The sequence below is a fragment of the Pinus tabuliformis genome, chromosome 3_2 (genome assembly GCF_031772625.1).
Source record: "Pinus tabuliformis cultivar Carrire ecotype Pingquan chromosome 3_2, CPIR1, whole genome shotgun sequence".
In the NCBI taxonomy this organism is placed as follows: Eukaryota; Viridiplantae; Streptophyta; class Pinopsida; order Pinales; family Pinaceae; genus Pinus; species Pinus tabuliformis.
Window position 1 is genome coordinate 733,174,585 of NC_142302.1, and position 72,089 is coordinate 733,246,673.

Below are 72,089 nucleotides of genomic sequence, written 5' to 3' on the forward strand. Positions count from 1 at the left end.
AAATCAGATTTTATTCTTATGTCAGGTTTGTATAGATCACATTAACAAACATATTTACTACAGTCAATTATGAGTTTTTGATCAGTGGTGCTCTTTCCGATAGCTATTTTGATGAGGCTTCAGTCTTAAATGTTCAGCGATATAACTTTTTGATTCAAATGAATAAAAAAAATTTAGCTGCTTTCACCACAAGAAACTACATCAATAATAATAATATCGGCTTCCATACGCCACTCACCCTCCCACGTAAAAACCCGCAATCGAAGTGAGCCATAGGAGTTAAGACTTTGGAAAATCATAGTGTGGGGGCGAGGAAGAGTTAAAATTTTGAAAAATCACATTAGTGGAAGGGGATTGAATATATTTTTTAATTTATTGAAGCGTGAATTGGTTTGGTGTTTGCTTTGTGTAGGTGAATTAAGTTATAAATGGATTTAGAGTTTTGCCAAAATTAATATAACAAAAAATTATGTTTTAGTAATTTTTATTTACAATGTTAAATTAAAGTGTATTGATATTTAAAAAAATATAATGTTATAGTTGAATAAATTTAATACAAATGATTATTTTGAGTGGTATGTTTGTGTGATGTAGATGTTGGAATATATATAGGTAATGTTAATATAATATATTCACTTTAAAATAATAATAAAAATTAATATTTATAATTAAAAAATAATTTTCTTATTTTTATTATAAAATTTAAAATTATAAAATAATTTATTGAGAAAGTTTCATAAAGCTTAGAATTGACTAATGAGTTAAGAGTGAGATCTAAAATTTATAAATTAGTTAAATTGTTTGCTATTTTTTTTACATTTCTGAATTTTCTTGCTTTAAAAAGGAAGGGAATGACACAACCAATATCCCTATCAACAAAGAAGATATAGGTAACAAAGAAGATATAGGTAAGGTTCTACTTCTATGTAAATATTATGACTTCCATGACCACTATAATAACAAATAAATAAAAAACTAAAAGATTCCCTCTATTTCCTCAATATTTCTCCATTCGCCCACTATCTTAATACCCAACTCCTAAACATGGGAGGTTTGTTTCACCATTGAGTAAAATGTGTATGTTACAAATATATGGATATAGTGAGATTTCACATATGGATATGTTGTAAGCCATTAGGATCCACGACATGATAGACCTTTAAGAAGTCTAATTTTGTAAGATTGAAATGCTTATCTTCCCCTAAATTCTTTTAAATCTTAATGACCCAAGTTCTTTTAATAGAAAAATGTGTATGAAGGGATTGCATTCATAGTTTGCACACACAAGTAATTATAGAGAAATCCCATGAATGCGAATGATTGTAATTTCTTTTAATGGAGGCATAATCCATAGACTTATTCAACCATTTATACATATATCATGCATATTTTTTGGGGAGACATACAAGAAGATGTGTTTCTTGTAAAAATGGTACATTTTTTAATTAACTAATGTTTAGAACAAACAATTGAAGTCTTTCTATATGGTTGAATTGAATGTGAATAACATATGCAGTTAACCATGCAGACAAACATTCATCCAACGTTGCAATATAGTACTTATAATATATGTTGAGATATTTACTATATATCATTGTCAAACATAAACAATCAATATTAATTGTATATTTCATGATATATTAGTATCAATATTGCAAGTTATTGTTTGCTAACAAAAACCTCCATAAAACAAGTACTTTCATTGATCTCATAATGACATAATGGATAAGCATTAAAGTAGTCACATTGCTTTCAATAGTGATATAATAGAATGAGACTAATTGATACCTACCAATTATATAGGAAAGCTAGTAAGTGTGAGCAAAATAAATGTTGAAGAAGATATATTGAGATTGGTCATTATATAATATATCTATCATTTATTATATGCATCTAATTACTTTTCTATGATACATCTCCTTCATCATTGAATATTATTCTATTATTATTCACCTTAATCTTTGTGTAACTTTTGAAGTGAATCCTTGATAGTACCCTCTAGATTATAAATGATATTTAGTAAATTTTGTATCATAAAGAAATTGAAGACATATAAATAGTGTACATCTATCTTGACTTTAAATCTTTCAAACACCAAAAAAAGCAAATTCCTCACAATATAAATCTTTCATAAAAACATTTACACTCTAAAAACTTTGATCCTTCTTAAATCTTAATAAATTTAAATTAATAAAAAATAAAAATACATAAATTAATAAAATTTCAATAATATATATATATAAACATTTAAACCTAATTTACTAACAAAATCATTATTTTTTATAACTTTTATGAAAATGTTTCGATATTTTTTTCCTTAAAAAACTTTCACAAGATCTTAAATATAAATTAATTCCAACTTAAACAACACTCCCTCTCTATAATCCAATATACTCAATTTACTTCATCATATCTAATGTCCATGAAGAAACATCACATGTATTTATTCATATATAATACTCGTGGAAATTTTGTACTCAATCATGTGTACTTGTCATAGGAAAAAGGTGTGATTGAATGAAACGTCAGTGTTATTTTCGTATATGTCTATTAAGTATATCGAATACTTTATAAATATATGAATAAGAAGTATTACAAATTTTTTGAATTTCTAGATAGATTTTTAAGAAGAGATCAAAGTGATATAGATTCTAATAAGAGATCAAAGTGATATATATTCTAATAGTCAAATGCGAATGGCAAAGTAATTGAACAGAGTTTTCAAATTATATGGTATTAATAATAAGCATAAATATATTGCAATTAAAATAATGTTATTTGAAAATTTGGGATGACCACTACCGTGACTTCAATAATGGTGAGAGGTCTCTGCCTTTTGAATGGAGGGGGATTCATCCTAATGGATGAAGAGCATGAAACATTTTTCAAAGCATGGTTATATATATTTGCATATATAGTTATATAATTCGAAAATAATACAAGATATAATACGAATAAATAAATTTAAAAAGAGGAAAAAGTGTGTATAGTAAAAAATGAAGGATACAAGATATTTATATTTTTAGGAAGCTTTCACAAGTACCTATAACATCACAATATAAGATTTGGACAAATACTTGTTTTTTTTAATAGTAGTGTTGCATTAGTAGCACATAGCATGTTGTCATGTTTTAGATATGTAATGAAATAGGTTGTAAAAAAATATCATCATTAAGTATTTTAGAAAACAAGAGGAATCTGTAACACATGTATTTACATAGGGGTACATGATGATGGAAATTATATATGCGAGTGACAATAAATGGTAGTCAAAAAAAAATGTAAATATGATTTTTTTCCCCTTTTTTAGTGTCGCATATGCATTATATTTAGTTTTTTCTTAGAGTTGAAAGAATAATGGGAGTGATATTTACATTTTTTTTAATGATGTGATATGTGATATTGTTGTGAAAGTTAAGTTTTGTTGTTCAATATTTCCAATATTATTGGTGAGCCATGGTTTATTTGGAAGTACAATCTTTTTTTTAAGAAAAATGAGAATCCATAATTTTATTTGTAATAAGAAAAATTATATAGTCATATGCCTCATGGCATAAAAAATTGCTCAACAACCATATGTGGTAAAAATTTCTTCATACTATTCTTTTTTTATACATGTATCAATAAATTATTTTTCTGGAAATAAAGTTGTGTCTTTCTCAAACAATGTTATAAAATAATTACACCATTTAAAAAGTAAAATTATAAATATTTCTTAATCTTAATAAACAATTCTTTCATTATATCTAAGTTTCATGGGGAATCTTAGTGTTGTGATCATCTTAGAGAATGGATTCATCTAGATTGTACAAGGAATGAAATGAGAGGAACAAAAGAAAATGAAACAAACATACCACACATAGAGAGAATTATGGTAGAGAGGATACTAATATAATGAACACACAACTTATATTAATGAATAAGATAGAAAATATTATAGGAAACAAACTTGTTAGAATGATGATAGTGTATTTATGAAGAGAGAGAGAGAGAGAGAGAGAGAGAGAGAGATCACAACTCTGGTCATTCGCAAAACCTATTACAAGATTCTAAATTAATGTCCTTTTAACATAAATAAAGAACCCTAAAGGTTAAAAAACCTAACTCTAGGAGATGAAGTACCAAAATTTTTGTGATCCCCAAGGTAGTTAGTTGATACATGAACTTAGCATGGGCACAACATTTGCATACAATATCATTTTGCAGTGCATAGTAGCTTGTGGAAACAAACATCCCGGGATTTCAACTTATGGCTAGGGTGAAACAATTCTACATCAAACCTTGGCCCCTTGAATAACAAAAATTCACCATTTGGGGGATCGAAATGTTCCTAAAATTTTGAAACCTGGAAAAACCATAAGCATATGCCAAGAAGATAGAGAATTGTTGAGTCAGTGGAAGAGGTGGGTGGCCATCAATATCCAGCTCAAACAATCCTATTCTCATAGGGAGAAAAGGTATCCATTGCATCGATTTCCCTCATCATATGGGGAAACATTTGTTGAATGTATCTCTTAGTGAGTCACTTGCCTTGGTGAAGAATTTTCCTTACTTTAACAACTCAGTAGAGTTGTATATTTCGATGACAAGTAGTCTTCATCTTAGTGTCCATGATCTAGTCTACTAAAGCCTACTCAATCTGGTCAAGATTGAGTTTTGTGGGGAAAAAATACTCATGTTCCTTCAACATGTCTAATAGAGATGGAAAATACCAATAAATCCACATTAAATACTAGATGCAAGCTAAGGGAAGAGGGGGTACTCAATTCAAAAGAACTTTCACCCACGACCTTTGTGATTTTGTAAGGACCATATCAAAGTGGCCCGAGTGGGCCTATGGTGGCCTATGAAGTGCTCTTTCTATAAATGTGAGTTGCCAAAACAACTTAGCACGAACTTGAAATTTGTTTGTAACTTGATGTTGTTCATGCTTCTACTTGTACTTGGCCTTGGATTTTTGTAGGATATCATGAATCTATTTTTTGAGGTGGTGGATATTTAAAAAAAAAATGATACTATATATACCTCAACTTAAGCATGTGAGAGTTGCAACAGTGAAGATGAAATGGGTAGAGCTACATAAATGGGGGGAAATGGTTGGAAACCCAAAGATACCTTAAAAGGATTATAACAAAGACATGATAACAAATCTTACAATGATAACAAAGACATGCAAAACTAAATAATGTAGAAAATTTCAGAAATGCATACACATAAACCAAAAATTTCTACAAATCCCCAAACTGACCAAATTTTATTAATAATATCTGTTCTGGTACAAATGAGTTAGAGAAAGTGCACTTGAGCTTACACAATGCAAGATACAAGAATCAAGTGATTAGTACAAGAAATCCCAATGGCTACTATAATCGGCTCCTTCCGAAAACTGTGTTGCTGATCCAATGCAACATTGCTTCCCAACTTCGCCCCCTAATTTTCCCATGCTAGAGTGCCCTGAAAATTCTAGGAATTTGGGATTGTGATCCTAGCCCAAAACCCATAAAATCCTAGAAAGGATTTCCCTTGGTTCCAACCTTCAAAAATTGACCCTTCACAGCTTGGCCCTCCTCCAAATACGAATTTTGGTGTTGTGACTGGTCCTATCAATATTTGCACTCCAAACTACAACAATCCTCCTCAAATGGCCCTCCGAATGATATCCCATCTCCCAGCTCCAAAATCCCCATGATAATGCTTCCCCAACAAATCTTACTCCAACAACTATGCAGTCATGGAGGAGATGACACAGTCCTGCGTGTGATGAAACGAGATATTTCTATGGGATGACCCTCTTGTTTGTAGGTTCCCTCTACACTCCTAAAAAAAATGAAAGGATTCTCCTATAGCTTCTCTGGACAATTTCCCTACAACCCTGCTCTATAAATGACTAGTGAATTCTCCCTCTACATAGTGGTGGCTCTAGGACTGCGTGTTATGCTCCAAAAATGCATATGACCTGCAATTGATGCTTATTCCGGTCTTAGAGGTGAAGGGAATACTTCCTTGGTTCGCAGTCGAAGTCCATTGAAGAAAGGTTGAGCTTCTCTCCTTAGGAAGCTCTTATGCTAAACAACACAATGTTGATTCAACTGAACAACTAAGGAAATTTTGATTTTCAAATAGACAAAAGACCCCTATTTCTCCCTCATTCCTTCTTGTTATAATTGTTGGTCATGCATTCCTTGTGGGTCCCTCCACCAACATGATTTTCCTCAAGGGATTTGAATTCCTTCTTCCCCAAGTGCGTACTTCATGTTGGCCCCATATTCCACTAGAGCTACAATTTTTACCTTTTCCTCCTAAGTCCCAATACTAGAATTGTGCCCTCTCCCAAGACTTGTCTCTAACGCTAAAAATCAAAATTAGCGATATTACAGTCCTCCCCACCAAAATTTCTTGTCCTCAAGAAATTCCTTAAAAAGCACCCTCTCTAGCCATTGTCCCCACTATCACTGCCAACTTATGCTAGGGTCCCATATGCGCCATTGAATTGTTCCTCACCTATGCACTATCTTATCATGAAGGAATCCTCCAATACTAGGATCCCAAGCCATCCTGTCCAACATGAAGCTCCCTTTGCTCCATTCACTGTCCTACTAGGTATAAGTACCAAAATCCCTCCACATACCATCAATGAGTAGGGAATCATGATAATGTGGCTCTATGTACAACTCCTCATGCAGCTTCCATACCAAGTAGTCCCTCTCATACACTCCACGAGTAATCTCTTGAAGATGTCACCCAATCCCTACAGAGATAAAGCCTCAATCACATGAGCTTCTCCAAATATCATCTTCTTGACTGCCCTGCCATGCCAATGAAGCCACCCGCGCCATCAATGACTCAGTGAAGCCCAATGGAAAATCTGAATGTTCTCCCCATGTAATAACCATCTCATCCCTAAAGGTCGTTGAGTTGTGAAGTACTGTGATGCTCAGGTCCTCTAGCGAAAAATTTGTGAAGGCCAAGCTCACCATGCCCAGGAATCTCCAGGATTCCAATGCCTACCCATCCATTGCCAATCTTGGTAATAAGCAACAATAGGGTAAATGTGCATCGCCATAACAGATCATGAAGTCTGTGATCCTATATCTGGAAAGTGCACCTCGATACCACCTGGAGTCTAAATAACTTCCTATAGATGAGGCCTACCATCCATTGCACCTCATGCTCATATAATGGCTTGAAATTTATGGCTGAAAGTTCATCATGTAGCTCCCTTCCAATCACCTCCACATGTGTGAGCCCAGGGATGGAACATATGCTACCTCAACCACGCCATCACTAAGCATGTATATGCCGACTCATGCACCTGCGAAATGTCTCAACTAGAGAGTCTACCTCCTGCCCATGACACACTATGCCTTATCCAACTTCCTAGTGTGAGCCCCCCATGTCCCGTTGCTTGTACTGAGAGTATCAAAGGTAGAAACCAAACGCTCTATGACTGTAAGAAATACTGGAGAGTAATGGATGGGTAGCTCCCCAAGGATATGATCAAGAATTTGCAGGGATATTGGAGAGTAATCATATGGACATCCCTGTCTCTACCTTGGGTCCGTTGATGACCCAATTGAAGACTTTTCTTTGTTGAACATGTCGTCCCTAGATGCTCAACAACATTTTCATCCATCCAAGGTGAGCTACTCCTAATGGTACATCTAATGTTCCCACCCATAAGTCTCCTTGGAGGCAACACCCCAAGATCCCACGGTGTCACACTAGATGCCACAACATAACACCAAGTATCATTATACCCAATGTGATGTAAGCCACTCTTCCTATTCCACACCACAATGCACTTCCATGTCAACCTGCCATCCACTGCTCAACACTAGATGCTCCTACACATCCCTGGACGTCATGACCTAGATTTGGTTACTGGGGTCAGTGGTAGCCGAAACTACGCAATTCCCAGAGAGAACTAACAGTTGGATGCTTAGTCACTTAAGATAGAAAGTGCGAAATTGTGCATATATGGAACACGTGCATATCTTCCGTATATGCACATATCTTCCGTATATGCACAATTTCTGAATATGTGAAATTTTTGTATATGGAATTTGTACATATCTTTGTTCATGTATCTGCATCGTATATGCGCAAATTCCATATACAAAAATTTCACATATACGGAAATTGTGCATATACAGAAGATATGCGCATATACGAAAATTGCGTATATACAGAAGATATGTGCATATATTCTGTATATCCCTAACTTTCCTACATGCACATATCTTCTGTATATGCACGTCGTTTATGTATCTGCATGTGCATATATAATACAGATACATGAACGAAGATATTTACAAATTCCATATACAGAAATTTCACATATACGGAAGCTATGCGCATATATGGAAGATATGTGCATATCTGTCGTATCCCTAACTTTCCTATATGTGCATATCTTCCATATATTCACGTCGTTCATGCATCTGCATCGTATATGCATAAATTCTATATACAAAAATTGCGCATATACAGAAATTGTGCATATACGAAAGATATGTGCATTTCCGTATATGCACAATTTATGTATATAGAATTTATGCATATACGATGCAGATGCATGAACGACATGTATATACAGAATATATGCACATATAAGAAAGTTAGGGATATATGGAAGATATGCGCAATTTCCGTATATGCGCATATCTTCCGTATATGCAAAATTTCCATATATGCGCAATTTATGTATATAGAATTTGCACATAAATGATGGAGCTACATGAATGAAGATATGTACAAATTCCATATACAGAAATTGCGCATATACGGAAATTGTGCATATACGGAAGATATGTGCATATCTTCCGTATATGCAAAATTTCTGTATATGCGCAATTTCTGTATATGGAATTTGCACATATACGATCCAGATACATAAACGACATGCATATATAGAAGATATGAAGATATAGGAAAGTTAGGGATATACAAAAGATATGCGCATATCTTCCGTATATGCGCATAACTTCCATATATGCGCAATTTCTGTATATAGAATTTGTACATATCTTTGTTCATGTATCTACATCGTATATGCACAAATTCCATATACAGAAATTTCACATATATGGAAATTGTTCATATACGGAAGATATGCGCATATACGAAAATTGCGCATAACTTTCCTATATGTGCATATCTTCCATATATGCACGTCGTTTATGTATCTACATCGTATATGCGGAAATTCCATATATAGAAATTGCGCATATACAGAAAATGTGTATATACGGAAGATATGCGCATATACAGAAATTGCGCCCCTTAACTTTACTATGTGTGCATATCTTTCGTATATGCACGTCGTTTATGTATTTGCATCGTATATGCACAAATTTCATATATAGAAATTGCGAATATATAGAAATTGTGCATATATGGAAGATATGCGCTATCTTCAGTATATACACAATTTCCGTATATACACAATTTCCATATATAGAATTTGCGCATATACGATCCAGATACATAAACAACGTGTATATATGGAAGATATGCACATATAGGAAAGTTAGAGATATACGGAAGATATGCACATATTTTACGTATATGTGCATATCTTCCGTATATGCACAATTTCCGTATATGCGTAATTTCTGTATATAGAATTTGTACATATCTTCGTTCATGTATGTATATCGTATATGTGCAAATTCCATATATAAAAAATTTTCATATATGGAAATTGTGTATATACGGAAATTGCGCATATACAGAAGATATGCGCATATCTTACGTATATCCCCAAATTTCCTATATATGCATATCTTCTGTATATGCACGTCGTTTATGTATCTGCATCGTATATGCGAAAATTCCATATGCAAAAATTGCACATATACGAAAATTGTGCATATATAGAAGATATGCGCATATCTTCTGTATATGCACAATTTTCGTATATGGAATTTGTGCATATACGATGTAGATACATAAACGACGTGCATATATAGAAGATATGCACATATAGGAAAGTTAGGGATATATGGAAGATATACACATATTTTTCGTATATGCGCAATTTCTGTATATGGGCATATCTTCTGTGTATGTACAATTCCGGTATATGCGGAATTTATGTATATGAAATTTGCACCTATACGATAAAGGTACATAAACGATGTGCATATAAGAAAGATATGCACATATAGGAAAGTTAGGGATATACGGAAGATACGTGCATATATTCCATATATGCACAATTTCCGTATATGCGCATATCTTCCGTATATGCACAATTACCGTATATGCACAATTTCTGTATATAGAATTTTCGCATATACGATGAAGATACATAAATGACGTGTATGTACGTAAAATATGCACATATAGGAAAGTTATGCACAATTTTTGTATATGTGCATATTTTCCGTATATGCGCAATTTCCGTATATGCACATATCTTCCGTATATGCACAATTTTCGTATATACAAAATTTCTGTATATGAAATTTGCGCATATACGATGTAGATACATGAGCGAAGATATGTACAAATTCCATATATAGAAATTGCGTATATACGGAAATTGTGCATATACAAAAGATATGCGCATATCTTCCGTATATCCCTAACTTTTCTATATGTGCATATCTTTCGTATATGCACGTTGTTATGTATCTGGATCATATATGCGCAAATTCCATATACATAAATTGCGCATATACAAAAATTATGCATTACGGAAGATATGCGCATATCTTCTGTAGATGCACAATTTCTGTATATGTGCAATTTCTGTATATGGAATTTGCGCATATACGATGTAGATATATAAACGACATGCATATATGGAAGATATGCACGTATAAGAAAGTTAGGGAGCGCAATTTCCATATATGCGCATCTCTTCCCTATATGCGCAATTTCTGTATATGTGCAATTTCTGTATATAGAATTTGAGCATATACGATGAAGATACATAAACGACGTGCATATACAGAAGATATGCACATATAAGAAAGTTAGGGATATATGGAAAATATGTACATATCTTCCGTATATGCACAATTTTTGTGTATGCGAAATTTCTGTATATGAAATTTGTGCATATACGATACAAATACATAAACGACATGCATATATGGAAGATATGCACATATTGGAAAGTTAGGGATATACGGAAGGTATGCGTATAACTTCCGTATATGCGCAATTTCCGTATATGCGCATATTTTCCGTATATGCACAATTTCCGTATATGCGAAATTTCTGTATATGGAATTTGCGCATATATAATGTAGAGACATAAACGAAGATATGTACAAATTTCATATAAAGAAATTTCCCCAAATTTGTATTTCATCTTTTACGGTCTTTCAGTTGTTATCTTTACACTAATCTAAAGCATTTTTCATTCTGATTCTGCACCAATTTGTTAAAAATTGCAACAACGAATTAAATTCCTTCCATATGTCCCATGCATATTATGGCCCTCTATACTCCCATGTAATCTCATTGGAAACTGTTAGTTGATCCCCTATCACATCTTCTAGAAAAGGCTATAAGTAACATTTTTTATTGATCACATAAACTGTTTCTTTAGTAAGACTCAATTGTTTACGAACTACTCCTCTGCAACTCATTCGATGGCATGCAAACACTGAAAGGAAACCAAAATATTGGACGGAGGAATTGTGGGATGTTAATATCTTCGTTCATGTATCTACATCGTATATTCACAAATTCCATATACAAAAATTGAGCATATACAGAAATTGTGCATATATGGAAGATATGCGCATATACAGAAGATATGCGCATATCTTCCGTATATCTCTAACTTTATTATATGTGTATATCTTCCATATATGCACGTCGTTTATGTATCTGTATTGTGTATGTGCAATTTCTGTATATGAAATTTGCGCATATACGATGCAGATATATAAACGACGTGCATATACGAAAGATTGCATATATAGGAAACCTAGAGATATACGAAAGATATGCGCATATGTTCCTTATACGCACAATTTCCGTATATGCGCATATCTTTCGTATATGCACAATTTCCGTATATACACAATTTCTGTATATGGATTTTGTACATATCTTCGTTCATGTATCTACATTATATATGCGCAAATTCCATATACAGAAATTTTGCATATACGGAAATTGTGCATATACGTAAGGTATTCGCATATACAGAAATTGTGCATATACGAAGATATGCGCATATCTTCGTATATCTCTAACTTTCCTATATGTGCATATCTTCCGTATATGCACATTGTTCATGTATCTGCATCGTATATGCGCAATTACATATACAGAAATTATGCATATATGTAAGATATGCGCATATCTTCCGTATAACCCTAACTTCCCTATATGTGCATACCTTTCGTATATGCACATTGTTTATGTATCTGCATCGTATATGCGAAAAGAAATTGCGCATATACGGAAATTGTTCATATACAGAAGATATATGCATATATCTTCCGTATATGCACAATTTCTATATATGCAAAATTTATGTATATGGAATTTGCGCATATACGATGCAAATACATAAACGATGTGCATATACGGAAGATATGCACATATCTTCCGTATATGCACAATTTCTGTATATGAAATTTGTGCATATACGATGCAGATACATAAACGACGTGCATATACAGAAGATATGCACATATAACAAAGTTAGGGATATACGGAAGATATGCAGATATCTTCCATATATGCGTAATTTCCGTATATGTGCATATTTTCCGTATATGCATAATTTATGTATATGCGAAATTTCTGTATATGGAATTTGCACGTATACGATGTAGATACATGAACGAAGATATGTACAAATTCCATATACAGAAATTGCGCATATACGGAAGATATGCGCATATACAGAAATTGTGCATATACGGAAGATATACGCATATCTTCTGTATATCCCTAATTTTCCTATATGCACATATCTTCCGTATATGTATGATGTTCATGTATCTAGATCGTATATATGGAAATTCCATCTATAAAAATTGCGCATATACAGAAATTGTGCATATACGAAAGATATGCGGATATCTTTCGTATACGCACAATTTCCGTATATGCACAATTTCTGTATATAGAATTTGCGCACATACGATGTGGATATATGAACGAAGATATGTATAAATTTCATATACAGAAATTGCACATATACGGAAATTGTGCATATACGGAAGATATGCGCATATACGAAAATTGCGCATATACCGAAGATATATGCATATCTTCTGTATATCCCTAAATTTCCTATATATGAATATCTTCGGTATATGCACGTCATTCATATATCTGCATCGTATATGCGCAAATTCCATATACACAAAACACGCATATACGGAAGATATGCTATGCGCATATCTTCCGTATATGCACAATTTCCGTATATGCGCAATTTCTGTATATGGAATTTGCGCATATATAATGCAGATACATGAACGACATGCATATACGGAAGATATGCACATATAGGAAAGTTAGAGATATACAGAAGAATGCGTATATATTCTGTATATGCGAAATTTCCGTATATGTGCATATCCTCCGTATATGCATAATTTCTCTATATGTGCAATTTCTGTATATGAAATTTATACATATCTTCGTTCATGTATCCGCATCGTATATCCGCAAATTCCATATACAGAAATTGCGTGTATACGGAAATTGTGCATATACGGAAGATATGCGCATATCTTCCGTATATGCACAATTTCCGTATATGCACAATCTTTATATATGGAATTTGCGGATATACGATGTAGATACATGAACGAAGTGCATATATGGAAGATATGCACATATAGGAAAATTAGGGATATACAGAAGATATGCGCATATCTTTCGTATACCCTTAACTTTGCTATATGTGCATATCTTCCATATATGCATGTCGTTTATATATCTGCATCGTATATGCAAAAATTTCATATACAGAAATTACGCATAGACGAAAATTGTGCATATACGAAAGATATGCACATATCTTCCGTACATCGTATATGCACAATTTCCATATATTTACATATTTTCCGTATATGTACAATTTCTGTATATGCGAAATTCCTGTATATGGAATTCGTGCATATATAATGAAAATACATGAATGAAGATATGTACAAATTCCATATACAGAAATTGCGCATATACGGAAGATATGAGCATATCTTCCGTATATCCCTAACTTTCCTATATGTGCATATCTTCCGTATATGCACGTCGTTCATGTATCTGCATCGTATATGCGCAAATTCCATATACAGAAATTGCGAATATATAGAAATTGTGCATATACAAAAGATATGCAGATATCTTCCGTATATGCACAATTTCTGTATATGGACAATTTCTGTATATGGAATTTGCGCGTATACGATGCAGATACATGAACGACGTGCATATACGGAAGATATGCACATATAAGAAAGTTAGAGATATATGGAAGATATGCGCATATCTTTTGTATATGCGCAATTTCCGTATATGCGCATATCTTCCGTATACGTGCAATTTCTATATATGGAATTTGTACATATCTTCATTCATGTATCTGCATCGTATATACGCAAATTCCATATATAGAAATTGCACATATACGGAAGATATATGCATATACGGAAGTTGCGCATATATAGAAGATATGTGCATATCTTCCGTATATCCCTCATTTTCTTATATGTGCATATCTTTCGTATATGCACGTCGTTCATGTATCTGTATCGTATATGCGCAAATTCGTTATACAGAAATTGCGCATATACGGAAATTGTGCATATATTGAACATATGTGCATATCTTCCCTATATGCACAATTTCCGCATATGCGCAATTTCTGTATATGGAATTTGCGCATATACGATGCAGATATATGAACGACGTCCATATACAGAATATATGCACATATAGAAAAGTTATGGATATACGGAAGATATGCGCATATCTTCCGTATATGCACAATTTCCGTATATGCGCATATCTTCCCTATATGCACAATTTTCGTATATGCACAATTTCTGTATATAGAATTTGTACATATCTTCGTTTATGTATCTACATCGTATATGCACAAATTCCATATATAAAAATTTCTTATATACGGAAATTGTGCATATGCGTAAGATATGCACATATACACAAATTGCGCATATACGGAAAATATCTGCATATCAAATATGCAAAGATATGCCAAGTGCTAAGGCATTACAAGATGTGCAAGTGTGTGAAAATACATGCTAGAGTTTGTAAAGGAAACAAAAATGAAAAATAAGCTAAACTTCAAGGATATGAGCACATAAGAGGGTTAATAAGTCATCAATTTACCCTTTCCAAGAGGGGCATGCTAGGCACACCAACACTAGATGCCAATAGGTGCCAAGTGCCAAGTGTTAATGCATTCTAAGTGCCAAATATTTCTCTGTTACTTCTCATCTAGTTTCCAATAATTGATCTCAAATAACTTTAATATTAAACCATGCCAAAGAATACCAAGGTGTCTCAACGAATGCTAGACATGCTAAGACTTTCGAAGCGGCAACACGTTCCAAGTGCTAATGTCTGTAAGCAAGTGATATACATGTTATGAAGTGGCAGGGCATGTCAAATAGTGTTAAGGTGTGCCAGAGAGTGCTAATGCATGTTGATGAGTGTTAGCGAGTACTAGGGCAACAGACGAGAGTATTAGGTCAAAATGCATGGAAGTGAATGAATAGGAGGGTGTGCTAAGGAGTGTGAATGAGTGTCAGTTGGCATGCCTAGGAGAGAGTGACAAGGTATGCTAAGCACTAGTAAGGCATGCTAGGGAATATCAGGGCATGTGAAGAAGTGCCAGAGTGTGCTAGGGAGTTCCAGTGTGTGTTAACATGTGCTAAATAGTGCCAAGACATGCCAATACATGCCATATGGTAAGGTATGCTAGGATTTGGAGGGTGCCAGGGTATGCCAACATGTGGCAAGGAGTGTTAAGGCAAAAAAAGGAAGAACCAAGCTAAAATGAAAGGAAATGAACACATAATAGGTTTAATAAGTTGGGACTTTATGTTTTTCGAAAGGGGCATGCTAGGCACACTAATAATAGGTTCCAACACATGCCAATTGTCAATGTGTTCCAAGTGTTAATTTATGTTAATGCATTCCAAAGTGTTCCAAGGCATGCTACGGACTAGAAGGCATGCCAACACATTCTAGGAGACTGTTATTCTATGCTAGGGCTTTCCAACATGTGTTTGGATGTCCTAGTCATGCCATGATGTTCAAGGTACAAAGATGTTCCAAGACATGTGAGGTGTCAAGGAATGTTAGTGTGTGCAAAAGCATGTTAAGATGTGAAAAGAGTGTTTAGGAGTGATAGGTCTCTCTCGTTAATAGAATTGATAGAGCTTTATTATGTTTTAAATAATATAGTTCCTACACACACTAGTGGAACTTTATGTAAAAGGAATTTGTTATATAATAAACTTAATAGAGATGAATCATGTGTTGACTCATAGGAAAATTATATTCTCATTACTTGAGGGAAATGATACACACTAATTAATTCTTAACTAATTAACTTAATCTAAACACTATGGCCTTGGACACGTACTCCACAAAAATGGTATTAAATCGTTATCTTTTGACAAAAAATATAGTAACATGCACATAGCATCATCAAAAACTCATTGGAATGATCAATGATGATGAACATTTTTTTACCGTCACCGAAAGTAACCAAAAAGAGCATTGGTGAGGGTTAATAAAATATCGTCACTAGAAGTGTCACCAAAGAGGGAGCTAGTGATGAGCCTTTAACAACCCTCACCAAATGTGTAACTGAAAATGGCTTTGGTGACAAACCTTAAAGGACTGTCACTATTTTTTTGTTGTATTTTCGACTTATCTCCTTATAAATTCACTCAATTGTCACGTGTAGACACTTGTTGGATGCTAAATTAAAATCCACACCTAACGAGTACCCTCTATGTATACTTCTGAGTAGACCCACATCAAAAAAATTGAAAATACATGAAAAAGACATGTATTTTCATTTTTTTCAATGTGGGTCTACTCAAAAGTATGCAAAGTGGGTATTCAATGGGTGCGGAATTCAATTTTTCATCCAACAAGTGTTTACACTTGATATTTGAGTAAACTTATAAGGAGATAAGTAAAAAATACAATTTAAAAAAATTAGTTTTATTTTCCCTGCAAAATATTTACCCCTAGCGATGACATCATCATCTTGAATCCTATTGGTTCTCTTAAAATTAATTTTGTTCATACATTTTTTAGGCCCATTTTTTATCTCAAAATTTCCCCAATGGAGGTTGTAAGAGTTATAATGGCCTACATCTCAAATGATATTGACTTAATATAAGCAAGGTCTATTGTTCAAATCAAGTTTGGAATAAGCATAGAGTAAGTTGAAGCTATTATTTGAAAAAACAAAGGAAAGCCCGAGTTATGCAAATTGAGAAATAATTGGTCTCTCTCAATTCTCTCTCCTTTGAAAGGCTAAATATTATTTGATTTAGGTGAAAGATCCTTAGTCGAAATTGGTTGAATGTAGAAATTATTTTATGAAGTAAGGTGGTCATATAGCACCAATCTTGACGAATCTAAAGACACCCTAAGTTGTTTTCCATTTGACATTTTGCACTAGTCGATCTTATAGAAAAAGAGGAATGTACAGACTATCATACCCTTCATTCTTTTAGCACACCAAATAGATTTCATAATGAAGGTAAACCTGAGATTAAACAGGAGGCTCATTTCCTTAAGGTCAAAGGTTGAGAGAAATATAGAGAAATAGGTCAATAGTACAATCAAAGGAAAGACCATGGAATGTACCATGATAAGGATTGTGTCAAGTAGTATGATTAGCATAAGTATTATGATCAACCAAAGGTAAGAAGTGTAAGATTTATTGATATTGTTGAAATACAAGACATGTCAAGAAGATTTCTTGTAAGGTAAGTTCAAGAAGCTTGAGGGTGAAGTGTCAACTAGTTGATTGATTGGCCTACGACATCTACTTCCAAATGGTGAGGTAAATAACTATAATTTATTTGTTAGTGTTTTTAGGTATCACATGCTTACACCTCTAATAGTAAATGCATAGTCGACTCTAATTGTACCCATCATATGGCTAAGGATTCTTCTCATTTTACTTAATTGAATAGGCTATAAAAGAAGAAATGTTATGATGCAAATGATTATGTATCCATTATCATTGGTTGTGGTAGAAATGAATGTTAGAATAGCGTGATCATTTATGTGTATAATCTATTGTGTGTTAATTCGTTCTTTGTACGCTAATTAACTCAAACTAAAAAGAACATTGAATTCTAGCTTTATAGATTTGTTGTGAAAGATATTAACAATGACTTTGTTTTTGTTGTGATTGTAGTTGTTCTTGATCCTAAAAATAAATAGTATGAGTTCCATGATTTCCATAAGCAAGATGAAGGACCAATTGCACTCATACCCTAGACCAATACTCAGAGAAAAAATTGGCACAAGTAACTCGGATATTGAATTTTTGCAGTATGAAATTAATGGCCAAGATTAATATGGTTAATGGAATACCCAAGGTAGGACCTCTTGATGTTTTATGTAAAGGGTGTATGCTTAGAAAGCATGACTAGGTTGCTTTTGAGACAACAAAGGCTTAGAAATCAAGACATAGTTGGAATCTTTTCATGGTGCAATTTATAGAATATATCAAATATTCTTGGAAAGTGTAAGGTATGTTTTAACCTTTATAGATGATTATCCAAATACACTTGTGAATAAATGTCTTTGAAAAGTTCAAATAATTTAGGGAATTAGCTAAAAATCAATATGATCAGTGTGTTAAATGTCTAAAATCAGACAATGGAGTGGAATATTCAACAAGGACTTTGAGAACTACTTGTCACAATGTGATGTATCTTGGTAGATATTTGTACCTCACACACCTCATAATGGAAGAAATATGCTAGACGCAAGGACTCATGCTTTTATTATGGTGCACCACTCTAATGAGCCAAATGCCTACAAATTTTTCATTCGAATAAAATGGAAGGTTATTTGTAGGTGGGATGTTGTCTTTTAACGAGTAGACTTCCAAGGGTTGTGAAACTAAAGTCCTCATATGGATTATTAAGCAATGATGCATTCGAGATTAGGATAAATTCTATATCAGCGTATTATTATACAACCTTAACTAATGCATTGACTAGCTTTTCCACTAGGCAATCAACTAGTGTAACGGATTTCACTTTGAGTGGATATTTTCTAATATAATTGACTACAAGCAATGAATTATCTAATAATTTGACTATGAATTCTCATGTTGAATCTGATACAAAAATTCCATCTATAAGGGACATTTGTCTTTTCCAATGGTTGACTAAGACAATTGAAGTTAGTTATCATTTTGGGATTCAACTGCGTTAAGTAAGTCATTCACGTATGACCATTTCCATGAGAGGTAGTTGTAACTAACTAATTTCTCATGACTTTTAAATAGTTCATTTAGCACTCATTGTATCAGGTGATGCTCACAAGGGTGCAGAAGTGGGATTGAAACTAGTGAAATGAATCACATAGCGTCAATCATCATTTCGAGGGCTTACACCCGGTAACCAGGACTTCCCAAGAGGTAACCCATCCCAAATCGCCTCTGGCTCAAGCGCACTTAACTATGGAGTTTTCCCCACAATCAAGCCCACTTAGCTTGCTACCCCATTTGCAAAACCTTAGCAAGTATTGTGCCTAATGAACCATTCAAGTAGAGATCCCTTCACTCTTTTTCATTTTAAGTATTAGGGATTACATAGTGCATTATATTAGTTATCGTTTTGGGATTCAACTGTGTTAAATAAGGCATTCAAGTACGACCATTTCCATGAAAGGTATTCGTAACTGACTAATTTCTCATGATTTTTGAATAGTTCACTTAGGTCTCATTGCATCGGGTGATGCTCACAAGGGTGAAGAAGTGGGATTGAAACTAGTGAAATGAATCACATAGCATCAGTCATCACTTCCGAGGCTCGCCCCCGGTAACCAGGACTTCCCGGGAGGTCACCCATCCCCAATCGATGTTAATGTAGGTACAATAAATGACTCGAGAAATACTTGATAGAAGTAATGTGTTAGTGTTTCTTTCATGGCATGTATCCTAAAGGAATTGATCTCAATAGACATTCAAATGCACAAGTTTCATCTAAATGGGAGAATGATATGAATAAAGAGTGAAAATCCTTTGATGAAAAATAAAAGTTGGGACTTAGTTCCCCGAGCATAAAGAAAGAATGTGATGAAATGTCTAATGGTCTACAAGACTAAATTTACCATCTGCAAGTGTTATTGAGAAACATAAATTTACTTATGAAAAAAATCTTCTGTCAATGAGATCATATTGACTACATTGAAATCTTTGCACCTATTTCAAATATGAACTCTTATCTACTTATTCTTTCACACATTATTCATTCTGTATAAGAGTTATAACAATCAATTGGATGTCAATAGTGTTTTTTTACCTAGTGTTCTCAATGAGGAGATTTATATGGAGCATTCTTTTTACATGGTGTTCTCAATGAGGAGATTTATATCGAGCAACCCAAGGCTTTGAGAAGGGCCACAATCTTGTTTGTCCACTAAAAAAATCCTTTTACAGTTTGAAGCAAAGCCTCCATAGTGTGGTATAAGAAGATTAATTGATTATTAGTTTTGGTTTCAAGCATCATGAATTTGATTGTAGTGTTTATATTTTGCAAATGATGATACTTACATGTTGGTGACTTAACCATAAATTTGCAAGTGATGATACTCACATGTTTGTGACTTAATCATAAATTGAAGTAGTGTCAACCTAATTTTGGGTTTGAAAAAACAATAAATAGAGATATTTAAAATTACAAACCTAAGTGTGTTGTATTTCCTTATGGAAGCCAATTTTTGCAAATGGATAACAATATATTTATTTACGTAAACATATATCTTCATTCATTATACATGTTTAGGATGGAACACAATAAACCATTTTTGGCACCATATCAATCCAGAGAGAAATTGACTTAGTGTGCCTTTTAAAATTAATGGTAATCTCTACAAGAAGACTAATGGAGCCTCATTTACTTGATTCATAGCAGATTTGATATATTATTTGATGTTAGTTTGGTCTACAAATTCATGTAGGATACGAAAGAGAGATGCGTAGAGGCCACAAAAAGGATTGTTTATGAAAGATACATATTAGCACAGTATGAAGCACCGCATTAAGAATATGAAACTAGCCGGTTACTTTGGTCTTGTAAGAAGCAACACTGTTGACCACTAAAATTGAATATAAGGGTGCATTTAATGTTGACAAAATCAATGTGAATCCACATAATGGATGAGGTTGGCTTCTCGTTTGAGGAATAGATTCCAATGTATTATGCAATACAAAATCTTCTTGTCATGTGGAGGCTTCATGCCCATTGTTTGACAAGATAAAGATATTGTGAGTCTTATTTATTGCAAGATAAGTGATCACATCATTAATATTTTTGCAAAGTCATTAAAAAAAGACAAGTTTACGAAACTTTGAACTATATTTTGGATTTAAAAAATTGCAATCATGGTAGAGTGTACATAAGACAATTTCACCTCTAAAAGTTTTAGATAGTTGTGTTGACAAATGAGCTTTGAAACATCAATTTCATCATACAATTTGACCTTATATGGATTTAAAAAATTGCAATCATGGTAGAGTGTACATAAGACAATTTCACCTCTAAAAAGTTTCAGATAGTTGTGTTGACAAATAAGCTTTGAAACATCAATTTCATCATACAATTTGACCTTTTATTGATATTGTTGATTCAAAATGGAAGGTCAAATTACTAATTGGTTAGATTTCCCCAAGGTCCCCAAGTTTTGCAAGTCGAAGTATCTAAGATAGGTCCCCAAGCTTTGCAAGTCAAAGCATCTAAGATAAGTCCCCAAGCTTTGCAAATCAAAGTATCTGAGATGAAGATCCAAATGCAATTAAGATGATTAAAGTTTATTGTTTTTCCTATTTTACATGAGTTACTTTTAATTTTAAGCAATATATAAATTCATCATACCGATTGTCTTATCATTAAAATTATTTAGTTATCCATTTTATGTCAGGGAATTCTTACTTGTACTTCAACATTGTAAAGATATCTTTGAACACAACATTTTCTTGAAATTCATTATTCTTCGTTCTTGAAATCCATTATTCTTCTTTCCTGTAAGTCCACGGCTCTCTAACAACCATTACCATTGACTTGATGACATTTAAAGAACATTGTGATATACTTAAAACCCTAGTCTTAAAAATAAGACATAAATTCCTTGAGAATTCACTTTCTTTAGATCGTTTGAAAGCTCATTTTACAGAGGAGTTCACGATTTGTTGTTAACTATTCTCGGCTGCACTTGGAGATGATACAGAGCATAGCAACCTCCCATGAAATAACAACAGAAACCCCATAAATCAGACACAACAAATCAACATTGCCACGAAATACTTGAAGTATCATCATCGCAGTTACTTTATGAAAAGTGCCAAACATAATACAAAGAACAATAGTACAAACAAGCACCACACACATTTGTAATAAACTTTTATTATTATGGGCTGATAAAGAAATAGAGGATACAGAGCTAACAGAGGCCAACCCCCAGTCAAGTCGATCACAAACAATGAACTATGATCATCTAGAGGCCAACTCCATTGAGTTTTCTATACAATTATTTACATATTTTACATCATCAATACAACGGTATAAGAAGTGCAAATGATCAGAAGTGCCAGTGGATTCAAATGATTTAAGAAAGAAGGGAGAAGCACTGTATTAGCAGATCCAGTGAAAACATACCACTTACCAGGAATCTTTAAACAGAAAGGTGGGGTGCAGTTCCTATTCGATGAAGGAAAGAAAAAAATACCAGTAATTGCCCCAAATTGTCACCTTGTGCGGTACCAATCTACTACCAAATCAGAGTCCTTTCAAATTCAAATGTTCAGCAAGAAGTACAGTAGTATGCAATGCCTTCTCGATCAATCTGCCCAATTCTTGCAGCTAGACTTGGGGTCGTGCCTTCTACTTTTCAAAGGAAACCTCCAGTGGCTAATAGGAGTATTTTACCTCCTACAAGGCCAAGAAGTGCTAAGAATCTATGTCAAGCACTAGAATCTATGTTAACACTATGATTCATCAATGGTCTTTACCTGTGTAGTTTGAAGAGTTGTCATTCTGTGGAACAAAGACTATTTATCAGCTTGTAATTTGTACAACTTGTATAAGAAATTCTAGATTAGGTGGGTTTAGTTCCTTTCTCCTACCACCACTGTAATTAGCGTGGTCTTCTTCCAGTTCTACTAATTTTGCACACTTCTCTATGATGAGGTCAATTCGCAATTCCTGGGTCATCAAATGATAGGGCCATGTTCGGCCAGTGTGGTGAATAGTTCTCGATTGTTGGTCTTCTGTTCGATGATCAACAAATCCTATTTGGCAAATCCCAGTGGTATTGTGCTTTCTAGATCCTGTCTTTGCTGTACCAATATCGAGAATTTCAATTTGAAGTATGTTGGAATCACACCAATTTCTTTCTTTAGCAAGGTAATTGTAATAGTGGAAAATAGATGAACGACGATGGTTTTGTTGACACCTAATCCTCTGCGATTCGGTGAATGTGGAATGTGAACATTCATCAAGAAGATGAACTGATCAGTCACATTCATCTATATAACAATAGCTACCTAATGAAATATATGAATCAGTTTTTTGCCTAGTCTGGAGTTACTCCTGGTCTGACATGGTATCAGAGCCAGTCCTAAGAATAGTCGTAACTCCTCTCATTGATTCTCTGCGCATGAATACCTGAGCGCTGCCTCTGTCCTGCGTTTCATTGATTCTCTGCGCATGAATACCTGAGCGCTGCCTCTGTCCTGCGTCTCATTGATTGTCCTGCGTCTCATTGATTCTATGCGCATCGGTTATGAGCCCTTTTCGCTGCCTCTCCACCGCTGACAAAGGCTCAAGATTCCATCGCAACCAATTCGCTGCCTCTCCACACAAGATGCACCGGCTCTGCAACGGATCATCGAGGACTTTGTGAAAAATATTGAAAACAAATCCAAATCCTTCCGTTGTGGAGATTTCAATAGCTGGTGTAGTGTTTGTTGACTCTGGGTATTCCTCAGATCGAGTGTGGGAGGTATTCAAGCCGCTGTTAGAACCACTAGTGAGTCAAGATACACTTGAACTGCATCCTGTGACTGAGCTTCAAGAGCTATGCCAAAAGCAAGGGAAAGACATCGAGTACAAAAACTCTTGGGTTGGCAATACTGAGCCAAGCAACTTGATCCATGGAGATGCGATCCCCAGCCAGAGTGCAACGAAAGCCGCTTTCCATGTTTTGCAGCCGCTACAACAATTTCACAAATTGACCGACGGTGGAGCAGAGTACACTGTCTCTGTGCTTGGAAGAGACTCAATCTGCTGAAACAGTGAAGACTGAGAGTTTAAAACGTTTGAGTATTGTGCAGTATCATTCAAAACGTTTGAGTATTGTGCAGTATCATTCAAAATTTTTAAAGCGTTTATATATTGTGATGCTTTCAAAATAGTATTGGGATGATATATTAATACATTGAAATGATATAGTCATATACTGCGCTGCTTTCAAAATAGTATTGCATGATATATTGAAGTGATATATTGATACATTGAAGTGATACAGTGATATATTGCGCTGCTTTCAAAGTGGTATTGCATGAGATATTGATATATATTGAAGTGATATATTGAAGTGATCCCTTGTGTGTTTTTTCAAAACATAGTAGTATTGCATGATATATTGAAGTGATATGTACAAAGAAATGCTGATGCTTCTATCAAACGTTAGAGGAAAATAAAGTGCATAAGGCTGTGACATAAGGATTTTTTTTTCAGCAAAAGAATTTTTACAGAATGCATTCAGTCATCTCTATGGTAGGGATAGTTCTCACTGGCAAGGAGAACTATCCTGAATGGTCCCGGATGATAAAACACACCCTCATCTTCAATGAGTTGTGGAAGGGAGTGTGTGTCGGAGAAGGAGACAATGACCTAGTACAGCCTACATCAGACAAAGAGCTCGTCATTTGGGATAACAAGAACAGCAAAGAATATGCATTAATCGCAGCATCTATAAATGAAGAAGTAAGTCGCCATATTTCATCATATTCAACTGCCTCTGAAGCTTTACAAAAGCTCAAAGAACTCTATGACTCACATTCTGCACTTGAAGTTGTTCAGCTCATGATTAAACTCTTCACTCTTGAACTGAAAAATAATGATCCTCTTGCTCTTGCATCTGAAGTTAAATCCATAATGCATGATATCAAATCCACTAAGGTTGAGCTGGATATCCCTCTTATTGCTTTTCTCAAGGCACTCTATCCTACTTACTCCAATTATCTTGAGTCTTTACAAGCAAATGGAAATCTTAAAGATATAACCTTTGACTCTCTTGTGAAAAAGTTTGCTGAAAGACAGAAAGACTTTGGAAAGAAGACAGTCCCTGAATCTTCTGAAGAGACTGTTTGCCTTGCTCATAAAGAAAAGCATCCTGCTCAAGATTCTACAAGAGGAAGAGGTGGACGAAGAGGAAGAGGAAGATACTTCAGAGGCAGGGGGGGGAGACATTCTCAAGGAGAAAAAGCAGATCTGCATTGCATTCGCTGCAAACGAAATGGATCACATGATGCTTCTACATGCAAGCTACCATGGGACAAAATTGAGCAGAAAAGAAACCAGCAAAAAGGTAAAACTGATGATACAGACAAAGGTAAAGCACCTGAATCCGCTCACTATATTGAGGCACAATGTAACATTGGAGTAAATGAAGATTTGTTTAATGCTTCACTTGCTTCTTCGAAAAATGATTGGTTGCTTGATTCAGGAGCAACCTGTCATATGACTCATAGGAAATATTTTTTTGAAGATTTCACTGAAAATGTTGATGGAGCAGTATACTTTGCAGATCAGTCAAAAATCAAGCCATCAGGGCTTGGCACAATCAGGCTTAAACTGCCTGGTCTTCCAAACTTTCTTCTGGATCATGTTCTATATCTCCCACAGCCCAAGAGAAACTTGCTATCCTTGGTCCACATCCGCCAGCAAGGTCACTCCATTCATATGTTTGATGGTAAGCTTGAGGTAAGAAAAGAATCTGACCACTCACTTGTCATGAGGGGAATAGAAGAAGAAAGGCTTCTTAAACTGCAAGGAACCTCTGCTCATGCACAACATTTCTCATATATTTCTCATCATGAAGAAGGTACACTTCCATCAAGTTTATTATGGCATGCTAGATTTGGACATTTAAACTATGACAGTCTCCGCTTATTGAAGGAAAATAGTGTTGCTGGTTTGCCTACAATTCCTAGGAAACATAAGCAATGTGATGCTTGCATTCTAGGAAAGCATAGCAAACAGTCTTTTCATGATTCACATTCAAGAGCACATAGGAAGCTTGAACTCATTCATTCAGATTTATGTGGTCCAATGCCTGTTCCTTCTGCAAATGGAAATAAATATATCATGACATTTATTGATGATTACACCAGAATGTGTTGGGTTTATTTATTGAAGAACAAATCTGATGCTTTTCAAACATTCAATAATTTTCATAAATGGATTGAAAATGATGCACAATCTCATATTGGGTCTATTCGCACTGATAATGGAAAAGAATATACATCAAATGAATTTGAACACTATCTTCACCAACATGGGACTAAACATCAAACAACTGTACCTTATAATCCCCAACAGAATGGTGTAGCAGAAAGAATGAATAGAACAATTTTGAATATGGTACGATCCATGCTCTTCTTCAAAAATGTAAAGATAATGTTTTGGGCTGATGCTGTTCTATGTGCTGCATATATAAAGAATAGATTTCCATCTAATGCTATAAGAAATAAGACTCCTTATGAATTGTGGTATGGACATGTTCCTTCGGTAAAACATCTCAGGATCTTTGGTTCCACCTGTTATGCTTTGATACCAAAGGTACATAGAAACAAACTTGGTGCTAGAAGTCGTAAGTGTATCTTCCTGGGGTATTCAAACACATCTAAAGCATACCGCCTCTATGATGAAGTAAATAAAAAGTTTGTTGTATCTAGAGATGTCATTTTTCTTGAATCATCCAAATCTGACAATGTTGTTGAGTGGCAACTTGATCGCTTGGATAGATTCGCAAAAACGAATTCATTTCAAGAATTTGATAATCAGATTCCACATCTTGAAGGGGGGATTCCTATACTAGAACAACATGTGGAATCTTCTTCTGAAGAACAATCTCCCCTGCATGAAACTCCAACAACGAATGATGCTTTAAGTGATGTAATTGATAGAATTGGGAGACTCAATCTTGATTCAGTCCCAACTCAATCAACAGAGCAGCCTGGACCATCTCAGAAAGGTCCCCCAAAGTGGCTGACAAAGACACTTGAAAGTGTTCATCCTGATGAAATTGGAAAAACAGGAACCAGAAATTCAAAGCGATAAAATGGAGGTGATGTAGATGACTCTAATTCACCTGTTGATATGGATGTTACTTATGATTGTGAATTGAACTTGTCTACAGATTTTGAACCAATTTCCTTCAAAGAAGCTGCTTCTCATGATGAATGGAAAGAAGCGATGAAAAAGGAGTATGATGCCCTCATAAAGAATGGCACTTGGAAGCTGGTTGACCCTCCATTTGGAACCAAACCAATTGGCTGTAAGTGGGTCTACAAGAACAAGTACAAAGCTGATGGCTCACTTGACAAGCACAAAGCTAGGCTTGTGGCAAAAGGTTTTGCACAGAAGGAAGGGGTCGATTATGAGGAAACTTTTTCCCCCACAACAAAATGGGCCACCATTCGGACACTCTTTGCACTAGCAGCTCAGAACGGTTGGAAAGTCCATCAAATGGATGTAAAGACTGCATTCTTGAATGGAGATCTAAAAGAGAATGTTTTTATGTCCCAGCCTGAAGGATTTGCTGTGAAAGGACATGAACAAAAAGTATGCAAACTTGTGAAGTCCTTGTATGGCCTCAAACAAGCACCGCGAGCCTGGTATGAAAAATTAACTGAGCATCTTCTGAAACTCAACATCAATCATTTTGATCTTGATGATGCAACTTTATTTGTCAAGAAAGTTGGCAAAACAGTTGTATATCTTGTGGTATATGTAGATGATCTTTTAATGACAGGTAACAATGAAAGCTATATTGCATCCATAAAGAAAGAATTAGGAAAAAGTTTTGAAATGACTGATTTGGGCTATGTTCATTACTATCTTGGCATTGAAGTAACCCAACATCCAAAATCCATATTTCTTTCTCAAAAGAAATACATTGGAGATTTGTTAAACAGATTTGGCATGACAGAGTACAATCCTCTTTCTACTCCAATGGAACAAAACTTAAAGCTCACATCTATTGAAGGAAAGGAATTTGAGGATGCAACAAAGTATAGACAGCTTATAGGAAGTCTCATCTACCTCACTAATACCAGACCAGACATTTCATTTGCTGTTGGAATCCTCTCCAGGTTTATGCAAAAGCCTTGTGAGGGACATTGGTCTACTATAAAAAGAGTTCTAAGGTACTTGAAGGGAACTCAAGACCTTGGAATCAAATATACACAGGTGGACGACTTCAGCTTGATTGGATACTCTGATTCAGACTTCGATGGAGACAAAGAAACCAGAGTATCTACTTCAGGATATGCTATGAGTCTTGGATCAGGAGCTGTCTCTTGGAGATCACGCAAACAATCAGTTCGAGCAGATTCCACAACAGAAGCAGAATACGTGGCAGCAGCTGAAGAAACGAAAGAAATTGTGTGGCTCAGGAAAATTCTTGAAGATTTGCAGGTAAAACAAGTACAATCAACTCCACTCATGATTGACAACACCTCTGCAATAAATTTGGCCAGGAACCCAAAGTTCTATGATCGTACAAAGCACATCAATACTAAATATCATCTGATCCGACATCATGTTGAGGCCAAAACAATCCATCTTTGTCATTGTTCCACAAATGAGAAAATTGCAGACATCTTCACCAAAGCACTTGGAAGAGAAAAGCTTGAAAGATTCAGAACGATGCTTGGACTCACCAACATCCCTTCAGATTAAGGGGGGGAATGTTGACACCTAATCCTTTGCGATTGGGTGAATGTGGAATGTGAACAGTCATCAAGAAGATGAACTGATCAGTCATATTCATGTATATAAAAATAGCTACCTAATGAAATGTATGAATCAATTTTTTGCCTAGTCTGGAGTTACTCCTGGTCTGACAGGTTTTTAGAGAACCATCGTCCATACATACAACCTTCAAAGGTGATTAATTAATTCCATTGCAATAGGCCCAAAATACAACATCTAAGAATAGGATTTTATCAATCCAAAACTGTAGAGAAAACGCTCTGACTTTGATTTGAAGAGATCACCAATGGAGAATCGAATGGCAGGTTCCCTTGGAGGAGATTTTATATGCATACAATGGTCTTTTACATGCAATATTGTTAGTCCAATTTCTTGGCGAACAACTTCTACTGTCTTGGCATCAACGGGGTTTCTAGCTATATCAGTCACATAAAACACATCAACTACCTTATCACCCCACGTTGACACCTTTGCTTTTGTAACTGACATCCCATTTTCTCTAAATATGCGAGTCATCTCCAACAGAAGCCCAACACGGTCATTGGTGCAGAGTTCCAGTCGCATACCCTGAATTCATAAAATATCATCAACAAAACTCACACTAAGATGACTAAAATGTAAAAAGGATCAAATTGAATGCACCGGGAATCCCAAGTCTTAGGTTTTTGAATAAATTTGCACCATTGCTTCGATCCTTGGACTCATACCTCTGATTCTCTTTGTCTAATGGCAGCCTCCAAACACTGAATCACACGCTACTTCTCTGCTTCTGAATACACGGGGAAACCATCAGTATGCTTGATGTAGTACTCCTATATCAAAAAAGAGAAGAACGGAAATAAATACCCCAACTCTTCTTTAACCTAATTTAGATTCAATATTAACCCCATTAGGGATGTGATCTGAAACCACCTATACCTGGTTTAACAAAATCAAATTAGGAAATAAACATTTAAAAAAAAACATAGATCCTATGAAAAATCAACTCCCTTGTAGTTGCTGGAGCTATACCTGAAAAGTTTGTGGGCCTTGAGAGTCTATAGTGGCATGAAAGACAACATACTCCAGATCTGTCAAGCTGCAAACAATATCAAAGAGAAGCTTAGGTCTGTCTTTACACTGAATAGTCACCACAGAATACCCCCTCTCCAAACAATTGTCAACAATCACAATAGGCTTGGTGTTGTCATTGTCCTTGAGAGAAAGAGATGCCCTGTCTCCAGTTCCATCGAGTTTATCATAGTCATGGTCAGCAAACATCAATTGATGAAGCCGCCTTTCTGTGTGAGTGAATCCCATTGACACCACCGTTTTAGCTTCTCTGATGGTGTTGTTTCCTCTCATTACATTTAACAAGAGCTCTTCAGTTTTACAAATATTTTGTTGGTCTTCAATGGCTCGATATGGCCCCTTAACCCATAGAAGAGCGTGCCAACGCGATCGTACCACCAGGTGGAATACTAACATCTCTGAAACTAAGGCATGTTTGGCTACGAGTATAAGACTAATAACATATCCGAAGATCCAGTTGGAACGGGCATCAACCAATGAAACAAAAGCCCAAATGCATATCATCCAATTTCATTGCCAGGCGTTAAACCACCAATTTCATTGCCTCCAGCAGCAGTAGCACCACTAACAACATCATCCCTAGGTGGTTAGCCATATTTTGAGATCGAGATCCATAGCTAGCAGCACGGCCGCACCTGTGTCCTCATCAGTAACGTATACAAGATAGGCAACCCTCCTTTTGTGAGTCCAGACCTCTGCCTCCACAATGTTACATTATAGGTCACCCAATACGGCAAATATTTCAAATAGCAATCCCGGTCGATTAGTGCCTGTTAATTCAATTGTCGTATGTTTAGCGAATGCATCTAGACCTGCTGGTTTTCCAAACAAAGGCACTACATGAGGGTTTGTTGCCAACCTCTGCAATACAACGAATGGATGATTAAGGAAACATAAGAAATACTTTTGTATTTCCAACCCTGGTTTGAAAGATATTTATACATACCTTCTCAATGTACCCAATTATGCCTTCATCTGTAAGTTTTTTTCCATTTTTGTATGTGACATGGAACACTGCCACAACAGAAGAATTTGTTAGGAGTAGGACTAAAATAATGGTAAGAGTATTAACCTACAAAAACATAAGATATAATGTCATTAATTAGAACATACCGTCCATGAACCATCTCCCATCTGAGGAAACATAAGCCTTGTTGATATTAAGGTTCAATTCAGTCAGGATTTGAACAACGTCCAATAGAATGCCAAGCTTGTTTGCACTGTCCACCTGTAAAAATGAAAACCCCTAAATCAGTTGCCAATTTAACTCCACATCCCTGTAACTGGAAGGTCACTTTTCATTAAAGCCCTAATGCTATTTGGACAGAACAAATGCATAGTGAAAAACTACCCCACATAGGATGTATTCAAGAAATTCAGACTGAGAAAGCCAAGGGCTTCACCCTCACCAATGTTGCGTTTTCACAGACGGCGTTATCAATCACAACCCTGAAATCAAATCAAAACAGAAAGATTGCTCAATAGTGAGCTAACGAAAATTCCCTAAAAAACCGAAAGTCCCCGCAGCAACTTATTAGAAAACCATTTTCTGTAAGGAAGAAGGAAGGTCACAGAAGAAACTACTAACTGCAAAGTCTTCTATGTCCCTGAAGATTTCTCTCCGCTGTGCTATTATTTTCCTCTGCAGATACACCAAAGACAATATAAGCAAGCTCCTCAGATGTTGTGAATCGGCGAGATCATTCTGTATTCAGAAGATGCATTTATATAAGAGCGCACAAATAATCCCTGCTTTATGTGGTCAATGGATGATCCAATCTGGGAAACCAGAGAGAGTGGCACCTCCAACTCTCGACCTCTCATATGGCGGAACTAGTACCGGAAGAGCATTGGAGGACCATGATGCAAGGAGAGACCCCTGTAGATATTCGAAAACTCTGTGTTGTGTTCGTTTCACTTCATTTCAGAAATTTCATGGGCACCTTGGGCACATAAATAACATTTGAGTTTTGAAATTTTGGGCACCAAGATTGGGCGATTGCATTGAATGACTATAGAGGTTGCATTGAATGATTATGGTGTACTATCATATCCACCGTGTGACAGGTTGGAAGGGAGCGGCCAGGAAAGGTATGGAGCATAGTTGCTGGAAAATCATGGGATTCCATGTAGCTGTCACATCAGTATCCCATACATACATGGATCTTGCTGTAAGGACGGAGTATTTATATTACTATAGAGGTGGAAATAGCACTCGCCACAATTTGGCTCTTCTCCTGCATTTCGCTACCCTAAAACACAGGGGTTTCACTACGTGGAAACCATAGTACGAACATAAAGTAGAGAAGAGGATTGTTAAATTAAAAAAAATTCCGCATATCTATTAGAGGGGTTTTAAATGAAAGAGAGCATCATGATAAATAAATAGGCTTTTTATTCTTATTGTTAGGGCCATAATTTAACAATATGGCTTTTAAATGTAATGGTAAGGGTTTTTATTATTTTATTATTAATTTATTTTTATAAATAAATAATTAATTTTGTTATACATGTAAATCGAATGGTTGGTGCATATTTTTATTTTATAAATATTATAAAATTTAATTTTTAATTATTCTCTTCTAAATATTATTAAATTTTATAAATATTATAAAAATTAATTTTTAACTATTTTTTCCTATTGGCATATACTCTAGAATTCATATGTAACAAGTGCAACATAGTAACCATTACTTTCCACTTAGTTAAAATATCGCTAATTTGAATATAAATTACTAATCATTAAAGTTTTTATAGAAAAATAGAAATGAAAGTGAAAGTGTTATGCTAAAATGGTCATTTTTGTGAGCACCCTATTTCATTGACTATAATGAAGCTTTATAATTTTATTTATTTGGAAATGTTTCATTCAAATTGATATGGAGAAACTTAGTTTCGATTGAATGAGATGTCAATTCAAACTTTTATTGTTCTCTCTCAAATGACATCTCTTTTTAAAGAACACTGTTTTTTTGCAGAACAAAAATGGACTTGGGATGATTTATAATTTATGATTGAGTATTAAATTAAATTGTAAAGACAAGTTAATTAATATTTGTGAATTTTACTATTAATTTAACAATTATATTATAGCTAGGAGAGTTATATGACTCAAATCACTAGTAACAATAGATAGATATCAAAACACAGTTTCTAATAAAAATACTTAGCTCCTAAAAAAATTCATATCGTAAAAAAAAAATTAAAATATTAAAATATTAAAATAAATAAAGTATATCTTTATCACTTTGCAAATATTTTCCAAATATTATAGGTTTGTCTATTATATGTCATATAGTATTAAATTTGTGCAATTTGACACTCACTTTGAATAAAACTGAGAATAAAGTTGCAATGGATTAAACAACTTTAGCAAAATTCCTGCATTAAATTTTTGCATGGTAATTGAGAACAATATTTTGTCTTTGGTTTCGGGAGAAAAGGTATAATATGTTTACCAAACCAATTGAAACATATGAGAAATTTAAGACTAGCCTCCTAATAAATGTTGAGCAATCTCTCTTCCTGGAACACTAAACCAAATTTGGAATTTCAAAGTGGGATCCACATAATACTCTCCCACTTGTGCACACTTGTAGAATTAGGTTGGGTCCCATACCCCAACCTCTACAGATTAGAATTTGAATCCCAAAAAATGAAATTGGCTCCATTGCATGGCGTTGTAATTGCCCGGAGCTAAGTGTCCACTTATAGTGAAATTTCATATTCTTTAACTTGCAAGAACATATATAATTAGGCATTAATCACATACACACAAAGTTGATTTTTTCTTTTTTCTTGAATTCAATTTCTTGAATCTTTGATATACCTTGAGGCCGGAATTATAAAAACTATGTCTAAATAAAACAAATTCAACAAAGTTAGGAAAACAATTCTCACACGGTCCTAAAAATAATCAATAAAACTTTATTAATACAATTAGGAAAGAAATGCTCCTAAAAACTAAAGAAAATTATAGAAATTCCAAGGGAAAAAAATAAAGTCAAATTAAAAAAAATATTATTAATGGAAATGGAATTGAAAATAGGGATAAAAAAGGCATAGAAAAAAAAAATGTCAAATTAAAAAATAATAAAACAAAAAATTTAAAATATATATATAAATTATTTTTTTTTTAATTATTTTTTCTTTTTAAAATTTGTCATCTTAAATTGAAAATATGGATACAAAAAAAGATAATTCATGAAAATGGAAATAATATAAAAAAATAAAAATAAAAAAGTTAAATAAGAAGAAAATAAAACTAGAAACAAAAAGTGAGAAAGAACACTCATAATAAGACCTCAACCAATAACCATTCAAATAAATAAATTTAAATAATAATAAAAAATAATAGAAATTGACTTTCCAATGTTCAAATATGCATAAGCTATAATTTTTTGGTGAAAGATAAATTAATATACAGTCAAAACCAAAATTACACGTATAATAAGTATCAAAATATTTATTTTATTACATATTTATTATTTTATCTTATAATCCATAAACATATTTGCAAGTTGAGATCGTTGATTCAATTCCTTCTCTATTTCAAAGACAATTCATTTGTATTTTCACAGAGCTTCGAAGAAAGTCAAGTCTATGGAACTTTGGGATCAAGGGTTTGACGGAGTTTAAATAGGTGTTGAAATATTTTCGTGTAAGATAACAAGATTTATTGATTATCAGAAAGTGGGAACTTGCGGGATTGTTCTCTAGTGGTTTGGCTAAGAGGGCGACCATGAAGAATCTGTCAGCAGAGTTTCAAGTGAAATTAAGCAATCACAGTACTGGAATGTATAATTCGTATGGAGAAAAAAAGGATGAAAGACATTATGTAATACATCAATACTAATAATTGATTTCGAATTCTATGGTATTAGAGATAGCTAATTACTCTCGCATGGAGAGTTAACTAAAATTATAAAGTGAGTTAACTGAGTCAAGTTGAGTCAAGTTCAATCAAGTAGAGGCAATTCTTATTTTGAGAAAAGTCGAATTTAGTGTGTGGCTGCATGTCAAGTTATTTTAGGTGAGTCACTAGTTAGAAAAAGTTTAAATACCCCTTATTGATTTCATTATAATCATAAATTTTTTGTGTGATAAATAGAAGAGCCACAACTCATGTGCATTTTGTGTTTTACCTTGTCTGCCTTTCTAACAAATTGGTATAAGGGCTGAGGAAGGATCACAAGATATCTGGAGCTAGATGTAACATACCTCCTGAGCATATTCTAGAATTTGGCTACTAGGCTCTCATTGCTTAGGTTTACTTTGATTACATTTAAGATTCAACCATTACCACAATTAATGTTTTCTTATCATTACAGAAATAAGTATTAATCATGAAACTATAATCATGATTTTAACAATAGAACCTCATTAATTAACGAACCATAGTAAGGCATAATCCCTCTAAGTTGTATTGGATCTTTTATGGGAACCTTTAAATTCACACACACACACACACACACATATATCAGCTCAACCATTAAGAATAATTTACAAATTGTAGACAAGAACTAATCATGGCATGCAACCCATAAAATTCTTTGGTTGATCCACAGAAGAATTAGGGAAGATTATCTTATGTCTACTATAGCTAGCATGACCAAGAATCATAACCATACTCCTACAGTAAACCCATCATGAACCAATAACTGAATGAGCCTTAATGAATGAAAATCATCTGATCATGCATAATGCAAAGATCAAATACCATGAACCCCCAGACTCTATTGTTTCAAACCAAAATCATTCCTCATACCCAATCAATAAGTCTACTACCATAGTTGCATGCAATTTTCACATGGGTATCTTAGGGATTGTGAAAAATTAGTCAAAATAGTAGCATTGGATGCATAAAATAAATAACCTACACCATATTTTATCCAATTGAGTCTTAACCACCATTAACAAGTTTACATAGTAGTTGAAGCTTGGTTATCCACTACCTTAACAAGACAGGATAACAACAATACCGTAGAAGATCCACATAGTAGGTTTGTTCAATAACCTTAACTAGAATTGCATTTACGTGACATAATTTTCATATGCACACATAAAATGATATCATAAATGCCATTAACACATGTACATATAATTATGTATAATATTCACATGCAATTCCTTTAATCATTCACATCTCAAGGAAAACTCATGAAAATTCTCACATAGGCTAAATTAGTTTGAAACATAGAGGGTAAGAAACCAACATACAGTACACCCCATGTAGGTGAATCCAACTAGATCAGAAGAGAGAACACCACTTGGAAAATGGAGCACCACCACCCAACCATGAATCACCTCTAATTCCCCCCGAGCCGAGGCTCTTGCCATGGATCAACTGCCCCGAGTTCATCTATGAAATGGGTATTTAATACCCTCTCTCATGATATGTTTTCCATTAGTGGCATCCCACTTTTATGGATATTTTTATCCATTTTCCTAGGCTTTTCTAAAAAAATCTTGCCTTTCTCTCCCACAAGGCTTTTCCTCATAAAAGCTTGTCGTTCTCTCCCGCACAACTTTTATGTTTTTATCGATGGATATTTGTCTCGAATCCATCTAGCTTATCTATAATTACATCTAGAAGCTTTATCATGAAAAAATTATCCAATCCCATTCCTCAATGGGATTTGGCAAGAATCTCATCTCTTGGTATCTCACTTTTCTGAGTGACTAGTTTATTAATTTATTTCATAATTAATTTTCATATTACATATCATATCTATATTTCCTCAGCTTAGGTTTGCAATAGTTTGAAACACAAGGGAGGGGTGTTACATACACCCCCCCTTAAATTTACACCGTCCTCGGTGTATTACCGCATCCTCATTGACAAGTAGCTGTCTCTGAGTTCACAAGCTCCCCTGTCCTGGTTATCTGATGCAGATCTTCCGATAGAATATCTTATCACCAAAATAAGAGTTTACATTTTTCCTAGTCATGGTCTTAGATAAGTGTCAAGTCACCATATGTTAATGGGTAGGTGATAGGTTAGGAGCCTCAAATTTTTGATTTTTTATATCCAAATAAAGTCGAACAACCTTATTCCATGTTTCATGAGTCTTACATTCTTTTTAAAAACTCATAGCTTAAACCATTTTGAATGTTTTTTGGAACTAGCCCCGAAACCACATTTTCGTAGCATAGACAGTGTAAAATGTATGTTTTGCGCTATGAAAACGCTGCTCTTTTTGTAGCACTTTCCCTGCGCGCTATGAAATCACGAATTCGTGGAATAGTTTTGTCAAACATCAATCTGTTAAGATTTCATTAAAATTCTCATTATTAGGTGTCAGTTAGGAGTCAGTCCTTAAGCATGCCGCCATCCAAACACATCATTTTGAATTTAGGGCTCATTATGAAAGATATTTTCAAATTCGAAAGGGCTAGCTAGTCTCATCGTTTTAGTTTACATGCAAACCCTCAAACAAAATTGTTTTTCGAATGGTAAGCTTTGGTAATTATTCACCAAGGTTTCTTTCATCCACAATTCAAGTGAGGCTCACCACCATAGGCAAGTGAGGCTAATCAACAGAGTTTCAACCGAGGCCGGTTTTGTTACAGGAATTCAAAAGGAAGGATGACAGAGGAGAAGAAAATTCACAGGTCTAGTCATTGTTTAAGAACAGAGCCTGAAAGCACTGAGGCCGTAGTAAAAGATAAATCAATTGTAGAAGCCTTAAAAAAAGCAGGATGCTGGAAGTTTTGTAAAAAATTGTAGGGAGGACACACTCTAGTGTTAAAGGAATTTGCACTAAACTTCATTGGCTTAAGAATAAAGGTCGGAATCCTAAACTTGCAAATTTCTCCAGAGGTCACAACTTTGGTGACATAGATTCCTAGGGGGCAAGAGATATGGTTCAAAAACTTCAGATTCGACATGGAACCATGTAAGGTTTTTCTAAAGATAGAGTTTGTAGAAATAGACTTAACCAAGGTAGTTCCCAAGAACTACATCAAGGATAGCTATGCCAACTTGCTCTTCAATATTCAACGTTATTTCACCTGTGAAGGCATATATCAGAAGGTCTATTCATATCATTTTGAACTCCTATTACTTTTACTGGTCTGATTTCTTTAGATTTGCATTACTTCTTATATCGAAGCGTAGCTAAGATGGCAGATAAAGTATAGTTGAAATCTCAAGGATGTGAAACTTCCCTATTTCATCATGGTCTAATTAAACTAATAGTTATGCTTGAACTCAAAAGGACCAACAAATAGTTGTCTTCCTTTTTGTTTTTATGTGAGTTTGGAGAAGAAAATTAAGGTGTACACATTATCCCTAAGGTTAAAGGAACTCCATTAGCAGAAACCAACAAGTCTATAATGTCTAGGGCAAAAAGATTTGTTAAATTGAAACCTAGGAAGCAGGTGAAAGAGCAAGTAGGCAAAACACCAGTACTTGTTCTTGAAACTGCGAATTATACAAAGGAAAAGATATCTGAGGTTAAAGAAATGACACAAGAACAGTCAACTAACAAACCAGTTCAGAGGAGATTGACTAGAAGTCAAATTTCAAAGGAGAAAGGTAAATCAGTGATCTCAGGAGAAGGTTCAAGCCTGAAGGGTGATTTAAATGATATTTTAAAGCCATTGATATTACAGAATCACCTTTGGTGTAGGTAGATGTCCTAGAATTGGGTCAAGAAAAGTCAAATAAAACGAAACCCTCCAAGAAACTGAAATTTGAGGATGATGTTACAACATTTGTTTTCAAACCCAGAGAACCCTTAACCAGGTAGTCCAAAAAGATGCAAGAGTGCAATGTTGAGTTAGTGAGAATAGAAGAAGAATCTGTTGCTCAAGAAGAGTTGATAGACTTTCCCTCTCCAAGAGTTGAAGGTGACAAAAACACAGTTCCTACCACTCAAATAGAAAAAGTCAGTTACGAGGTTATGGAAGAAATGTTAACAGCTGCTAACAATGAAATTGCTAGACTAAGAGTGAGAGCAAGAGGGAATGTTGTTGAAAGGACAAATTTCAAAAGGATGAAGGCTCTCTGGGAAGCTAAAAAGGTGTCCAAACTATAAATAGTAAATAGTGAAACTCAGCACTTTACCTGGATTGTTCTTGCAATCAAAGAAGCCAGATTTGGAAGGAGGATTAATGCTCAGCTGAGAGCTACAAACAGAGGTTTGAAGAGACAAATTAAATACCTAGAAATACAACTAACCAAATCTGGAAAAGGGTCTATAGCAATAATGAAAAAGGGTGATGAAAAAGGGCAGTGAAGGATACATATTAAAACAATTTTGGCACATAAAAAGAGTTTTGGCATATAAAAGGAAGAACAACTATGAAGAAGAACATCTTATAAGGGTAGGTGGTTTGATTTTTGGTTAATCATATCAGTCTTCATCAAATTTTGAAAAAATCTCAGACTACAAATTTTTGAAGGCCGTGTTGAAAAAGAGTACACACAACAGTTTCGTAGCGCACTACGAAACTGCTGAAGATGATCATTTAGCGCTTATGGATGCTTTCCGGAGGTAAGGTTTGATTAGTTCCAAATTTTGAAGTTTCTAGTAGAGATGGGATCATATGTGAAGTGTCAGATGGCAGTGGTGTAGAAATCAAACTTCCAAGAATTATTTCGTAAGTGATGTAAAGGCTATGCTACAAACACAGAGTATTTTTGCAGCACAATTATGTTTCATCCTTTCCTCCATATTTTCGAGTTTCCTTTTTTGCACAGGTGGAAATTGAAGTTTTTATGGATTATCAATGAATGCCACATGTACACTAGTAAATCTTTTTGAAGATAAGAATTTATTATTAAGGGCCTTAAAAGGAGGAACTCTGTCTCCTAGTTTTTAGGACAGTTAGGTCATGACTGAGTAGGTTTTGCAACAACACTGTGGAAATCATCAAGCTCGAAGACATGGATTGGCAGTTGATTAAAGAATGTATTGAAGTCATAGGTTAGATTGTTGAAAGCATGTTTTAGGAGGTTCACTCCTATTTGTATTAGGATTCTTAAAGGCAGCTAGCTGTAAAGTTGTAATTAAGTAGTTTGTTTGATGAATAAATAGGTGTCAAAGTTAGGAATTCGAATTCCTCCAAAGATAGATCATAGTATCCAAAGTTGTAAAACTCTATATAAAGCTTGAGAATCAAATTTCTAAGGGTTGGTAATTTCATTAGCAAAATAAAGTTGTGTTATTGTAAGAAACTGTGGTTTTTCAAACTTAATATAGAGATCAATTTGACTACTCAAGATTCACAAGGAGTTTTTGTGTTTGATGTTCTTATGGCCTTTTACAATTACTTATTTGTAGTAGTATGAGCTTGTGATACATAGAATTCATTGGAAAATGCCCTAAATTCCTTCACATGATTGTAGAATGTGTGGATTCACTATGTTGCCGTTTTATTTACAAACCTAAACTCTAAGTGCCTTGACTTCCATGTTTTACTGATCACGTTGTTTTGTTGAAGACTATCTTGACTCCATAGCCCAATAGATGTTTGCTAATCTTTTATTCAACCAGTCAACCAGTTATACATTTGTCCATTTTGTTTTAGAGTTAGCCATCTAGTCATTAATCAAAAATCTTAAACCCATTGAGATAGCCCTCTCAGGTTGAGGAGGCTAAGCCTCCACCAAAATATTGGTTTGAAAGAGTTACTCAGAGTCTACTTGATCAAAAACCTATCAGGGTTAGATTTTGTGATAATAGAATATATCAGTTACCAAGGAGTTCTCCCAACACATCTCCTTCCACTACTACCTGTAAAATTGTTTTCAATCAATTTTGTGAGAGTTTTTTAGATGCAGAAACTCAACTATGTTTACCACAATTTATTTTATACACAATGCTACTAAAGTAGCTATGGATTATGTCACCCATTATTCATTTTATTTGAAGAATGCATGTTCTTCCCCCGCATTCTTCCAAGCCTTTGTGTTCTTGTCGAACACTTACTTCCTCTAGTTTCTCTACATACAACAAGCCAACAAGTACATTTTCCAAATGAATATGTATAAAATATCATAATAGGTTAGCTTACACATAACCATCATAATCATATGTTTTCATCGGAATCATAATCACATATATACAAAATTGCAATTAAAACATTGTTACTTATTCCTAAATCACTTCTTAGCTTCCTTCTTTTGTGCACACTCCAAGTTGGTTTCCATGCCATACAACCACCCAGTGTCTTTGTTCATACCACACATATTGTGTATTACACACATAAATACAAATTCCTTATACTACCCGGCAACACATGCATTCATATTGGTACCATATGTATCACTTATACATAGTACCATCTGTACCATTGGAACACCATGCCAATGTCCATAGAATCACTTGCATGACATATAATTTATCCATATGTTTCCAACCATGTTAGTATTATGTCAAAAATTCCTTCTTTACGTTTAAGTAAGTTGAACAAATGGTGCTCACTTTATAAGGAATTTCATGGACCTGTCCCATTTCTGCAACCAATGAAAGTTTTATATCATATTATTCAAGTGATTTTATTTAGCAATCATTTTCCTATGTCATGTGGTTGCAAAAATATGAACATAATGGTATCGTAACAGTCATGATGCATAATACAACTCAATCATACCCATAAATTTTAGTTTTGGGATTAAATCTGTCACCTATACTAGGTTTTAAAGATAATGGAATATACCTTCCGCTTAATTATAAAGCAGACTATTAACTATGATACTTAATCTATCACATATATTTGAAGTCTAATAACCATCTTAGCTTGTCTTTAACCAAGAATATTTTTTTTGGTTCTTAACAATTATTCCACACTTAAACAAATCATGTCATATGATTTACTATGGCTTTTTGTACCTTTTCCAACACCTTATTGGTTATGACACATTTCTTTTAGGTATAAATGTCATTTAATAAACAACATGCACCTACATACATCCACCACATAGGAGCTATAAGTGAAAGCTATAATATTCACAACTTCACATCCTTTTATGCGAGGGTGTGACCCCAGAGTATTTACATGTTAATACATTAAATCACCCTTGACCTAAGAGATCAATTAACCTCTCTTATATTACTTGATGTATGGGTTATCTTAGTGCTAACACTAAATCTTTAGATCATCATCAACATTAATTATGCAAAACCTTTTTGCTTTACCCAATATCTGCTTACTAATTCAAAGTCATGTTGCTAATATAGTGTATAAACACATCCTGCTATAAATTGGTCTAAAGCGCCAAGCCCCATTCTTTGTACTTATCTTATATAGAGTAGAATCACACAGTAAATTTTACTTTTATTACTTCTCATAAGAAGTACATTTGTGAAATCGCAATTCATTTTGCTGATTGGAAAGGTTCATGTTTGTGATATGTTACCCCAAGAACCACATTTATATATGCACAAACATGCACAGTAAGGCACACCTTTAATGATCCAAGATATTTTACTTATGTATGCATCAGAATTACATGAAACAAAGCTTATTAACCATGGAACTTAAAAGCACATAAAACAATGTGGAAATAGCAAGGTAAGAATGAAACCATGACACAAAGATTTGATTACGGAGTTCGTCCAATTTGGACTAAGTCTTTGGGCCTTGCTGAATAGTGGGGAGGCCTTCATTAATTAAGTGGAATAAAAAGAGATATTAATACAAGCAACATTCTGTTACCATCCTTACATATACAAGATGGAAGATGGATGAAGAATGAAGAGCCCGGCTTCAAAAACAGATAGTACCATTGAAATCTTGGCACAAAATCATATAGAATCGGCTATCCAAAAACCCAATTCAGATAATTGGGCTTTCTGCACCCTCTCGGAACCTCCCTACTACTCCAGGTAAGGTCTCAGCCTGGTGGCAGGTTAGGTTACTACTATACGCACTACGTTCTGAACAATTTTGCTAGTCTCCCTTTTTTCTGACATAGACAATCCATTATATAATCAAGTGGCTAACTCCTCAATCCTCGGGCAGTTCTTAACAAATGACAAGTTTAGCAGGTGGTGGTTCCTACACCAAGTATCTCAGGCCTAGAATAGTATGTGGGTAATGACCTATTTAAACATAGAAAACCTACATAACCTCTTAACCATGCATTACCTTAACCCAACAACCTTAAAACATAGATTCGGTGTTTTAATCTGCCTTTACATCAAGCGATGAGAAAAGGGCGATAAAGGTGGACGAATCGACGTTTTCTTGAACCGAAGACTTTATCATCTGTGACCATAGTCTATCGACGTCGATAACCTATTACAAATCGCAATAGATCAGAGTCAGGGGTGACTCCTCAAACAAGTCGTTGCACTGTGCGATATGTGATGTGTGAACCAGTTGACCTAGTCAGTATTCAAAAGCACACCCTATACCATATCGCCTGTGGGAACATCGACGTATCACAATTGGTGGAATTGGCTGGTCTTTCTGTTTATGAATGCACATTGTGCAACATGCGATTGCGATATCACAATCACAAACTTGAACTTTCCAGGGGTTGATTCTGTAAAACATCATCCCTTTGCGATGTGCGCTCATCATAACCTAACATCTGTTGGGGTCGATCATAACATTGCACCTGTTGGGGCTGACTATCGCATCACAACCTAACTTTGTCGGGTCTGATTCTTTACCGCCGGCCTCTTTTGATCTCTGATTGTGAAATGTGGGACCAATGGTGGCCTGCCACTTGGTACTTCCCCATTCGCATAATAAATCTGGTATGTCACATTCTCTTGCCACCTATCCAAGTCAAACCGAACTTTGACTTGCTCTAACTTGTTCATATGAGCTCAGATTCGAGTGTCATTCACATTCTTGGAATCAAGATCACGAGAACTTCGATCTGATGGCAATTTTATCCAGATTCTGCCACTTTGATTATTTGAGCCTTTTTCCCATGCCACTGGCACTTTTTACAGATCCTCGTGGATCAATTATCCCCACTAAGAGCTTTTGGACCGCCAAAATCCTTTTTAGTCAATTGGCAAGTGAGGAAATTTCTCCCTCACTTTTTCCTTCTCCATTTAGCAAGCTTTACTCAGATGAATTCCTTTGAAGCCCACATGAATATACTCCAACAAAAGAATTAACACATCTAGCACGCTCCTTGTGTGCTAGCCAAACCACACATTCAACCATCTACATGCAAAGCTGGTACATTCTTTGCAATCATATAGAAACCATACATGACTCAGACAACCCCTCACTTTCCAAGAGTGTATAGCACACACTCTTTGGTCAAGGATTACATAATAAAAACAAATACCTCAGCTACTCATAAGAAAAGGCCAAAAGCATCATCATTGAATTTTGAAGTAATGGAAAACACATCATCACTTTTACATTTACTTGCAATGCATGATTTACAAACCATGGCCATAACAAGAAACTATATCTTTAAAAAACCCATATTTTACTTAATAAAGAATACGGCCATGAAAGTGGTGGATTCGTTTCTTGAGATGTTTCACCCATTGGCTTCTTTATTGATTCTTTCTCGGCATGGAGCATATGGCACGTGGCTCCCTGTTGTCCCACCTTATTGCAGTGACTACAATGATTCTTTCTACTCCAAACTTTCTAGGTCATCTTGGAGCACTTTAGTCTGATGTGCTTCTAATAAGTGTTCATGGATCCCTCACTATCACTAGAATGTGATGAGTTTCCCTCATCATCTATCATTGGAGGGTTTCTGGCTATTTTGGAGCATTCGCCAACTTCCTTCCTCACATACTCGAGTCTTGGATGACGAGGCAATTCCTCGACTTTGATGGGGTTTACGATGACCCAGCCATTAATGTCGAGGCCCTTCCCCTAATACACCATTTTCTTCATAGTTTGGATCTGATACCTATAGTATATTTTTCAAAAAAAACAAAAGCCTCATTAGGAAAGGTACATGAAATCAAAGAATCACTTTTTACCTCAAGGTGGTTATATTGTAGCTTTTCCAAGGCTTCTTCCTTGGATTACAACTAGTGTAGCAACCTTTGTTTCTATTGATTTGAGGTAGCATCGGATGTGCTCTGGCCATGAAATTCGGTGGAAAGGTTGGGGTACATGAGATCTCCAAACCCTAGAAAGGGTTTGGGTAGATTCTAAACAGATCAGAAGATAATTAATATTTTTAATGGAGTTCCTAAGTCTAAACTTAGGGAAAATAAAATATTAATGTGTATTAGTATGAATATGTGTTAGAATGGTCCAAAAGACATGGATCACACCAGATCTAATCTTAGTTATTGATTAGGGACCTAATCTCGACTGTTGAGATGTCAACAGGAAAACTATAAGAGTTGGCTTGAGAGTCACTTGGAGAAGGCAGCAGATGATCAGTCATTTTATTTTGTAGAGCAGGGTTTACTAAGAGAGATAGAATCAGTGATCGGGAGAGAAGCTAAGGTGCATTGAGTACAAAGAAATAGATAAGGAAGATTTTGTGCTGGGAGAGAAGTGCGACAGCCAAGGAGGGTGATGCAGAGCTAGCAAGGGCTCATGCAGGGCCATGTAGAGGCAGCCAAGTGCTATGTAGAGCACCAGAGGGGCCAGCGTAGCTAACAAAGAGGCTCATAGAGCTGATGCAGGGCCTCCTGGGGCTGAAACAAGCCTAGAAAGGTTGACGTAGGGCCGATTTGAGATAGAGAGGAACCTGACACAGTCCAGTTTGGGTAGACGCTAGGGTTGCTGAGCAGTTTTGTGCTAAGGGGCTTTGGGAAGGTTTTTCCGGGGTTTCAGCCAGGAGATTTCTCTCAAACTATGAGGTATAGGTGCTAAGGAAATTCTTTGTTGGGTAGGCTAGTTTAATCACCTAGATTGTACTCTCGTATTTCTTAATAAGAAAACCCTCAGATAGCTGCATCGATTTTCCCACATTGGGTTTTCTGGGGACATTGTTCCAAAAATAATGGTGTCATCTGGTGTGTTTGTTCTTGTTTCTTTTAGTTGTTGATCTGTAATATGTTGAGCATGCAGTAGTGTTTATTTTTAGTATTTAATTTGTAAATAACTTGTTAATGAAAAATAACAAGCATGTAGGAATATATCAAAAAAAATGCATGAAGGGTTTCTAAACTAAGTAAGCTTAGAAACTTCAATAGTTTCTCATTTTATGCTTCCTGTAGGAGTCTCCTTAGCTTAATATTCTCTACTTGAATGCTTTGGTTGATCTCCTCCAGTTCTTTGGGCCATGACACATTAGGTGTCCTTTTCATCTTTGTTACAATACCTATTGAGACTTTTGTTCATCATCTAAATCAGAACCCAGATTGGCGGGTCCATCTGTTGTGATCCCAAGAGCTACGATCTTCCTTTTGTCACCGCAATCTGACCCTAGGTCAATTGGTCTTCCTTGTGTAAATTCTGCAACTATGACCTTCTCATCTTCCTCTTGTTTAGACTCATGATCTTGTTGCATGGTGCCAGTTTTATTCTACCTCTCCTTTCTATTATTCCTTTAGGTCTTAGCTTTGGGTGCAGTTTCCAGCAGTTCTCTTCGTCATTTCCATCTTTGTCACAATGTGTACAAGAGGGTGTTTCCCCTCTTCTTTTGGTTGTTGCAACTCCTTTTGGGTGTTCATTTTGTTCATGCATCCTCCTGCTTTCAAGATTCATGGCCTTCACACTGGCCTCATCAATAATAGTAAGCTCGAACAATAATAATGAATGCCTTATGTAAATATGTAAGGAACTGATATACATAGTTACAATCTGTGGTGAATCTAATGGAATGCTCAAATTCAATGCTTGTTTCCTAAATTCTTTGGTGAACTTTTGCACATTTTGACCCTTTCTTTGCCTTAGGTGTCACCATTCCATTAATTTTTTTTGTTTATATCGTAGAGGGTAAAACTGATTCTTTAATGGATAAACAAAATTTGGCCACGAGGAAAGGAGGTTACCCGCATTTTTTCTGCCTTGCAATCTTCTCTCCCACCAAATGAGAGTGGTGCCACTAAGTCAAAGGGATGCCAAATGGATCTCTACCTCATCTTCTTCAATTTGTTGAATCCAGCAATAGACCTCAATCTCCCTAATCCAATTGTTGAGCTTTTGTACATTACATTCTCCAGCATACATAGGCAAGTCAAATTTGATGTCTACTTTAAGGAAAGGTTTCTTATATGTATGTTTGGAACCACGATTAGATTGATGAGAACTATCACTTGAAAAAGGAGAGGGAAGAGGCTCTTCTCCACCACCTTCATGATTTGTTGATCCATTGTCATTGACATCTTTCTTCTCATGCCCAAGTTCCTTCTCATACTCTGAAAACAACTTGTCCACTTTCTCTGCCATATTGTAGAATACCTTGCGGAAATTATGTTCCTCTTCCCAACGAGCTTCTTAATTTTCCATGTTTCTTATTCGTTGTGCATGTCCTACTTCATGATCAAAGGAATTGATCATTCCTTCACCTTTTCACAGCTTGTTCTGGGTTAGCATATACTCATGCAATTTGCGTCGACAAAGACTTGGCTCTGATAGAAAACTTGATCCAAGATATTTTACTTATAGATGCATCAGAATTACATGAAACAAAGCTTATTAACCATAGATCTTAAAAGAACATAAAAAAATAAGGAAATAGCATGGTTAGCATTAAATCATGACACAAAGATTTGGTTATGGAGTTCATCCAATTTTGACTACATCTCTGGGGCCTGATCAATAGCGAGGAGTCCTTCATTCATTAAGTGGCATAAAAAGAGATAATAGTACAAGAAACATTCCTTTACAATCCTTATACCTCCAATCTGGAAGATAGATGAAGAATGGAGATCTTGGCTTTGGAAACAGATATTACCACTGAAATCCTGGCGATTTTTTCTTTTGTGCAGAATTGCATAACCGAACACCCAATTTGGATAATCAGGCTTTATGCACCCTCTCAGAACCTCCCTTCTTCTCAAGGCGAGGTCTCGACCTGCTGCTAGGTGAGGTTACTACTGTATGCACTACATTCTGAACTATTGTTCTAGTCTCCCTTTTCTCCAATGTGAATAGTTCATTATATAATCGAGAGGCTAACTCCACAATCCCTAGGTAGTTCTTAACAAATGACAAGTTTAGTAGGCGACAATATCTACACTAGGGATCTCAGGCCTAGAATAGTATGCGAGTAATGACCTGTTTAAACATAGAAAACCTTCATAACCTCTTAACCTTGTATCACCTTACCCCGACGACTTTAGCATAGAGAATCAAAATTTTAATTGGTAGACAAACCTACGCCTGTACATGAAGCGATGAGCAAAAGAAAATAAAGGTGGATGAATCTGCATTTTCTTGAATTGACGAATTTATCATTGACAGCCATAGTCTATCGACAATGATAAGCCATCGCAATTTGAAATTAGTTGGAGCCAGGGGTGATTCCTCATACAATCCATTGCATTGTGTGATATGTAATGTGCGAACTGGGAGACCTGGTGAGTATTAAAAACTACATCCTATACCATATCACATCCAGGAACATTAGGGTATCCCAATCAGCGGAACCAACGAGTCTTTCTATTTATGAACATGCATTGTTCGGCATGCGATTGCGATATTGCAATCGCATGTCTGACCCTGTTAAGGGCCGATTCTGTAAAACATCATCCCTTTGCAATGTGTGATCATGGCATCGCAACCTTACATATGTCGGCGCCAATCATTGCATTGCACCTGCCAGGGGCTGGTTATGTAGAATATTTTCCCTTTGCGATGTGCGATCATTACATCGCAACCTAACATCTGTCGGGGCCAATCATCACTTCGCACCTACCAGGGCCAATTATCACATTGCGGCCTGACTTTGTTGGGGCCAATTCTTTACCACCAACCTCTTCCCATTTTTGTCTCCCCATTCGTCAAACAATTTTGCCATGTCACCTTCTCCTTCCACCTGTCTAAGTCAAACTTGAAATTTGAGTTTCTATAACTTCTTCATATGAGCTCGGATTCGAGTTTCATTCACATTTTTGGAATCAAGATGACGATCACTTCGATCCAATGCTAATTCTATCCAGATTCTACCAGTTTGAGTCTTTGATCCTTTTTACCATGCCACTAGCACTTTTTAGAGATCCACTTGGATCATTTAAGTTGCAAAGTTTTACACATTAGTATGGAAGTGAACTATTGAGAAGGTGCTCATAAGCTTAACACTGTCTTTCTATCATCACCCAAGAAGCTCTAGGAAGTTTCTTCTAGATTTCCATTATGTATGTACACTAGATGTACTTTTGAGGTCAGTCCATTGAACTTTTTATCATATCGTTATTAATGTGAATATGTATACAATAGGTTGTATTAGATTTATGTACACAATTAGCAATATCATCCCTAGTTTAGGTTATATTCACATGTACTTTATGCCTTTTGCTTTACTCAATTGGAATCCCATAGGTTCCAACCAATGCATGTTAAATTAACTAGGCATAATTTTGTGCTAAGGTTTTGTTTCCTCCATTAAAGTGTATTTGGAACATTTTATATTAAAATGATTCACCCATTCGCAAACCATATCCGATGTAAAATACATATAAGACTTAGTCTCATATTACATATAATACTTGTCTTTCTCCATCCCTTCTTAAGATGTTTTAAGCTTAACTTAATTTCCTTAAGTTATGTCCTTAATTATAAAATATACAAATCATAATTTGATTTCTTGATATGGGTATAATAAGGTGATGGATTATTATTGATTTACCTCATTGAGATTTTATTTTATTAAATTTTTCCCTTATATAGCAACCATGCAATCTCAGATTATAATCTACCAATAACTATTACTTATTGAATTAATCAATTTTGTTTCATTCCAATATAGTTTTCTTGGGATTCTCTCTCCCCCTTGAAATTTAGTTATTGAAAAACTTAAATATTTGACATAAGTGTATAATGATTAATCTCTACTTTTCTCATATATATGGGTACTCACTTCAAATTTCATTTAGTGATTTTTAAAATAAACGTAGTTTAATATTTAACCTCTATGGTATCTAACCTGAGTCAAATACACCACATATTCTCCCACATAAATGGTAAATTTATCTTTTATTTTATCATAATTTAGTTGTGAGAATTGTGATTCCTTCATGCATGAAGGCATATCCATTTAGCTCATTGCATCCCCACAATGAGTCGTAGATGCAAGTCATACATGTAAATGTACAACTCAAGTAATCATATTCTTGTCATACATGCATTACTTATGATGGTAATGATTTACCATGATTACCAATTGTGTAACTATTGGCTTTGTGGGGCGTGACCTAGGTTCAACGTTAGTTAGCCCAACAAATCCCTACACTACTGGCCCTTTTAGTGTCAGCCCATGGAGCACAGACTGAAGTCTCACCCAAAGCAGTATGGGGGGATGCTGGAACCAAGTTCCACACCCTGAGATGGTCGTGATGTAGGTTTTTACCCTCATCCCCTACTTTCACGCAGGTCGCTAAGCCTTAGGGATTTATTAGTCTACCCCTCTCTTTTGCCCTTCAGTACCTCCTTGAAGGTGTACAATTTACCTTCGCGTAGCCTTAACCCATGATCCAGGTACTTCCACGCAGCTACGAAAACATATTGTATAGGTTCCTATGTTATCTTAAGCATTCTACTTATCATAATAATCCATTACAGTTAGCACCGTGTAAACTGATATTCTTACTTGCGTTCAATTAATCAATATAATCACATATATTCGCACATCACATAAACATTGTAAATTAAACCCAAAATGAAATATAAGCAGATGCATTAACAAGAACTAAATACACAACAACTATGGAATACTTCTCTTTATTGATATCTTTAAGTTAATACAGACTCTATTCGCCCTACGCACTTAGCTGCAAGGGTCTACGTACTCAGTTGCGGACTTCAACCCTAGGCCTCTACGCACTTAGCTGTAAAGCCTCAACCTACACTAAGACCCGAAACACTTAGAATCCTCTACTTAACTCCTCACTTCATTCTTCGGTAGTCACTAAAGACTACTTAGAGCTTACTTACTTAGCTCCTTTTTATATAATCTCTTGGTCTGTGGACCATGGGTGGATCTTTAAAACAATCTTTACACTTTACAAAGTAAGGGTGGACAACCCTTTATGACTCTTGACACCTTCGCGCTCCACGATCACAAAATGTGGAGACTTTACAACTTTATTACAAAAATGTCCCAAAACATGGGCTTTTAGCCCCAAAATTGTCCTTGGGGGAAAACGTTACTAATAGGTCCCCAACACAAACATCGTGACTCGCCGTTGAGTCACTTTGCAGGCACAAGGATCATGGTGTGAAGACCTCCCAACTTGACCTGTATGATGACAACCTTCATAGTGCAACTGTGCAGCTTCCTGCTTCGCTTATTCATCCAACTGCTCTGTCTCTGGTCCTAAATTATCAGCCTGAAGCTTCTACTGAGTTCCTTCTAGATTAGGAAGCTTACCTTCAATAGAAGCCGTGATTGGATAAGCCTCATCCAACTAGGGCTTCAAGCATACCTTCAGCGCCACCTCTTTGTGTTTAAATGCATCTACCTATTCTTTTAGCTCTTTGGACTCCTGCAGCTTCACCAGTCTCTGTGTAAGAGTGACGGTGCATGTTATACTTTTTACTTCGTCATAGCACTGATACAGTTCTTGCACCTTTGTCTCCAGCTGTTGTACATTATGGTCCTCTAAGAGGCTTGTCAGGACGTCGAACAACTATTCAAACAACCGTGTGTAGTCTGCTATTGCACTGTCTACAGCTGCTATCACCTTTGTGACAGTGGTTGAATGTTGCTCCTTCAACTGTAAATCTGCAATCTGTAGGTTTAGCTCCAGCTAAACCTTAGCCAAATCTATGTGAGAATCACACACCCTTGTAGCAAGCGTGTGAACATGCACCGTGATCTATTCTCCCTCGGGAATGGCCAACTCTAGGACCATTCGGCATGTCTCCTCCACGGCCCAAACTATGCATTTGTTTTGGTCAGTTACCTTGGTCACAATGGCGACGGAAGAATCTCTTTGTAGGGCCAACTACAGATTATTAATCAGTTGTTCACTAATTACTTGCACTATTCACTGTTCACGGGCCCTCAGCTTCATGATCATTCCATTCTGTAGTAGGTGGAGTGCCTCGCCATGGAGCACTTCCAAGTTCAACCGCATGCCCTTGAGGGCACTGACAATGGGCCTGTCAGCTTCATTTCTATGGTTAATGCTCCATCTGGTAGCACTATCGCTCGGGAGACCTTCGCATGCAGCATCTCATTAGCTTCTAAAGTACCGATAGCGAGGCTGGTAGGCACCTGCCAGCCTGTGATACGTAGATATGCAGCTCCTGCATACCCATCAAGATGGCCCCCCGAATAGTAGCTACTGCTACTACTCGAACTGTTGTAGTGCCTCTACGGTGACATCCTACACCCTGTCCCTAATGTCATGCAAATCTCCCTCTGTGAGGGTGATTGGGTCCAGCGATGCCTCTCTGGCCTTGGATTTCTTCCTCAACCCCACTTTTTCTTATTCCCTTGGACACTTAATGCGGTCTGACGTCATTTACGGGTCTACACCATGCTTCTCTATTTGCTCATCCATTTATTCCTCTTTTTTGGGTGAAGGCGACCTCGCGCCTTTGTCATAGCCACACTTTGTTTCACTTGTATGCTTTTTTGTCTGCTAGGTGGCATCACGCTCTACCTGAGCCTTGTCAGCAGCCTCCTTTTTCCTTTTCTCAGCCAGCCATGCCATCTTAAGCTTGGCCTCCTCCTGTTTGGGTTGTGCAGTGGAATTGCTTGACCCCACCACCAAGTTTGAGGTAGTGCACCACTCGTCTAGCCGGCACTGAAGAACTACAACAATTGTGTCATCCATTGCCAAGTAAGGCAAGTCATACCATTTCTGCGCAGGGTCCTTCCATGCCTTGATTGATACACAATGAAATTCCACCTTGAACTCCACGTACTCCTGCAATTTGGTAAACACAGTAGGCGACAATTGTGGTTTCTGATTGATAGCCATGCGGATGTTCATTTCCATCAAGATCTAGAAGATCTTTCTATCCTTGATGCACTGAGCATCCTTGGTCTCCCACAGTGAAGCATACTTCGCTGCTTCTGGCAAGTTCGACGCAATCAAGGGGAATTGACTGTCCTCTAGTAGCTCCCAATCTACCAGCACAATAGACAGCAAGAGCCATGCATAGTGGAAGGTCTTGTTGAGCTCTTGTGCCTTGCAGCAGTTCGCAAGTAACTCACCATAGAGATAATGTGCCCAATTAAACTAGACTCCTTCAGCGCATTGGTTTGCAAGAGCAACGACTGGTGTTGACACTTCATATGCATGACACTTCCTCATACCCTTTCCTACCAAAATCTACGTGGCCACCTTGATTGCAGGGTCACAGATACTTGAGATGGAATAGCCTTGCGGCTTATTTACAAGCTTGAATTTATCCTTCATGGCCTCTCCAAGGGCTTGTTTACCACCTTTACCGCCAAATATCATGGTCATATTTTCCCCTGCGGAGGGCAGCTGCTTGATCGTATGGATCAATCTGTCGGTGATGGGTATTGGCTGCTCCAGCCACATACACCCATCGTGCACTAAGCATAGTAGAAGCTTGATGATCAATACTATAATGGGGGTGTGATTGTAGTGCGAAACCCATAGCAAGTTGACCAGACATGCCTTTTCTACTCCCCTAAGCCACTTTTGCGGTTCCAATGTGGTCATCCCAGTGGTTGTGCCAACAATGCAGTGAATTAGCTTCTCTGTCGCCAAGTGCGAGAACTTCTCATGGTTAGCTAAGTCCCAATCTTCCAGTTTTAACAATGGAACCTACCCCAAGCGCGGTCCTTCGAAGGAAATCTCGTCCGACAGCAGAGGAGTGTGGAAGGTGACCTTGCTCTTGTCAATGTCCTTTGGCACCATGATCTTGCCCTTGTGTAGAGGGATGTAGTCGGGAAACTTAGTGAAAGGGTCAGAACCCTCAACTTCAACTTCCTGCACTTCCACGCCCAACTCCTCATCATCCATCTGGATGTCCTCAATTTCTTCCTCCTCCAGCTCCAAGTTACTGGATTTGCAATTTTCCTCCGTGGTAGGCTTGTCCTTTGGTGGGTTTCTTCTTGGCGACGTGCACACCGGTATCACAACCTGATTTCCCTTCTTATCTTTCACACTCTCCTTGGTTGGGGTCAGCTTCAGTCTAGGTGTCCGTGGTGATTTATGAACTTTAGGTAATACCTCTGCGACAACTGGAGAAACCCCTTCTACTTCCCTAACAATGTTTGGCATAGTCCCCTCGACTGTCACTGCTTCAGTGTCCATAGCTTCGGATCCAAGGATAAAATCGCGAATGAATTTGTGGTTGGATTCTATGAATTGATCAAACACTGGGCAGTCGAGCAATTCTTCGAAGAATGCACAGATCATGCATGTCTGAGAGCTCACGAACGCAATGTTCAAAATGCCAACTATTTTTCGTTGGGCCTCCACCTTTAATTTATAGAGCATTTTGAATTTCAATCCAATCATTCCCCCCACATTCAGTTCATTAATGCTGAATTAGCAGCAAATTTCCAAGGATCTTACCCATAAAGTTTGTCTTAAATTCTAGCCACCTGCTCCATTTGGCTGGATTCCTACAGTCAAATCATGAACAATGACTTTAAAGGTCAATTTCCAGCTGATCTGCACGATTTCTCCCTAGGTAGCACAACTCTCTTCAGGATGTCATGGACCCTGTGACATTTCCTCGTCCCTCAGAATCCTCCAATCGCGCAGTTCCCCAACCCGGGCAATGTAGTTTATAGTCCCGTGCCTCCTTTCAACTGCCTAGAGTGCTAAGACTATGCTACCATCATATAGTCACCTGGCCAGATCACCGATGTATGGCTTTAATCGGTTACCATTCACCTTTCTTGGGAAGGGATCTCCATTCAATTTAACCAACTGAACTGATCTGCCATCGGTAATATCCTTAATGACATAGGACCCTAACCAGTGTATTCTGAATTTCCTTGGAAATTTATCAAACTTGTTGTCATCTAACAAAACCAGATCATTTACCTTAAAGGTGTGCAACCTAATGTGCCAATCATGCCATCCTTTTTTGTGCTGCTTTTGGATCTGTTGGTGAAATCCAGCTAGAAATCTTTCTTCCTCAAGCTCAACAAGCTGTGCAGGCCTCTCTTCCAGGGTTTCGCGATCCATCATACCCGTGAGTTCCGCTATGCGTAGACTAGGCACAATGTATTCCATGGGTAGCACTACTTCAACACCATATACAAGCCTAAAGGGTGTTTGTCTGGTCAACTTTTTTCATGTCGTTTGATAAGCCCAGAGTACTGCGGGTATGCGTAGGTCCCAATCACTTTGCTAAGCATTGCAAACATTGGTCAGTACATTCTACAACACCTAATTTAATTCTTCCACTGTCCCATTAGCCTATGGATGATAAGGCATGCTTTTCTGGTGATATACCTTAAATTCCTCCGTTAGTGCGCTCATCATTTCATTCAAAAAGTGTGTATCAGATCGCTCATCAAAATATTTTGACACACAAATTGCATTAGTACATACTCAAAGAGGAATTTCATAGTAGTCAAGGCTCTACAATCCTTCACAGGTTGTGCCTCCACCCATCGAGTCAAATACTCAGTCACGGTGATAATTTACTGCGCTCCCGTCTTCTTTCCTTGGGGCTAAATGGGTTCCACAAAATCTATTGCGCATTTCTTGAAAGGTTGTAACGTCATTTGTGGGTTCAGAGGAATTTCATCTCTCCGCGATGGATTTCCAGTCCTTTGACACACATCACACGCCTTGTAGTAAGATTTTGAATCCTGATACAGGGTTGGCCACCACAACCTTGCAGATAGAATCTTTTGTGCGGTCACCCTTCCTGTATAATTCCCTCCCACGGTTCCCCCATGAGCATCTGGATGGATACTTCTCCTTTCAAACTCCAGTACATATCATCGTAATACTTCATAAAATCCCATTTTGTACAGATGTCTGGCAATGATGGAAAAGTTTGCCATGCGCACCACTAACTCCCTCTTCTGCTGGACAATGTAGCCTGCCAGGGCGGTTCCTATCATTAGGAAGTGTATGATGTCTTCAAAGTGTTCGTCCATGACATGCACTACAAATAGTTGTGCGTCAAGAAATCCATCCTCCAAATTAGTGGGATCTTCCCCTGTTTCGATGCAAGACAGATGGTCTGGTCCTACGTTTAGTCGTCGAGGCTTCAAAATAGCTTCAAAATTATATTCCTGAAATAATAACAACCACCTATATATTTTGGCCCCCAACACAACCTTACTGACCAGGTATTTCAATGGAGAATGATCTATATATATCTTAAAATTTCCACCCAGCAAATAGTGTCTAAACTTCTGGAGTGCGTATACAATGGCTAACCCTTCGCGCTCGGTGGTGGAATAGTTCTTCTCAGCCTTGGATAAACTCCTGCTTGCAAATGCTATAGGATGGTCCAATTCTCCTCCACCAGCCTGTGTCAGTACTACATCCAATGCTATACATGATGCGTCTACATGTACATGAAACTCCTCCCAATCCAGGAAGACTAAAATCAACAAGGCGACCATTTTTCCTTTCAATACATCCAAGCTTTTCTGATAGCCCTCATTCCAATAGAACATGACATCCTTTTTCAAAAACTTCTCCATTAGCATGGTGACCTAAGCATAACCCTTGATAAACTTCCTATAATACCTAATATGTCCTAGGGTTGCGCGCAACTGTTTTACACTCCTCGATGCCTCCAACTTAAGTATCACTACGTTCTTCACGATATCTACCATAAGTCCCTTTCTATAAACCACACGACCCAGCAGAGTCCCAAAAGGAACACAAAATAAGAGTTTCTTCAGATTGAGTGCAATCTGTTTCCTTTGACAAGTATCTAGCATCAGGCGCAAACTTGCCAGATGGCAGTTTACCGACCCAAACACAATTTCGTCATCAAAGTACACCTCCAGAAACTTATGAATAAATTCCTTGAATGCAAAAATGACTACGTGAAAAAAAATCATAGGTGCATTCTTCAATCTGAAATGCATTATAGTGTACTGAAAACATCCCCACTCAGTCGTGAAGGTCGTTTTGCTTCTATCCTCAGGGACGATTTTGATCTGATGGTGCCCAGAGAACCCATCAATGAAGGAGTATGCTTCCTATCCACCTACATTATCCAATACTTCATCAATGAATGAAGTCAGGAAAGGATCATGTACGCAACAGTCATTCAACTTCCTGAGATCTACACATATCCTTATTTCATCCTTCTACTTCTTTTCATCTACCACCATTGTGCTTACCCAATCATATTCTTCTACTAGCTCAATGATGCATGCCGTGAGCATCTTGTCTAGTTCTAAGTGGACCTTCTCCTTATACTTCAGATTGAGATAGTAATGTCTTTTCTTAACTAGATTCACGTTGTGTTTTAACATGATATTCATAATGCCTAGGTTCCCTATTATCCCCTTTAACTTCGTGAACTTGGTAGGGAACAAATCTTGGTATTCGCGGAGCAATTTGGTGACCTTATCTACTATTGTGTCATCCTAATAGTCTCCAATCTTCGCGAATTTGGGCTCTGCCTTCATACCAATATTTACTTGTTTTGTTTTCAGTGGCGTGGTTATATCAGGATTCTCAATTTGCGATCCCTTGACCTCACGGTGACCCTAAATTTTAGGGATATTAATCTTTCGTGGATCCTTGTCTTCTTCTTCAGAAGTCGTGTTATAGCATTCCAGTGCTTGGCTCAACTGAGTAGTCCAACTGGGTTGAATCAGATCGAAAAGATCCTGTGGTATCTTAAATATTGTTGCTTTATCTTCGGGTAGCGCTTTGTCAATACAGTAAAACCCGTCTTCAAAGGTGAACATCATTATGAATCCTTCCTGCATAGTATCTCATTCTCCTGTGTCATGGTAGAGCTCTGTCTCCAAGTACTGGTTCATCGAGATGACATCCAAGGTATGACAGAACAAGTGAACCCATTCAGGTTACTGCTTAGCCCATTTGGCCAAGTGTGAACCCAGATCATCCTTCCCATCTTATTTGTCTATTACTCATACCTTCAGCTTCCCAAATCATGTTTGCATTATTTGGGTTATGTTATATTATTTCCACGAGTAGCCCACATAGCTAACGAGGGGGTTAGAAGGGGGGCGGAGCCCCCCCTTCGTTGCGCCAATTGTGTAGCGGGGAAAGTCATAGATGGTTTGAGGGGTGCAGGTAACCCCACTCTATGGGGTGCGGGGTTTGGTTTTGGACCCTATGTTAGGTTGGGTGGACCTACCTATGGTTTTGTGCATGATTTTCGCACATGGTTTTGAACGCGATGGTTTTCGATCCATGGTTTTGGACGTGATGGTTTTTGGTCCATGCTATTGGATGCTTCGACATGTATAAATATGTATTGTAACATTGAAAGGAACATAATGAAAAATCAAGCTGGTAGTCCCAGTTTTGGGATTTAGGGGAAAATCTCTATGTATATGTGTTTTATGTGTTATTCTCTCGCATTGTTTATTTCCTGTGTTTTAGAATTCGTATGCAAGGAATTTATATATTGGGTTAAAACCTATATTTGGTATCAGAGTTGTTTTGGCATCAAGGGGACACCTTTGTTGCTGAGGGGTTTCACTCGGGCCTATGGTAGACCCTATTCAATGGGAGATCTGCGAGATCGATTTTGGCGGTGAAAGAAGATGGTGAGCAGTAGAAAGATAGAGATTGAGAAATTTAATGTTCAGAGTTTTCAGTTGTGGAAACTCAAGATGGAGGATCTGTTGGTGGATAAAGATCAGTGGATTGTGGTAGATTCGGGTACTAAGCCAATGGGAGTATCCAATGAATAATGGAAGAAGTTGGATCGAAAGGCAAAGAGCACAATACGATTTTTTGTCTCAAATTCAGTATTGTTGAACATATCAGTTGAAGCTATGGCGAAGGCTTTGTGGGAAAAGTTAGGGACTTTGTACCAATCTAAGTCTTTGGTGAATAAAATGTTCCTACGCAAAAAGCTGTATAACCTGAGGATGAAAGATGGAGAGTCCGTGATAGAGCATTTGAATGCGTTTAATACAGTGGTAAGTCAGTTATTTTCTATTGATATCAAAATTTCAGATGAAGATAAGTGCATTAGTTTGTTGTGTTCTCTATCAGATTTGTGGGATAGTCTGGTTATTACAATACGTAGCAATGCAACTGCCTTTCAGTTTGATGAAATAGTCTCATCCTTGCTGACGGAGGAGATGATGCGGAAAAATATGGAGAGCCAAAATGGTGATGCCTTGTCTATACAAGGATGGTCCGAGAACAGAAAAAAAAATAAGTCATTGAGTGGGAGATCTAAATCTAGAGGGATATCTAAATCTCCAAGAAAGCCTGTAAAGCTGGTGTGCTTGAAATGCGGAAAGGAAGGGCACTACAAAAGGGTCTGTAAATCTAAAGCTTCTCACAAAGGAAAGGGATCTGATGATCCTCCTTCTGCAAAGGCGAAAACCACCTCAGTTGAAGGTGGGGATGTGTACCTCACTTCTTCAAGTACACATGTAGATCATGAGGCATGGTTGATTAACTCAGGTGCATCCTTTCACTTCACTCCCCATAGAGAGTGGTTCTGTGAGTATAAGAAATATAATGGTGGTGATGTCTTCTTAGGGGATGATAGGAAGGCTAGAATCATTGGTCGCAGAAAAGTAAAGTTGAAGTTGCAAGGTGGATGGGTTATAACACTTTTAGGTGTCCTACATATTCCTGCATTGGCTAGAAATCTGATTTTTGTAAGCAAGCTTGATGATGCAGGTGTAAAAATAGTGTTAAAGAAGGATACCTGCAAGATGGTTTTGGGAGCATTGGTATTGATGTGGGGAGTGCAGATTGGAACTCTGTACAAGTTGCAAGGTAGCACTGTTGTTGATGGGTGAAACAGTTCTGTGGTTCCTGAAAGTGGAGAGGAAAATCTAGTGGTCTCTCGAGATAGGATCATGTTATGGTATCAAAGGCTTGGACATGTTGGAGAGAAGGGCCTTCAAATAATTCATGGTAAAGGTATGGTAGAAGGTATGAGTAATATCTCTTTGGATTTTGATTTCTGTGAAAATTGTGTATATGGGAAGAAAAATTTGGTGAGTTTCCCCTCCGGTGATAAGAGGGTGAAACATATATTAGAGCTTGTGCACAGTGATGTGTTTGGACTTGTGAAGGTTCCATCACTGGATAAATTTGTGCACTATGTATCATTTATATATGAATTCTCAAGGAATAAATGGATATATTTCCTTAAGAAGAAATCTGAAGTCTTTGATAGGTTTAAAGAATTTAAGGGTCTAGTGGAAAACCAGACAGAGAAGAAGATAAAGGTGCTAAGGGAAGATAACAGTGGAGATTTTTGTAGTAAGGAATTTGAAGAATTTTGTAAGACATGTGGTATAGCATGACAGAGGACTACTCCATATACACCTCAGCAAAATGGAGTTCCAGAAAGAATGAACAAGACATCGATTGAAAGGGCAAGAAGCATGCTCAGTGGTGCTGGGATAGGACAAGAATTCTGAGTAGAGGCAGTGGAGACATCATGTTACCTGGTCAATAGATCACCTTCATCAGCGTTGGAGGATAAGACTCCACAAGAGGTATGGATTGGTAAGAAACCCTCTCTTTCACATCTCAGGGTATTTGGATGTGATGCATATGTACATTTTCCAAAGGAGAAACGAACCAAGTTGGATAGTAAATCTGAAAAGTGCATATTTATTGGGTATAAGGATGGTTTGAAGGGTTATAAGCTTTGGAACTGAGTAACAAGGAAGGTTGTGTACAATCGAGATGTGGTGTTGAGAGAGGTGAAAGATGTTATTAAACATGAAGTCCAACCAAAGGAACATGAGAAGATAGAGTTTGATCTAAATGAGGAAGAATCAAACTCTATAGCAGAGGATGAATCAGAAGATGAAGAACCACAAAGTCTGGGTGTGAGAAGATAAATTCAAGAAAGGTATAGTCCATCTGCTTTCTCTTCAAATTTTGCTTTATCTATTACTGATGATGATCCCAAAACTGTGAAGGAAACAATAGATTTAGAGGATGGAAAACTCTGGAAAGAGGCCATGGTTGATGAAATGGCATCTTTGCACAAAAATGAGGCTTGGGATCTGGTGGAGTTGCCAGCTGGAAGAAAACCCATTGGTAGCAAATGGGTGTTCAAGAAGAAGACAAATGCAAAAGGAACGGTGGAGAAACACAAAGTTCAGTTGGTAGCAAAAGGTTATTCCCAGGTGCCTGGAATTCATTTTGGTGATATTTTTTCTCGTGTTGCCAAGGTAAATTCTATTAGATTACTTTTATCTGTTGTTGCTGCTTTTTATTTTGAGGTAGAAAAGATGGATGTGAAGACAACATTTCTTCATGGGGATTTGGAAGAGGAGATGTACATGAAGAAACCTGAAGGCTTTGCGGTGAAGGGTAAGAAAGAAACCGTATGAAAGTTAAATAAGTCTCTATATGGGTTAAAACAGTCACCAAGGATGTGGTATCATAAATTTGATACATTTATATGGGGACTTGGCTTCACTAAAATCAAAGCAGATCACTGTGTGTATCTTAAATTAATTGGTGACGATGTTATTTATCTGGTCTTGTATGTGGATGATATGTTGTTGGTTGGAAATCATAAAGAATTTATCCAAGATTTGAAGACCCATTTGTCTTCCAAATTCAACATGAAATATATTGGCGCTGCAAACTATATTTTGGGCATGGAAATTAAAAGAGATTGAACAAAGAGGAATCTTTGATTAAACTAGAGGAAGTATGTTGAGGCAATATTATAGAGGTTCCTATTCTTGTAGGTGTAAAGTTGTCTATTGAAACAGTGTCCCAAGACAGAAGAAGAGGAAGAGGACATGTCCCATGTTCCATATGCAGGTGCAGTCGCTAGCCTAATGTATACGATGGTCTATACTAGACCACACATTGTACATGCAGTGGGAGTATTGAGCAGGTTTATTTCAAAATCAAGGAAGGAGCATTGGACAGCAGTGGAGCAAGTTTTCAGGTATTTGTGTGGCACTAGTGATTATGGTTTGTGCTACCAAGGAATACTAAGATTGGATAGAGTGTTGGATATTTGTGGCTTTGTTGATGTAGACTGGGCCGGAGATCTGGATCAGAGAAGATCAACAAGTGGGTATGTGTTTAAACTATTTGGAGGTGCAGTCAGTTGGATGGGTAAGAAACAATCTGTAGTGGCACTGTCAACTACAAAGGCAGAATACATGGTATCCACTCATGCAAGCAAGGAAGAAAGTTGGTCGCATAGATTGTGTTCAAATATGGGGTTAGTAAAGGGAGCTATAAGGATAGATTGTGATAGCCAAAGTGAAATTTTCTTGCAAAGAACCCTGCATATAATTTAGACAAAGCACATTGATGTTCTGTTTAGTATCACTTTGTGAGGGATATGATAGAAGACAAAAAGGTGTTGGTGTAAAGGTGAACACTTTGAAAAATATTGTAGATGCATTGACAAAATCTATGAGCTCTAATAAGTTCTCTTGGTGTAGAGAAACAATGGGTGTTGTAGGACTGGATAAATGACTAAGCTCTCTTGTGGCCCCTTGTGGAAAGAAAGAAACAAGTGGAAGAATGGTGGGTTATGTTATATTATTTCCACGACTAGAGCACATAGTTAATAGGGGGGTTAGAAGGGGGTCTAAGGTGGGCGGAGCCCCCCTTCGTTGCACCGAGTATGTAGCGGGGGGAGTCATAGGGGGTTTCAGGGGTGCAGGTAACCCAACTCTATGGGGTCCGGGGTTTGGTTTTGGACCCTATGTTAGGTTGGGCGGACCTACCTATGTTTTTGTGCATGATTTTCGCACATGGTTTTGGAAGCGATGGTTTTAGGTCCATGGTATTAGATGCTTCGGCATGTATAAATATGTATTGTAACATTGAAAGGAACATAATGAAAAATCAACTGGTAGTCCCAGTTTTGGGATCCAGGGGAAAATCTCTGTGTATATGTGTTTTATGTATTATTCTCTCACATTCTTCTTTTTTTCTGTGTTTTATAATTCATGTGTAGGTAATTTATGTACGGGGTTAAAACCTACATCCTACACTCGTGCCAATTGTCAAAGATACCCTTGTACGTACCCCACCATCTCGCGAGCATAGCATGCAGTGCCCAGTGCAAAGCTTGGAAGCACTGCTTCCCTGGTACTTCACTCTCAAATGCATTCAAAAATACATCTACATCGTTCAAGCCATCGTAAGTTGGAAGATTTCTTACCTCTGACGATACACAGTGCAGCGACCCAGTTATCATGTTACGACTCAGCATGGTTACTTCATGTAGCTAATTATTCCAGTTCTCTAATTCTTCATTAGAGTTTGAGGTGCAGGAACTCTCGTAATCCCATGTAATTCATCCATCCGATGTCAGATTCACCAAATCTTGGTCTTGCACTATTATCTTATATATGCAGTCCAAATCGTCATTGATTTTGTAATCGCATATTGGTTTAGTGTAGTGATATCCTTCAGTAGGATCTAGGGGTACTATTACACGAAGTGATTTCTTTTCAAATATCATCTGTCGTTTCTTTAGGTTGATTGCCCCATTCATGTCAATAGCCCAATCAATGCCAAGGAGCGCAGGGTAGGGGTCGCTGTCATCCACAATTTCTATCACTTCAAAGTTAGCCACTGAGCTCGCACATTCAATGTCTATAGTTACTCCTTACAGTCATCCAATGGGGATTATCTTCTGTTGATTTTCCATCCTTAATCGAATCGGATACCACTGCAGCGTGGGTCTTCCCATCTGCTCCCAAGTCTGCTTTCGCAAAACGTTTGTGTCTAACCCTAGATCTAGAATAACATGATCCATTTCATATTTTCATATTTGTGCGATCAGTCTCCTCTCTCATCCCGTCCTTGCTTTATGCTTACGAATCTTCCGAACAATGCATGGTTCACCCAGAGTGGTTTTGGCGCATTTATTTATAAGCTCCTGTAACCCCTTCATAGCCTTGATTTCACACAACAGCTTCATGCAGGTCTCTAGAAAGGTCGTAAGCATAGAAGGATCCATTTCTTGATCAGGCTTATCCCTGCTACCTGAGGTAGAGGCCTCATCAAAGCTCTTCTTTTCTTGTATGAACATTTTTCATGCGCACTCCAAATCAAATTCAACCTCCTTCACTGGAGCTTTGCAAACCCATGTGCTGTCTTCAAGCTGTTTCCGCTTATCATTGCTTGTTTCAATTCCACTTCAGAGCACTATATTCACATTAAGATCCTCTTTAGAAGGCTCGGCCCTCATCATCTGTAGGTTCTGAGTCGGATGAGGTGGTAGCAGCCCTTTGTCATGTATCCTCACTATTAGCGTAGGCCAATCCTCAATCTTATGATCAAACTGAGTAGCATATTTGCACGACGAATGCATCAGGTTAGTGCATTCATGGGCATAGTGTCCCGATCCTCCACAATTGTAAGAAATCAGCTGTCACCAACCTCTGCCAGTTCCTCCTCTGCCTCGGCCTCGTCCACACCCCTGAAAGCCTTTTCACGCCATCCCAGCGCTTTGGTCAGGAGGTCACATTTATGCCTGGACTTTGTAAGTGGGTGTTCTATGCATCATCAATTCATAAATTCAGAAGTTGTGCTCATTATGCCCTACTGACCTGCAGAAGTTGCAGAATAGTTTTTGTGGTGTTTGTACAAATTTCTACAGCAAATGGCAATTATTAGTTGTATGTTTCCCTGCTACGTGACATATAGAACAACACAACAGAAGTGCCATGCTTGGTCCTACTTAGGCTTCCAGCCTCAAAGGAATTGGTCCTCCTCCTCTAATATAGTTCGTAAAGACCAGGAAATGGTCTTTGTCATGCCCCTGACCTTTACATTTCAGGCACCATATTTCTTCGTGCGCCTCCGATCGAACTATTCTATCCTGCTTCAAACTTAGCATTTCAAGGCAAAGATTTTGTAACTGCGCATGAATCTGCTGAACCCCCAAATTCAGATCTTCCATCGATGTTTCATGCATTGTTATGGAAATATCCAAGGTCTCTGCTTGAGTCGTAATCTTCTGTTGTGAGAGTGAAACCCTTAGGTGAGGTAGGAGCGAAGCCATGAACCATTCGTGGTGTTGTCCATCTGTTAAGTTCATACTGGCTTCGTGGATTTTACACTTCAATATCTGATCCAATTCCCAAGGTGTCTCACCTAGTTTCATCGTGATTTCCTTGAACCCCAGAGTTGATTATGCCTTACATTTAGGCCTATTTAACTCTTTATTCAGCGTGGTCTGGATCTCTACCAACCTAGCGCTTGGATTATCATTAGAGTACTTGATGTGCCAAGTTAGTTCATGATCCTACAAGGCACTAACCAATATTTCCTTCTTCATGTCATCATCTGTGATGCCCTGAGCTTCCCATACATCTTTCACGACGAACCAAAACTAGTTCGGGTCCTAATTTCCCAATATTGTAAATAAAACCAGCTTTACTCAATTCACCATGTTGAACTGTGTTGGAGGTGGTGGTGTTATGGGCGAAGTCGTAGGTGATGGTGGTGAATTTGGGGGTGGTGTAGGTGGAGGTGGTAGTCGCAGGAATCCCCATCTTATTAAGTGAACTGCACTTCACAAATAAGCCTACACTACTCCCTCTTCATCACCCAATGGCGGTGAAATCAGTGGGCTATATTCATGACCCTTTCCTCCTTTGTTTCTATAAGTCTTTCCACTTCGCATAGCTTCGAACATTAATGTATCTGCATAACCCATTTTTGCACAATAACATCTTAATCCAGGTATTTAAAGACTTCAGGTACTTACCTCGTGGACCTTTGAAAAAGCGTCGCTTCGCCTCACTGTAACTAACTGAGATATTGACCGTGAATGCAATCATGAATGCTCCTATGATGTGATCAAGCCAATGATTGAAAACATGAGTGATCTTATCCTCAGAGGCTTCCAGTCTCTATACTAACTTTGGGGTCTAGACAATAGGACCGTCAAGTCTCCACCTTCCTTGGTTATCTGCTAACTTCGCGATCCACTCGTATAACTAAACTGGAAAGGAACAGGAAAAAATCTTGTGGATTTATGTATATAGGTACCTATCTAGCCAATGTTGCTTTATCAGCCCAGATTTTTGTTCTCCTATGTCGCGAATTCTTGGATATTCCTATCCAACCAATCTTTGACCTCTTCCTTAGTTGGGTTCCAGCAATATGACATCACACATCTCTTATGCAGATTCCGGTCCCAACAACTGAACCATTTGTTGGCTTTGTTGGGCCTAACCCATGTTCAGTGTTAGTTAGCCAAAGAAATCCCTACGCTATTGGCCCTCTCGGCATCAGCTCACGGAGCGCGGAATGAAGTCTCACCCAAAGTAGTATGGGGTATGTTGGAACTAAGTTTCCATGCCTTGAGATGGTCGTGATGTAGGTTTCTACCCTCATCGCTTACTTTTGCATAGATCGCTAAGCCTTAGGGCTCTATCAGTCTACTCCTCTATTCTATTCTTTAGTACCTCCGCGAAGGTGTACGATTGACCTTCGCACAACCTTAACTCGTGATCTAGGTACTTCCACGTAGCTATGGTAGTGTATTGTATAGGTTCCCAAGTTATCCTAAGTGTTCTACTTATCTTACTAGTCAATCAAAGTTAGCGCCGCATAAACTGATATTCTTACTTGCATTCAATTAACCAATATAATCACATATATTCGTGCATCACATAAACATTGTAAATTAAACCCAAAACTCAATATAACAAGATGCATTAACAAGAACTAAATACACAATAATTGTGGAATAATTCTCTTTATTGATATCTTTAAGTTAATATAGACTTTATCCGCCCTCCGCACTCAGCTGCAGGGGTCCACGCACTCAGATGCGGACTTCCACCCTAGGCCTCTGTGCACTCAGCTGCAAAGCCTCTACCTACGCTAAGATCCGAAACACTTAGACTCCTCTGCTTAACTCCTCACCTCATTCTTTGCTAGTCGCTAAAGATGACTTAGAGCTTACTTACTTATCTCCTTTTAATGCAATCCCATGTTCCGTGGACCATCGGTGGATCTTTACAACCGACTTTACACTTTACAAAATAAGGTTGGACAACCCTTTATGACTCTTGACACCTTCGCGCTCCGCGACCACAAAATGCAGAGACTTTAGAACTTTAATACAAAATTGTGCTAAAACATGGGCTTTTAGCCCCAAAACTATCCTTGGGGGAACCCATTCCCAACAGTAAGTATCTCGCTTTGTTATGCATATCTGCAAGTATTACTTTTCAATCATGATATAAAGTCATTGTGTCCTCATAACAGAATTTAACTATAGCTTAAATTTTGAAACTTCCACAATATATAATAAAATTTTTAAGATCCTTACCTATGAGGGGACAAAATACAAGTAACTTATCCAATTTAGCATTATTGTGTGCATGCAACATATGAGAGCAACTCCTCGTAACTATACACCAAATATGCTCCCCCTCAGCATCATCAATCTCTAATCAAAGTCTATTTGCTAAACGGTCTATATGAAAAAAATAATAAGTGAAACATCAACAATGCTTATGTTCACATTAAATACGACTACATTACATGTGAGACTCCTCAATGTCTCAAATCAATATCACTCTTGAATCAAGGAAACGATAACATTCTAAATAAAAAAATCACGAACAAATTCTCATAGAAATATGCAATGATTAGCAACATAGCACACCATCAATTCTATATCTATATATTATTCCTTCATAAACACCCATCTCATGAGCAGATTTGTCGGCCAAATAATTTGTAGTAGCATATAAAATTTGTGCAAGGAAGGGTCATTAGCACAAGCCTCAATTCTTAACATAAGAATATCTAGCATCAAAAATTCAAGCATAGTAAGATAATTGTTCATCATAACTAGCACACTATGATGTCTAATTGGATTGTAAATGAATTTACCCATTACATGAGGTATATCCAGTATGCCACATGAACTCGAATAACTTAGCTATAATTGCATTAACTGTATATGAAAAAAAGTAGAGCAACAAGTTCTTGTATTTCTCAAGATTTTGTATTCTTAAATATACAACACATACATTTGTCAAGTTTAGGTAGTCTCTAATCAATGGTCTCAATAAACAAGTAGGTTGACATTTCATAAGATCAATAACTACATGGTAACTAGTTGGTTAACACCGATCTTCTCTAGTGATTTCCATGTTTTATGATAGCTTAAACAAAAGTTATCTTCCCCACAATTTTAGTTGTACTTCGAGTTTAAAAATTTTCTTCTACCATATTATCACAAATATTTAGGGGAATATTTCTGCCTCATCAAGGGGCTAGTTGCTGGCATATTGAACATTTGACCCAAATGATTTCACTCAATGAAACTTTCAAATTCGATAAAATTAAACACGGTAAGGATATATTAAAGAATTTTCTAGGCAAACACAAAACCCATATTCATTCGCGACCTGCGAGCATCTCAACTTTATCTAGCTTCATAAACAAAAATGCTCAAAGAGAATATTCATATAAGAGGGGTGACACACAATTTCACTTGAGAAACAACGAGTTCATTCAATTAGTGGTGAACATCCAGATAGGGATTTTACCTTTATGGGAAGCTGTCATTTATCAACAGAAGCCATGCTTCCATTATTACTGAGCAATGAATCAATTCGTGTGACTACGCAGACCTGTTCATGTTTTTAACCAAGTTTGAAATCCAACTTTGGTAAAAGAAATGGATTTGAACCATAGTAAGAGAGGTTCCATATTCACGTCGACTCTTCATCGAATACCAATATTTAAGTTAAATGGATCTTATATTTGAATGAAATGTTGGAGTATACCTTCCTAATCGAGAGGCAGTCATGTGAATCCAGGTGGAGGGTCAAATCTTATTAATAAAAAGCTCCAAAGCTAGTGATGTTGAAGCTAAACAACTTGAGGTGGATAGTTATATATAAGCACAGTGCTACCTCGAACACTAACACAATAGGTTTTTTTTTTGTGCCTATGTGAACCAAACCCCTCCCCTCAATAAATCATCAGCAGTTCTAGCTTCAGTGCATCTACAGAGATGATAGACTTTCCCCTGCCTAATCTGCCGCCTGTAGGGCTATCTCCGCCCCTTGGGATGCTACGAGTTCCTCCGCTAGGAGGACAAGAGAAGACATGGTGGTAGCTGCAGCAAAAACAATGATATGCCCTTTTTCATCATCCATTGAGTATGATACTTTTCCTCCTTGGATGAAATGAATTTGAAATTCAACTATGAGAAGTGAAAGAACCCACACAAAGGCCAAAGGAGGGGGTTGAATGTTGAAGCTCGCAAGGAATGGAATTTATAGAAATTTTGTTTCTTTCACAGCAACCTTTTCTCGATTCAATTATTGGCACAACTAGAAAGCCTATGGCTTTGCTATACTTTTCTCCAAAAATAAGAATAAAATACACCACCTCCACGTCAGCAAGGCTTATACGCCCATGGTCATTAGATAATTCTTATCTCATTCATCTAAATTGTCATTCCAATTTTGATCATCCATATATTTATTATAGAAACAACACAGTGGTATGTGACTACATTTACCAACACATCATGCATGACCCTCAACACGTTTTTGAGGTAGTTCTATCCGCAACCGATTACAGTGTAGTGATCAACATGATCGGAGAGTGTGACGTGAAGTTGAAAGAGAAAATGATAAATTTTATAATTTTGTTTCTCTATCCACATGATTTTAGAGCATTCCTTAAATTTTAAAAGCGTGGTATTTTCCCAAACCTATAGTGTTTTGGTGTAGTTTTTGGGTAATACAGAGCAGGATTCCCAGCCTAGACTCCATTACACCTAAAACTATTATTGGTACAAAAATCCTCTTCCTTCATTCAACCCTTATGGTCGATTTAAAGAGTAATTCCTTCACCTCTGGAGCAATAGTATGTCAATTTATGCATCGACCACTTTGATGCTTGTACAAGAGATAGTCATTCAAGACTGCACACACAATATCAATGGCAGTGTGAATTTCAAAAGTTCCAAACTATCTAATATAGATGTAGTAAAATCTGAAATTATCCAAATTGTCAATCTCCGCAAAATGCACGAGGGGAAAAATGCATCCGATAATGTGGATTGGGTGACAAATGATTCCAAGCATTTCCATCTATCTGAGAGAAGAGACATTTCTAAAGGATATATGTTGTTATACTCCTTGCATGAGGGTAAGAAAACCATTTACCACCTTCAACCACATAAAGAGCACAATCGAACACTAATGAATGGATCGTTTACGAGTTAATAATAGTTAACATGCATTAGGGCCAAGTGCAAAGTGACCTTCACAAGGAAGGTTTCCATTAACTGATCATGCGAAGTTCCAAATATGTAGATCAACATGACAATTAACAATTTGCATCATCCCACTCTAAGTCGAGATCACGAAAATCCACGTTTACAATATGACACCTAGATAACCTGTGATTTAGATATGATCACACAGAAAACACTAAGCACCAAGCAATGTGCAACCCAGGTTCCTTTAGAAACTCTTCAATCGACAATATCTTCCATCTCTACTTCTACCCAATAGTTCGATATTCTGCAATACTGTAGTCAATAACTTTGTTGCTCGCACATACACCAATAGAAATAAATAATATCCCCTCCATAGAATTCGTATTATAACAATATTGCAAGGGTGAACATAGATAATTCTTCTACATCTAGCAAGGAACTATGCATATGGCCCGAACTATGCATATGACCCATTTCAAATCCATAGAAACCATTGATTTTTTGATAATCAACCTTAAACAATTTAATATAATAATATTTTATATCGAATGGAATAACATATACATATGTTATTACCTCTACATTCCTTTAATTAAAATATTTTTAATATTTAAATTCAACATGAAGAATCCTTTCATATTTGGCACTTATACCTGGACCCTCCAGTAAACTTCTTAGTAGTGTAAGGCCAAAATTAGGAACTAAAATGTTTTCATATCCTACTGAGGTGGATTGGCCCATACGTCGAAATTTTTGAACTTGAAGCTTTGATACCATTTGTAACATACCTCTGGAGCATACTCCGGTATTTAGCTACAAGGTTCTCATTGCTTAGGTTTACATTGGTTACAATTAAGATTCAACCATTGCTAGAATTAATATTTTCCTATCATTACAGGAATAAATATTAATCATGCAACTATACTCATGCTTTTAAAAATTGAACCTCATCAAGTAAGGAACCATATTAAGGCATGCTCCCTCTAAGGTATACTAGATCCCTGATGGAAACATTTCAATTCATATATATATATATATATATATATATATATATATATATATATATATATATATATATCAGTGCAACCATTAAGCATAATTTACAAATTGTAGACAAGAACTAATCATAGCACGCAACCCATAAACTTATTTGGTTGATCCAAAAAAGCATTAGGGAACATTATCTTATGTCTACTATAGCTAGCAGGACCAAGCATCATGAACATAGTGCTACATTAACTTCATCATGAACCAATAACAGAACAAGCCTTAATGAAAGCAAATCATCTGAACCCCTAGGCTCTATTGTTTCAAAGAAAAATCATTCCTCATACCCAATCATTAATTCTACTGCCACAGTTTCATGCAATGTTGACATCGGTATCTTAGGCATTGTACACAATTAATCGAAATAGAAGCATTTTATTC

The 72,089-nt window shown here is 36.7% G+C and overlaps 1 pseudogene; it reads right to left on the minus strand.

The window, feature by feature from the left end:
* Nucleotides 1-29,438: 29,438 nt before the first annotated feature.
* LOC149182704 (ACT domain-containing protein ACR4-like) lies at nucleotides 29,439-53,140 on the minus strand (annotated as a pseudogene).
* Between the last annotated feature and the right edge of the window lie 18,949 nt (nucleotides 53,141-72,089).